Here is a 68,524-nt window from a genome sequence, read left to right on the forward strand (position 1 = left end):
GGTTTGGCTCAGTGGATAGAGCGTCGGCCTGCGGACTGAAGGGTCCCGGGTTCGATTCTGGTCAAGGGCACGTACCTTGGTTGCAGGCTCCTCCCTGGGCCCTGGTCGGGGCATGTGCAGGAGACAACGGATGGATGTGTTCCTCTCACATCGATGTTTCTCTCTGTCTCTCCCTCTCGCCTCCATGGTCTCTAAAAATCAATGGGAAAATACACTCAGGTGAGGATTAAAATAAATATAAAATAAAATAAAAGGCCGCCCTCTGCTCTGCTCTGCTCTGGGCCTGGGGACACCGTGATGAGGGTGCCTGGAAGTGGACTCGCGCTGTGGGCCGGGCCCAGGCAGATGCTGGGGGGGCACTCAGCCCGGAGGCAGGTAAGGCAGGTGGGAAGGTGAGGGCCGGGAGCCAAAGGGCTGTGCTGAGATCTGGGCGATCGGGTGGGGCTGGGGCCAGCATGCAATGGTCAAGGCTGCACGGAGGGGGCAGACGGGGGCGGGGGGGGGGGGCGGTGAGGGCCAGCCAGGCTGCGGGGCCCTCCGCGAGCCCACGCCGCTGCTCACCCGAAACCAGCCAGGAGGGAGCGGGTCCCCCCCCTCCCCCGGAGGCCCTGACAGGGTGATGATACACGGAGTTTAAATAAATGCATCTCATTAGGGACGCGTTGTCTGGCGGGAGAAAAACGAGGTGCCTCCCGCTCCCCAAAAGGTAAAATCAAATAAGATCCAACGCCCGGGCTCCAAAGGAAATCGCATGAACACAGATTGTTTTATTTAAAAAAACCTTGACCTCCACTTCAAAAAAAGTCATTAGCCATCCCCTCTCAAAGGCCGCCGAGCGATTAGGAGGCGGCCTGCTCATTCCTCAATGACTTACTGTTCCTGGGCCGGCGGCCGGGTAATTCAAGGCTCCCTGCAGGTCGGTGTGTAAATCTTTGCGTGTCTAAGGAAACTTTACCAGACCAGGGAGTCGGAGGGAAGGAAACCTGGGGGAGCCCCCCCGCCCCCCTCCTTTTTTTTTTTCTTTTCCCGTTTCTTTCCTTTGGAGCTCTGATCTCTTTGATCGTAAAAATGGTCATATTTCACCCCCAAAATATCAGCAATCAGCGAACGAAGGAAGTGGGAGCCCAGGGGGAGTTTCGCCGCCCGATTAGGGCCGCGGTTTAATTATTTAACGCCTGCCTGGACCGCGCAGGCTGCGAACACACGCTCCTGGCGCGGGTTCAAGAGCGAGTTACAGATAATCATAACGATTACACCCCCAATTAAGCCGGTGAGCTGAAAGCCCCGACCCGCCCCTCAGCCCTGCCTGGTCCTCAGCCACCGCACCCCGTCAGCCTGAGGGCCCCCCCCATGCTGTGTGCAGGGAGGGCCCCGTCAGCCTGAGGGCCCCCCCCATGCTGTGTGCAGGGAGGGCCCCGTCAGCCTGAGGGCCCCCCACCCCCATGCTGTGTGCAGGGAGGCCTCGGAGGGTGCAGGCGCCCAGCCCCCTCCCTGCGGGGGAACCCCTGGAAGACGTTTCGGGCCCTGGGTGAGGGGAGGGGGGGCGAGGGCAGCGCCTCGAAGCTCCCCCAGGTCTGACCTGTGCCCTCACCCCAGCATCCTTCCTGACTCCCAGGGAAGGCGGAGCGGGAGGGGGGAGGGCAATTCCCCAGGAGAACATTCTGGAGAGCTGAGGTGTGGGGTGGGTCCCAGGCTTGGGCCCTTTCCCTCTGAGCCTCCGATTCTCCCCCTGTAACAGGAGGCCTCCGAGCCCACAGCCCACAGCTCGGAAGATGTCTTTGATGCAACAAAGTGACCCGCCCTTTCGAGGTTAGTCTCTGGGCTCAGGCCGCCATGGCGGGACGGCAGCGTCTCCCTGGAGAATCCGCTCAGGGTTACGGCCAGGCGCTAACCCAGGATGGCTCCGTATTCAGTAGGTGCTCAGTAAACTGCGTGGAATGAGTTGTTCAGGACCATCTATCTCCCTGTGAATCCTGAAGTCCCCTGAGGACAGCAAGCGGGGGAGGTGTGTGTCACATGTCTAGACCTGCACACAGTAGGTACTCAGAGGAGCTTGTTGTTTGACCCAGACCTAGGGCCAGCCCTCCAGGTTCCCAGGACCCCAAACTCGCCTTAATGCCACTCTGGCGCCGGCCCAGGCACAGTTCGCACGGGCTAGGCGTCTCCTGGCTAACGGGGAATCCGATCACCAGCCATTCAACCAGCCGTCCACTCTTGGAACAACCATGTATGCGGCCCTACTGTGTGCCGGGTCAGGGCCTGCCTCCCTGCTCCTTTCTTCTGGGCAGACTCTGGGACCTGGCAGGGAAAGGACAGAGCAGGCAGCTTTCAGACGGCACGCTGAGGCTCAGAGAGGGAAGCTCGTGGCCCAAAGTCACACAGCGGGTCCACAGCCGGGCCAGCCTCAGATCCAGCCAAGTCTTCCCTATGAGCACCGGGTCTCTGCTCTGGCTTTATCAATGCCCTTTTCACACCCATCGCTAATGGTTATCGAACATTTCCAACGTTCGGAGCTTGTGCGAGGCTTTTTGTTCACACAGGTTACCTCGCTTGATTCTCACAACCCTGCGAGGTAGACGCCATTGTTACCTCCAATTTACCCATGAGGAACCCCAGAGCGGTGAAGTGACCCAATCGACGTCGTGCTGCTGGGAAGTGTCAGACGCTGAGCCACTGCAACAAAAAGACTTAAAACCAAAACCGGAAAAACAACAAGGTCACGTGATCGGAGAAGAAAAGAGAAGCTAAGACACAGACTTGCCACCTGGACTGACAGAGTTGCTGTGATTTTATGTCTTCACGTTAGCTGTGGGTTTCCCGGTAGCCACGGCAAAAAGGGAAATGCAATGGGTTGCTCGCGTTTCATTATTTCGTTTTTGTTTGTTTGTTTTTTTCCAAGAGAAACAAATCACTTGCCAGCCCGAAGTCTCATGGAACCACTTGGTGGGAGGGGTAGGAAGAGCCTGACAAACCTACGGGGCCACAGAGCCGAGCTCTCGGAGCCTGTGTCCCCTCCTCGCACGGCACGGGGAGGATGCTGTGAGACCACGTGGTTCCGTGCATTGCCTGGCTTACAGTAAGGCTCGTGACATGTGAGCCCCTGCTAGTAAACATGTTTCCAAGGGGGATCATAGTCCCCGCCTCGCCGAGGGCTGAGAGCCAGTCACTTCAGCAGGAGACCCTCAGGAAGGAAACGGAGGCTGGGAGACGCTTGGGCAGAGAGCTGGAGGAGCCAGCCAGCTGTCCTATCCCGTTGCGCTCATCCCACAGGGGGGACCGGGGTCTGGGACGAGCAGGGAGCCCTGCTGTGATCGCAGCCTGACACAGTATTGACAGGCCCCGTGCTCTGCCACGGTCCTGCCTGGTCACGTCTGTCACCCGGGCCTCCGTGCGTATCACTCACTCCCCAGAACACGGTTGGGCCTGTGTGCCTCCGTGTGCTGCTCCTGCCCAATGGTCTCCTTCCAAGGAGGCTCGTGGGTGTGCGGCCACGGTGGCGACCAGGGAGCCAGAGGAGCGGCAGGATTCCACACTGCGCTTGGCCTCTGTTTTCCCATCTGTGAAATGGGCCTGGCCGTCGAGTGACTGACAGTCAAGTGTCTCGCAGGGGTTGTTGTGGTAAAGATTGACACTACTATAACTCCATAAAAAATAGAGAGAACCCCCCTCGCTGAGTGGCTCAGTTGGTTGGAGTGTTGTCCTGTACCCCAAAAGGTTGTGGGTTCGATTCCCAGTCAAGGCACATAGCTAGGTTTTAGGTTTGATGCCCCGTCAGGGTGCATACAGGAAGCAACTGATCAATGTTTCTCTCTCTCTCTCTTTCTCTCTCTCTCTCTCTCCCCCCCTTCCTTCCTCTCTCTCTTAAAAAAAAATCAATAAAAACATATCCTCAGGTGAGGATCAAAAATAAATAAAGAGAACCATTTCAGTAGAAAATGGGTAGTGAATATATATAGACTAGTACAAATAAGAAATGCAAGTGGCTATTAAATACCCCCAAAACTTTACCGCCAGCCCTGGCCAGAGCTAGTCGGTGGTTAGAGGGGCTGCAGGTTGGATTCCTGGTCAAGGGCTCGTACCTGGGGTGCAGGTTCCATCTCCGGCCCTGGTTGGGGCGCATTCAGGAGGCAACCGATCGATGTGTCTCTCTCACATCGATGTTTCTTTCTCTCTCCCCCTTCCTTCTACTCTCTCTAAAAATCAGTGGAACAATATCCTCAGGTGAGATTAACAACAACAACAAAATTACCTTCTCACGATCACCTGACAGGGCCTTAATTCCCTCCGCTACCTAACTTCTGCCTGGCCCAGAAAGGATTCAAGGTTTGCAGATTAAGACAAGGAAATGCCTTTTGAAATTAAACATCGACGGTTAGGACCGCTCCTCCTGGGCGCTGCCTACAGAGAGGCAGCCCTCCCCGCCTGGCCGCCCTCAGGCTCCCGTGAACACTCAGGTCCCCACAAGGAGAACCAAGTTCAAAATGGAGCGTGACTGGCGGCCGCTCAGAGGCACTGACAGCAGGATGCGGGAGGATCCAAGGGCCCGATCGCGATGCCTGACGGCGGTGATGGGAACGGCAGGAAAACGAATCACACGCTCCCACGGGCTTCCGGAAGTTCCCGTGCCCGGTGCCAAGGAGCAGGAAGTAACGACGGCGCTGGTGTGCGACTGAGCGTGCTGTGGGGCTGCCTCCACGAGGATGCCTCTGCGACCGACCGCACAGCTGCGGCGGGAGGAGCAGCCGGCCCGCCAGCAGCGCCACCATCCCAGCGCCGGGCTGCTGACGGCGGGGGAGAGACTTCCACATGCACTTTTTATATCTGTATATAGAGTTCAGAGAGGAAGGGAGAGGGAGAGAGAGAATCATCCATGATGAGAGAGAACCATGGACCGGCTGCCTCCTGCACGCCCCACACTGGGGATCAAGCCCGCAACCCAGGATGTGCCCTTGACCGGAATGGAATCGAACCTGGGACCCTTCAGTCCGCGGGCTGCCGCTCTATCCACTGAGCCAAACCAGCCGGGGCTGCACGGGCATTTGTGTTACATAAAACCAGAACACGCTGCCAGAAATAAACACCCAAACAAAAGAGCTCAGCCGGCCAGCGAGCAGGCACTCCCCGCAGGAGACACGGACGCGTTTCCGGGGGGCTCTCTGGCACTGGCGTCAGGAGTCTCCCACGTTTTGGGGAATCTGTGAGCCGGTGTGTTTGTTTCTGTTGCTGCTGTTACCACCTTCTCACAAAGCTACCCCAGCGCGTGATCTCGGGGTTCCAGAGGCCGCCTGTCCCTGGAGGCTCCGGGAAGAACCTGCTCCACTCGCCTTTTCCAGCTTCTACTGGCAGAAGCCCCCCACATCCCTTAGTTCGGGGCCGCCTCCCTCCACCGTGGCCGGTCTTCCTCACCGTGCCTCCTCCGACCCTGCCATGCCCGCCTCCCTCCTCCCTTTAAGGGCCCCTGTGATGACACTGGGCCACTCAGATCGGGTAAAAGGATCTCCCGTTCTTACGATCACCTGACAGGCGGCCTCAATTCCCTCCGCTACCTGACTCCTGCCTGGCCACGGCCCCGAGTTCCGGGGCGTATGCTGTGGACACTGTTGGGAGGTTCCCGCCTGCCGACCACGTCCAAATATCCTATTTCTAGGTATTTATTATAAAGGAAACAACGATGGGTGTAGAGCAATAGTGGGGAAAGTACGGCGAGGCTCTCCCTAAGAGCGGCGGTGGCCCTGGCCAGGGTGGCTGTCAGTTGAGCGTCATCCCACGTGCACTGAAAGGTTGGCAGTTCGATTCCCAGCCAGGGCACAGGCCAGGGGTTGCCGGCGCCATCCCCAGTAGGGGGCGTGTGGGAGACAGCCCATAGACGGTCCCCTTTCACGTGGATGTTTCTCTCCCTCCCTCTTCTTTCCTCACTCTCTAAAAATCAATTTGAAAATCTAAAAAAAACAAAACAAAAAAAAAAAATCACACCAAAAACAACCAACCAACCAATCAAAACACAGTGGTGGACAAAACTACTGACACGGTAAGCAATTATTAAAACGTTGATACAACATGGTTCAGTTTTCATAATTATGCGGGTGTCCCTCTCCATCTATCTAGAACCGTGGTCGGCAAACTGCGGCTCGCGAGCCACATGCGGCTCTTTGGCCCCTTGAGTGTGGCTCTTCCACAAAATACCACGGCCTGGGCGAGTCTATTTTGAAGAAGCGGCGTTAGAAGAAGTTTAAGTTTAAAAAATTTGGCTCTCGAAAGAAATGTCAATCGTTGCCCTGTTGATATGTAGCTCTGCTGACTAATGAGTTTGCCGGCCACTGGTCTAGACTATAGATATAAGCTAGAAAGACGACTCTAAAATGGAACGATGCAGCCTACAAGCCCCTTTTCTTGTGTTATTGCTTTTTCTAGGTCTCCAATTCGATACTGAATAAATGATTATCTCCCATCTCTGTCTCATTAAACCAACTTTAAAACATGTCTGGAGCCCTGGCCAGTGTTGCTCAGTGGTTAAAGCATGGTCAGCCTGTGCAATGATGTTTCCCTCTCTCTCTCTCTCTCTCTTCCTCCCTCCCTCCCTCTCTCTGAAAACCCATGGAAAACTACCCTCACTCCTGGGGTGAGGATAAAAAATGTATGGAATGCGTATTGTGTGTCAGAGGTCCCTGGGAGGAGTAGGATATACGGGATTTTCATTTTCATAATTTTACTGTGTTTTCTAAAATATCCACAATAAGGTCCACTCTTTATTTTATTTATTTTATTTTTTAGCACGTGGTCGTTTGAGACCGGGGCAAACACGCACTTGCACTCCCGGTCCGCCCCAGGACCCAGCTTCCCTGGAGCCATCATCAAGGGCCCGCTCCCCCTCCGCGGAAGTTCTCTCTGGAGAACAGGGGCCCGCTCTGTTCCCTCGTCCCTCCTCGTCCCTCCTCGTCCCCCCTGCCTGGCGCAGAGCTTGGTTCAATAAACATCTGTTGAACTGAGAGGTTCCAAACTGGGGTCCTATTTTCCCTTCACCCCCCACTTGGGGTTAGCATCGTAGGGTTTATCGAAATCACCAAGAACGGTGTGTGTCTTCGAGCCGTCTCCCTTTGCGGTAATGAGTCGTGACCTCGTCGGGGTAACGGGCCCTTGCATTTCCAGGCTGCGACAGGCCTGGCTCTGGCTCAAGGGCTGAGCTCTGGTGCAGTGGCCCGGCCTCTTGTCCCCCTCTGCCTTCCCTCTACCCCCCAGCCCCCCCCCGCTGGGACTGGTAAGGGCGATGACAACGCAACAGCAGCAGCAACAATGCCGAATGCATGGGAATCCTCTGGGCTGGCCCCTTTGTCATCCCCTCGCACAGTTCCAGGGCCTCCCAGCTGGTACGTGGCAGCGAGCTCATTCAGATCCATCTCACCAGCTCCCAAGTCCAAATGTGCCACCACTGCCCTGCACTGCTTCTTGGGAATAGATGCTTAAAAAAATAACAAGTCACACGTACTGAGTGCTAAGTGCCCAGTGGCCACGTGTATCAACTTAATCCTTCTTCCAGCCACTGCAGAAGGTGAGGCTGAGGAGGTGAGAGAAGGAGCTGAGGAGACCGCTAAGGCCCACAGCTAGGAGGTGCAAGCCTGCACTGGACCCCAAGAGGAAAACCAGCTTGTGCAGGACCTAGGCCGCTGGCCTGCCGACCTCGGGGTGCCTGCAGAGTGGGCTTTGTGTGCGGGAGCCCAGAAGGGACATTCTGAGGCCTTCTCCCGCCGCCTGGTTTGCCTGGTTTTTGTCGCTGTGACCTCAGGGCTCTGCCGCCATGGCAGGGAGGACAGGCCGGCCCTCAAGCGCCCCCCTGGGGAAGGACCGGTGGCATCGGAGGGCTGCGAGTCAGCCCCCACCAGCGGCCCCTTTTCTGTGCTTCCCTTTCACAACAAAAACAGGAGCAGAGACAGGGCCTGCCCCTCTCTGCCTGTCACCCATCTGTCAGTCTGGCTGTCGTCTGGCTGTCTATCCTCTAGGAATTCTGGAGGGACCTCTCCTCCCGGCTTGCTTTTCCTTGGGGAGGGCCTGGAGCGCCCTGCAGGTGGGCGCCAGGGGTGAGTGTATGTGCGTGCGTGTGGGGTGCGTGGGGGTGGGGAGTGCGTGTGGGGGTGTGGGGGTGCATGTGTGTGTGTGTGTGGGGGGGTGCATACATCCCATAAGCTGGAGACCGTGGGGCTCTCTGGGGAAGACCCGGGGCCAGTGGAACAGACAAGGCGGACCTCCGAGTCTCTGTCAGGACAGGGGCCGCGTGGAGGCGCAGGGGGAGTGAGGGGGCAGCTAGAGGGTCCAGATCTCCCCTGTCAACTGTCTCCGAGCCGCTCCCCACCCCTGCGGGGGAATTTGTAAGCGGAGGGGGGCGGCTGCTAACCCCTCCCCTACCACCTCCCCAGACACGCGTTGGGGGATTAAAAGAAAAAACACAAAACACTTAACTTTCCCACCCCTTAAAGTGTGGGTGCGGAGGGCGACACCCTTGCTCCTGCCCCCTCTCCCCGCCCCCAGCCGCCAGCCGGACCCGCGCGGGACCCCCGCCCTGCCCGCGGCCCGAGGGGCGGGGAGGGGGAGGAGGCGAGGCCGGGCGAGGTTTGCATCAAGAGGGGCGTGTGGCCGGAGCGGCTCGGGTTTTAGCAACTTGGGAGCGAGCGAGGAGCAGGGCCGGGGAGGGCGGAAAGTTGGTCCCCCGACGTCAGCGCCGGGCGGGCCGGGCGGGCCGGGCGGCCGCGGAGCCAGAGGCGGTCGGAGCGGGGGGAGCGCGCGGCGCCGGGGCGCGCTGGCTGCGACCCCGCCGGCGACGCGGCCCGGGACCCCGGGGCGGCTCGCGGACATGGACAGCGCGGCCGCCGCCTTCGCCCTGGACAAGCCGGCGCTGGGCCCGGGCCCGCCGCCGCCCTCCGCGCTGGGGCCCGGCGACTGCGCCCAGGCGCGCAAGAACTTCTCGGTGAGCCACCTCCTGGACCTGGAGGAGGTGGCGGCGGCCGGGCGGCTGGCGGCGCGCCCCGCGGGGGCCGAGGCGCGGGAGGGCGCGGCGCGGGAGCCGTCCGGGGGCAGCAGCGGCAGCGAGGCGGCGCCGCAGGACGGTGAGTGCGGGTCTGGCTGGCGCGCCCGGGGGCGTGGGAACGGAACGGGGGTCCCGGGCTCGCGGGGGCGGAGGCTGGGGGCTCGCGTGGCCCCAGGAGCGCGCGCGGGGCCGGCCAAGATGCGCCCGGAGCGCTCGGGCAGCCGGGTCCGGACTGGGGCGGAGCGGGGCGCGGGCGGAGCCGCGGCGCGTGGCAGGACTTCCCTGGGTGCGGGCGCCCGGGCGCCGGGGGACTGGCCGCCCCGCGGCCACAGCGGAGGGGTCTTTGGGGATGGAGCGGGCCGCGGGGGCCGAGCTCTCCGCCGCGGAGGGGGCCGTCTTGGGGCCGTAGCCATCTCCAGTCGCAGGGGGTGGGGAGGGGGGGGAAAGTGGGTGTGATTACACAGCTGGGGAAACTGAGGCCTCGGGGAGCACAGCCGCTAAGTCACACAGCTGGGTTCACACTCTGGCCCCTCCCTCCGAGAGGCCACCCCCGCCACTACCACATCTGCCTAAGACTTGGGCTCTGCCCGGCCGGCGTGGCTCAGTGGTTGAGCCTCCACCTAGGAACCAGGAGGAGGTCAGGGTTCGATTCCCAGTCAGGGCACATGCCGGGGGTTGCCGGCTCCATCCCCAGTGTGGCGGGTGCAGGAGGCAGCTGATCAATGATTCTCGCTCATCACGGATGTTTCTTTCTCAATCTCTCTCCCTTCATCTCTGAAATGAATAAAAATATATATAAAAAAAAGACTTGGGTGCCTCGGCGGGGGGGGGGGGGGGAGAGGGGGGGGGGGGAGAGTCTGGGGCCGCGTCCCCCTTCCCCCTCCCTCTACCCCACCAGCAGCTTCCTAGCTGGAATGTCCCAGCCCCACAGAGCCAGCTAAGCCTCTGCTCCTGATAAGGTTAAAGGTCATCAGGAAGGGGCTTTAAAAACAAACAACCCACCCAAGTGGCTTTTTAAAAAAAGTCACACTGGATGGGAGGGTCCTGAGTCTGGTGAGAAGCAGGCGGGGCAGCAAGAGCAGAAGAGAAGGATGAGGCAGAAGCCCAGCCCTGGGCAGTTTCACCAGGGGGTCCCCAAGTCCCTGCAGCTCACCCACACCCTGAGGAGGCGGGCTGGTCTGGGACCACTGACGGGACCTTTCGCTCTGGGGCACAGGCGGGCCTTCCGAAGGCGCTGGGCCCCTAGGGGTCACCCACCCGATTGCAGCATCCTTCCCACCTGCCCTGGGGGACCCTGACTTCCTGCACCAGCCTCCAGGTCTCAGGGGAGCCCCTACTGGTTGCACGCCCTGCTTCTGCAGGAGAGGAGGTGCCGGGAAAGTTGAGGGCCTGCAGCCTCATTTGGAACCTTGTGGGGAGCATATGTGTATGGTGGGGGGCACCTGACACACGCCTGCAGCTCAGCGAGTGCCCTGCCGTGCCAGCTGTGCCCCGTGCCGCTGGCTCCCGCCCGTCAGCCACAGCGGACTGACCTGTCCTCACTCTCCGGAGTAAACGTGAAGTGGGCAGACCCACCCCTGGGAGCTGGGGTGTCCCTGATGGAAAAGTGAAAGGAAGGGGTCTGGCTTGGGCCAGGGGTAAAGTGGGGTGCCCTCTGGTGTGGAAGGGGGAGCCCTGCCATCTTCAGTTTGTTCCGGGATCTCAGGCCTCCTGGGAGGAGCAGCTGGTCTCTGATTTCACCCTGATGAGTGGGGGACCCCAGGGGTGTGGAGAGGAGGAGCAAATGGAAGGTAAAGCGAGGAAGGAAGGGAGGAAAGGAAGGAGAGGAGAGGCGGGGAGCGAGGGACTAGGCGCGTGGACAGGGCCGTGGCAGCCCCAGGTACCAGGGTGGGTAGTGGGTCTCCCCAGCAGCCCCGGTGGCCAGGCACTCTCCGTAAGAGCCAGGGAGGCTTGGGGCCTTTTCCTAAGGGGGGGCTTCGGCACCCTGGGAACACCCAGGTGTTGGGGACGGAGGACACCCCGGGGTGGGGTCAGGTGGGAGGGGCCCAAGGGCCGCAGTCAGGCTGCTCCCGGAGGTGAGGGACCGGGGCCGCAGGCAGAGTCGGGTCAGGCTCCACAGGTGCTCACGTCGGCCTCTGGCCCTGTGAGGCCTGGCCCGCCCTGGGGACTCGGGGTCCCGCTGGGGACTCCTGGACCACAGCGATCGCTCCAACCCGGACAGCATGAGGACTTGCTCAGGAAGCTGAGCATCCCAGTGTAAAGGATGCTCTCCTATTTGGCATTACATCTTCCCTACTCGTTTTTGGTGCTCAAACACATTTTTTTTTTTTTAATGAAATGGGGATAAAAACTGGAGATTGTTTTTTATTCGTGTCTTGACTTGGCACCATTAAAAGGAGGTAATTCTATACTCAGGCATCAGATGGAAAACAAATCACTAGCCCATGAAATCCAAATGTTTCATGTAGAGTCAAGCACGTCCCGAGGCCAGCTGGCATGTTGCAGGGGTGCCCGCTGCCAGGAGAGACTCTGGAGCAGCGGTGGGGTGCCCTGTGGCTGCCCCCAGGCCTGTGACAGTCCGTGGCTGGCTCTCTGGGGCTGGGGCTGCATCCTCCCCTGGCAGGTGCGCCCCCCCCGCCCCCCCGCACACACTGCCACTGACTGTGAACTCCCAGGTCCGATGTCTCCAGAGGTGGGGGAGAAGGGACCTCTCCACTCTTCATCCTGACGGCCCAACCCGCATCCCTGGACCCAAAGCGGGCACCCAACCCCCCGGGCACCCGCCGGGGCTCCGGGCCGCCGGCGTGGGCCCTGGGCTGTGGCCTGGTCCTCCGGTCCTGAAGCCGCAGGGAGCGCTGTGTCGCACTGAGGATTCCGACAGGCCTGCTAGTGGGTTTTCCGGCGGCGTCTGCAGCTGTTTCTGGTCCAAAGAAAGGGTCCGCCGCCCAGGAGATGGGGTGCCCCATGAGAAACTAAGGGTTCCTGGGGAAGCGAACGAGTGAGAAACTTGATGCGTTTTCAACCTGCCAGGGTAGCAGGCTCAACCAGTGTTTAAACATGGCTTTTACTCCTTTGTTTTCACAAAGCCCACAGTGGATACAGCGTCTTCTTGCCAATGGTTTTCCCAGACTCGGCTCCCCCGGAACTGGCGTGGAAGGCTGTGGCTTCGCCGGTGACTCAGAGCAATCCAGGGTCTCGGGTTCCTCCCAAGTCAAACGCTGAGGTCTGCGCCGGGGCGCCGAGCTATGCCAAGCACGTTAGGAAAATAAACCCTCCTTCGCGGCCTTTGCAGGGACTCACAACAAAAGAAACCACATTAATAACTGAGATGTTCTTGAAAGCATTCCCTCCTGTGGGCAGGGCGGGAACAGAGATGCAGACACACTGTGAAAATAAACAAAGCCTGGGGGCCGGGGAGGCCCCAGCCCGGGAGGAGGCCTGGTACCTGTTCCCGGAAACCTCAGGGCCTAGCAGGTCCGACTCCCGAAGATTCGGGATGCTGGTGCTCGAGTCTGAGGGCACAGGCCGAGTCCGAGGGCACAGGCGGAGTCCGAGGGCACAGGCGGAGTCCGAGGGCACAGGCGGAGTCCGAGGGCACAGGCTGAGCAGGGCACAGGCGGAGTCCGAGGGCACAGGCCGAGTCCGAGGGCACAGGCGGAGTCTGAGGGCACAGGCGGAGTCTGAGGGCACAGGCCGAGTCTGAGGGCACAGGCCGAGTCCGAAGGCACAGGCTGAGCAGGGCACAGGCCGGGTCTGAGGGCACAGGCGGAGTCCGAGGGCACAGGCCGAGTCTGAGGGCACAGGCCGAGTCCGAGGGCACAGGCCGAGTCCGAAGGCACAGGCCGAGTCCGAAGGCACAGGCAGAGTCTGAGGGCACAGGCTGAGCAGGGTGTGGGGGGATCCCTTTGAGGACTCGCTCCCGGAGCCTCAGCCTGTTTGGGGTGGAGGCCTGCGCCTTCCCCTTGCCGGGGACCGGTGACAGGGCCGAGTGTCTGTGAGTGCTGGACCCGGAGGGACCATTGGTTCCAGAGAGTAGGACACTTGCCTTCCGTGGTTTGAGTTTTTATAGTGGTAAAATATAGTTAAATTAAGAGTTATCATTTCTTAAGAAATTCTCACCCGAGGATATTTTCCCATTGATTTCTAGAGAAAGTGGGAGGGAGGAGGGAGGGGGAGAGAGAGAGAAACATCGATGTGAGAGAGACACATTGATTGGATGCCTCCTGCAGGCACCCGGACCGGGGCCGGGGATTGAGCCAGCAACCGAGGTGGGTGCCCTTGGCCGGAGTCGAACCTGTGACCCTTCAGTCCTCAGGCCAATGCTCTAACCACTGAGCAAAACTGCTGTCAATGCTTCCGGGCGCCTACACACCCGGAGGGGGGATTGCTGGGCCATAGGGTCCTCTGTTTAGTTGTCTAAGGACCCGCCACACTGTTCTCCATAGCGGACTCCCCATTTAACCGGCCTCCCTCTAACTGGCTCTGAAAAGTGCCGGGGGTAGGGGGTGGGGGCGCCTGGGGCTGTGGAGCAGGGGGCGGGAGGAAGCCAGCAGGCCTGGTAGGAGCAGGGCTGGGGGGGAGACCAAAGGGTTTCTCCAGAACCCAGCCTGCTTTCCATCCCGCCGCCTCCCTCCCTTCCCCTCACCCGTTCCCTGGTGGGGGCGGGGGCAGAGCCCTCTGCAGGGAGGGGACACTGGGTCCTGGCTGCTGCTGTCATCTCCCTGCGTGACCTTGGGCGGATCACATCGCTCCTCAGTTTCCCACCTGGACAGTGCCAGGCAGTGCACGATGGTCCCTCGTCATCATTTGATCCAGGCTGAGAAAAGGCCCCGGAGGGGTCCCCAGAAACGTGGACCCTCAGGAGAGGGTGTCCCTCAGCACGTGCCCAGGGGCAAGGAGAGAGGGAGGGTGAGCGAGAGGCCGAGGAAAGGGCCTGGAAGCTAAGAGCCCGGGGGTTCAGGTGGGGAACCTGGATCTTCCGGGGGGCTGGGAGGGGCAGCGGTCTCTGTGTCTCTGGTTCTTGGTTCGTGCTTCCAGGGGGATCTTGCCCCTCCGGCTAATAGATCACTTGGGGGAGGCTTGGGGGCCTGGATCTGCTAGCACCCGCACCAGGGCCCTTCCCTGGGGGCCGAGCGCCACAGGGCCGGAGTGTCACTGTCCCCTCCAGAGACTCTGAACCCTAACTCTGGAGGAGTGAGCACGCCAGCTTGCACAGCACCCCGAGACCTGGAAGCACCCTGAGGCTCGGTGTTGCTACCCATGGAAGGGCATGATGGGCAGTGAAGTCTGTGAGTGTGTGGCGAGCCTGAGTGGGCGTGGGAGACTGTGCCTAGCACATAGTAGGTGCTCACTAAAGGGCCTCCATGACAGCTCATAAGACGCGCACGCAGCCCTGGGAACCAGGCAGGGTAGTGACTGGCACCCTTATTCTTTGGAGGCCCAGAGAAGCAAGGCAACTTGCCCAAGGCCCCCAGCTGGGAAGGAGGGGTGGGACCCCAAGTCCAGGCCTCTCTCTCCTGCACAGCTCAGCGTTTAGGCTCCACGGGGAGCCGGGGAGGGGAAGCCGCACCAGTCTGTGGGGTCAGGGTTTGTTTGGGGAATGAGGGAGGCAGGGTGACAGTGACCACAGCACTGGCTGCGAGCCGAGCCGGCCGGGGCTCCGCGTGCCTCACCCCGCACTGTCCTCCCACTGGCCATGGGAGCCAGTTCTCTTATTGTCCCCATCTTATGCAGAGGGAAACTGAGGCTCAGAGTTGAGCCACTTGCCAAGGTCACACGTCCCCATGAATAGGAGAGTCCAGCCCAGGCCTGCTCGGTTCTGAAGCCCCTAGTCCTGCCCTGTCCTGGGCCCCCCCTGGCACCCCATGAATGCTGGGTGGCCCAGCCAGGGATATCCACTCCCAGGCGGGGTGGGCTGCATTCAGGCCCCATGAGGCAGTCGGGGGGGGGGGGGGGGGTCTCGCCTCGAGGTTCTGAGCAACCTGGCCGGGTCACAGGCCTGCTGAGGCGGGGCAGGCCTGGCAGCGTGGGAAGTTTGGAAGGTCTGAGTTCAAACACCCCTCCCACCCAGAAACATCCGACGGCCTCCCTCACCCTCTGCAGGCTGCACATGGGAGGACGTGGAGGGTCCCTGACGCAAAGAACATCGCCAGGACAGGCCCCTTTCCCAGTCCACCTCCAGCCCCACACCCGTCCGTCCGTCCGTCCGTCCGTCCGTCCATCCATCCATCCATCCATCCATCTATCCATCCAACAATCATTGTTTGAGCGACCACGTGTCCGGCCTTGAGCTCCTACGACCTACCCAGCCTTTCCCCTGTCAAGCCCGGGTGGGGTTCCCAGGCACGTAGGGAACTGGCAGGGAGTGGGCAGCCCTCACAGCTGCCAAGAAAAGCTTTACTCCAGCTGCCATTGTGGTGCTGTCTGTTCATCGAGAGAGCCTTTCACGGCTCGTCTCGGAGTCCAGAGGGCTCAGACTGACGCCCCGGCCCAGCCAGCAGCTCTCAGACCGCCCCGCGCATCCTGGCTGCGTCACTGAGGACTTTGGTCACGGGCTGGCATTTGGGGACCACATGGTGGACCGACTTTCCCAGACTCACAGACACACACAACCCCCATTCATACACCCCCCCCACACACTCATACACATTCACACATACACATCCCCCTCCCACACCCATACACACACATACACATCCCCCCACACACCCATACACACACATACACATCCCATACACACACCCCCACCCCACCCCCCACACATACCCCCACCCCACACACATACACCCCCCACACACTCATACACATTCACACATACACATCCCCCCACACACCCATACACACACATACACATCCCCCCACACACACCCACACATACACACCCCCACACACATATACACACACACATACACACATACACATTCCTCCACACACACCCCACATACACACCCCATACACACACCCCACACACATACACACCCCACACACATACACATCCCTCCACACACACCCCACATACACACACCCCATACACACACCCCACACACATATACACCCCACACACATACACACATACACATTCCTCCACACACACCCCACATACACACACCCCATACACACACCCCCACCCCACCCCCCACACATACCCCACCCCCACACACATACACACCCCACACACACACCCCATACCCCCACACCCCCCACACACACTTACACACACATCCCCCCACACACCTCACACACACCCCCAGACACATAAACACCCCACACACTTACACACACATACACATCCCACACACACTTACACACACACACTCCCCCCACACACTTACACACACTTACCCTCCGCCCCCCCACCCCCCCCATCCTAGGGCTCCCGCCGCCCAGAAATCCAGGCCAGGCTTGGGCCGCCGGGTGGCCGCAGGCAGGCAGCGAGGTGAGCAGCCGGTCCAGGTGGCGGCCAGGGGTTAAGTGCCTGTGCGAGGTGGTGAGAGGAGGGCACCGTGGGAGCTTCCTGTTTGGACAGAGGAGCTGGGAAGGTTGTCGCAGGAGCTGGGCGACACCCCCTGGGCAGGGTGCTCCCCGCCTGGGAGCCGGGAGAGGCGGGGCCTCCGCAGAGCCGCAGGGCAGGCTGTCAGGCCATGGGAAGTAGGGGGGGGTGTGGGGGGGGATCTCAGTGTGCTGGGAAGGGAGGTCGTGAAAGACCCAGATGCTCTCCCGCCCCCTGCCCCGCGCTCCTTCCTCCGAGGGGCCCCTGAGGACAGGACGCGGCGCCCGGGGGGCCTCATGCTAACGCACCTTCACGGCACCTACGGGTGCGGGGCTCTGGGAGGCGCTGCTCTGGCCCCTCTTTGTGACCGTCCTGCTTTCTGTGCGTGGCGTGGGCGGCCGGGACCTTCCGGTTTGGGGGCCGTGGGGGGCTGGGCGGGCGTGGGGGTGATGAGTTAAGAGAAGACAAGGGGCTGGGACCCCGAGGCCGGAGAGGTGGCCGGGTGGCAGGTGGCCTTGGTAGAAGGTTCTGGGTGGGGGGCGGTGAAAGAGCAGGAGGCCTGGGGCTGGAGCCCTGGACGCTTCCACAGAGCTGAGCAGGCGCCTTCATTGCTTGAGAACTGACGCCTGAGAGTGTCACCTCCTGCGACGCTGCCGCCTTGAAGGCAGCGGGAGGGGCCGGGACGAGGAGTCGGGAACTGGACCTGCCCGGGCCGAGGACCCAGGCCCCGAGCCTCTGCCCCGTGTGAGGGTTGGACCATCTGCTTGTCAACCTGTGGTCCAGGAATCAACGCACCAGCGTCACCGGGGAGCCGGTTAAAATGCACGGGCAGCCCTGGCCGGTGGCTCAGTGGTTAGAGTAGGCCCTCAGACCGAGCGAAGGGTCTTGGGTTTAATTCCCGGTCAAGGGCACGGACCTCAGTTTCGGGTTCAATCCCCAGCCCCATTGGGGCACTACGGGGTGTGTCTCTCTCACGTTGATGTTTCTTTCTCTCTCTCCCTCTATCTCCTCCCTCCCTATCACTGTCTGAAAATCAATGTAAAAAAATATCCTTGGGTGAGGATTAAAACATATAAAATGCATGTTTCCAGGCCACGCCCAGCCCAGGGGCTCTCCAGGCCCGGCCTGGGCCTCTGCATTTACAGCCCCGTCGTTAGAGGGTGAGAGTCCTGACTCCGGAAGGCTCCGTGCACCTCCCTCCTCCTCCTCAGTTGGGGGAGTGGAGAGCCACATGGAGTTGCCCGGTACACAGTGGTGGTGGGGGGGTGGAGAGGGGGGACTGCCCCGAGGCCAAGCCCCGCGTTCCCAGAGGCCTGACTTTGTGCAGGAAGCTGCGCTGCTGGGCCTGGGAGAGAACAGTCACCAGCATTCATTGAGCGCCTACTGAGTACCCGCCCGAGGCAGCCCAGAGCTGGACTGAAGTGGGTATTGCATTCGGGGGAGGTTTCTCTCGGTCCCTCTCAAGTGCCCTGACACCTCTAGCTGCGGGGGGGTTGTGGAGGGGGTCAGAAGCCTCCTGCTAAGCGGGGGGGCCTCAGACACTTCTGTCCCTGGAAGAACCCCCTCCTGGCGTCCCGTTTGCCCGCTCCCCACGCAGCGCTCCCCTGGGCTAGGGCGTCCACTGCCCCAGTTGCCCACCAGCCCCACCGCCCCCCATCTGTCCCCCCAGCCCCCCGCTGGCCTCCCCTCTTGCCGTGGGCGCAGAGGTTTACGCGCCAGAGATGGCGTTATTAAAAATGACATTTAACCAGAACTGGAATTACCGCGCGGATGGCTGCAAACCCCGGAATCAAAGCCGAGCCGCCGGGCGCGCCTGGCGGGGGCCGGGGCCTCCTCTGGCCGCCAGAGCTCCGAGCGGCCTCCCATATAAAAGCCCGCAGAGCGCCCCGGTCTTGAAAGCAGCGCACCTCCTTTCATTAGACTAACAAATAACACGTAACAGAAAACATCTGGGAGCAGCAGCCCCTAATGCGCTCAAGATGGGCCGTGGGCAGCTGGTCCGGCCGCGGGCAGCCGGCCGTGCGGGGCTCGGGCCTGCCTGCCCCCACCCAGGGGGGTTCCGGGGCCTCGGGGCGCCTGCACCTCCTCCCTCCTCCCCTGGGCCTGCCCCTGCGCCCTGTGGGACCTGGGGTCTCCTCGTCCCCCTCATCACTCACCTCTCTCCTCACAGAGGGAACCGGGAATCGAGGTGTGTCTGTGCAGGGACCGTGGGCCTGGGTGGCGGCACCGGGCTCCGCTGGACCAGCTGGGGGACCTTGACCCGGTTCTCCTTCGCTCTGGGGGCGTCGTCTGCCATCTGAGAAGACTCGTGCCTTGAGGGTGGCCGTAAGGACTTCAAGAGGTGACGAGAGGAGACCGCTGAGCACGGGAGAACTGCTCGGCAACGGTTCCTGCCGTTGTGATGAAAGTTGGGGAAACTGAGGCTCAGAGAGGTTGAGTGACTTGCCCAAGGTGACACAGCAGGTGGAGAAGCCCCAGGGTCACTCCCCCTTCCCGGCCTTCCAAAGAGCAGTGGAGTCTGGCTGGTGTGGCTCAATGGTTGAGCATGGACCTATGAACCAGGAGGTCGCGGTTCGACTCCCGGTCAGGGCCCGTGCCCAGGTTGCAGGCTCGATCCCCAGTGGGAGGTGTGCAGGAGGCAGCTGATCAATGATTCTCTCTCATCGTTGATGTTTCTCCCTCTCCCTCTCGCTTCCTCTCTGAAACCCATAAAGATACACATTTTACAAACAAGGGGCAGTGGGCACAGAGTGCGTCTGACACGGCCGCCCTCAGCCCGTGGCAGGGGGTGAGCTCATCTCTGAGAGAGAGGGGGCTGCCCCTGCCCCTCACTGGGCCATGAGTCCCCTCGAAGTCCCCACCACGCCCTGGACTTGGAGGCCAGGGGCTTCTAACTGTGATGCCTCCCCAGGACCCAAAGCATCAGCCCCATTGCTCCGGGGGCCGGGGCCCCCAGACTGGGAGGCTTGTCCAGCAAAACATCCCGAGGGGGGGGAGAAAGGACACACGGCCCTTTGCCCCCTGATTCCCCTGCAGACGAAGCTACAGAAAACAGGCCTTTGTCTCCCCAGAGAGACGCTGTGGTAGACTCTGTGCCTGCCCCTCCCCTCCCAGACAGGCCTTGCTCTTTGGTTCCAGAGAAACTGGATGGGGTTCATTAATTCACCCATTCGTGCATTCATTCATAGGTGTGGTCAGGTGAGAGCTGGCCCCTAACCAGGGAGAGGGGCAGGAAGGCAGCGTCCCTCCCCGCGGCCAGCTCGTCCCCACAGGGGAAGTGAAGCGTTACCCCATCCTACAGATGAGAAAACTGAGGCTCAGAAAGGCGAAATCACTTACTCAATGTTAGCCGGGGAATACACAGTGATTCCCCAGAGCCCAGGTACAATACCGGCCACCCCGGCAGGGTCCCCACACGGAGCTCCAGCAGCTCCTGTCTCCCCACTTCCCACCCCGCTTTGGTTCCCTGAGGAAGGTGCCACTTTTCCAGGGACCCCCTTTGCAAAGCAAGACCTGGGGCAGGCAGGCAGGAGGGCTTTGGGCTGGGCTGTGATGGAGGGGCCGGGGCCGGGGCCGGGGCCAGGGACGGACCGGGCCTTTGGGAATCTCGTGTTTCGGGGAGAGACGGCGTGTGTTCATGGGAAGGCCAGCCTCTCCGGGGGAGCGGGCTGCCCTGCAGCCACACCCGGGCGAGGAGAGTGTCAGGGCTCCGAGCGGGAAATCGCTGGAGACAAGAAGTAAAAACGGCTGCTCTGGTTTCACTGGGAAGGAAGCAAGAGAAGGCGAAGATCTAATGCTGCCGAGAGCGGAGCCGAGTCCTTGTTGAAGGAAACTGTTGCTGTGGCAGAGAATTCAAACCCGAGGCCGAGCAGAGCTGGGGTGGGGGCGGCCTTTCCAAGGCCTGGCTGCTCTCTCAAGGCAGGGAAAATAGGGGGGCCTCCCCCAGCTCTTTCCCCCTCCCTCCCTCCCTCCCTCCCTCCCTTCCTCCCTTTCTCCCTTCCTTCCTTCCTTCCTTCCTTCCTTCCTTCCTTCCACAAATACTCAGGGCCAGGCTGCCGGCTGAATGCTGGGGTCCCCGCAGGGAGCAAGGGAGGTGTGGCCCCGGCTAAGAAGGTGTCCTGGGTGCTATGAGCACAGAGACTGGGCCTCCCTACCTGGTCTGGGGTTCCGGGAAGGCTCCTGGAGGAAGCGGACTTTTCGGAGGGGCCGGAAGGATGCGTGGAGTGAGCCAGAGGAAGAGGTGGGAAGGGAGCTGCAGGTGGAGGGAACAGCAGCTGCGGGGCCTCCGGGGTGAGCCGAGGGCTGGGAGGGCGCACGCGGGAGAGGCCGGGTGAGCAAGGCCTGGTTCTGGAGTCGCAGGTTTTGTAGTGAGAGCAGTGGGCATGCTGTCTGTGCGTCTGTGGGTGTCTGGGTGGCCGGGGCACCCAGGCCCTCCCCGGCAGCTCCCTTGGTTAGTAAGTGTCCCCTGTCGTGCGGGAAGTGGATGGCTAACCTGGGGACAGCAGTTGTGTCCGGCTGCCCGGACCTCCTGAGGTGCCTTCCTCTCCACAGGAGACCCAGCCCAGCCACGCGGAGGCCTAAGATGCCAGGCTGGGGAGGGGAGGCTCCCAGGGCCTCAGAGCCAGAGGCAGGCCAGGTTCCGTGCCCAGCGTCGGGGTCGCCCGTCCACCTGCAGCACGGCGGTGCCCACGGCTCGGACCCAACGCTAGGGCTCGGAGCCGTCGGCACAGCAGCCCTGAGACGGGCGGCCATCCGCAGACCCGGCGCACGATGAGGAAGGTGGGCTCGGGCCGGGCCGGCTGGCTGCAAAGCCTGCACCCTGGAGGGATGGAGGGATGGAGGGATGCTTTGGGGGTGCGTGGCCGGGTCAGGGCAGTGGAGCTGGGTGACTGGGGCGGGGGTGGCTTTCGAGTGTGTTCATCTTCATCGCTGTCATCGCACTGTTGGGCTATTTGTTGCGCACTCGCTACGTGCTAACCCTCCCTGCGCATCATCTCAGGAATTCCTCCCGGATCCCCTAGGCCCGTGGTCGGCAAACTGCGGCTTGTGAGCCACATGCGGCTCTCGAGCCGCGGTTTGCCGCTCTGTTGACTAATGAGTTTGCCGACCACTGCCCTAGGCGGTCGGCAGTCTCATGGCCCCATTTGCCAGGCGAGGGTCTGAGGCTCAGGAAGAGGGGCTGTGCATTGAGGGCACGGGGACCAGGCCTCAGGCCTTATCTTCGGCGTGTGCCTCCCCCGCTGGCCTGGAGCCCCCGATGTGCTCCCTCTGGCCGCCCCCACCTCCAGGCGTGCTTCGGAAGGCGCGGGTAAGACGTGATAACGCCGGGCAGAGTGCCGGACAGAACCCAGAGCCGCTCCCCCAGCCAGGCAGGAGGCCAGGGTCCCCCATGCAGCTCGGTGGCGGCACAAGCTTAGAAACAGAGTCGGCCCCAGAGAGTTCCGGGGACCCCTGCCTTCTCGGGGGCAGGTCATGCGGCTGGTAGGGGCCCGGCTTAGCTGTGGGCTCCTGGTCCCAACCTCACCCCCACTCAATGGATGATCTTGGGCAAGTGTCTCACTTCTTTGAGCCTCAGGTTCCCCATCTGCAAAATGGGCACAGGGAGAGGCCCTGCGTCTTGGGCTGTTCAGAGGAGCTGATGGCATCACGCGGGTGGGGCTCAGCTCTCTGCCCCCGGGCCCAGGAGGTGCTCGATCAACACCGTTTGTCCTCACGTTCACTCCCCCGACACTGGGGAGGAGGGGGAGCTGCGCAGGTCAGGACCGCCAAGCCCCCTTCACAGGCGGAAAAGCCGAGGCGGGAGAGAGAGTTCCCCAAGGCCCCCGGGGGACGGAGCTGGGAGTGGGAACAGGTTCTGGGTTCCGGGAGCTGACCCCAGGGCCTTTGCGGATACCTTTGCTTTCCAAAGAAGAGACAGGTTATCCAGCCCTGGTGCCCCAGCACACACCCGGGACCCAGGCGGGTATCCCTGCCCAGCCTGCCGGTGACCGGGCCCCTCGGGGAGGGCGGCGTTGGCTCGCGGCCCCGGCTGCGGGCGCTGACTGCCCCTCCCGGGCGGGCAGCATGAGCATCTGCTTCGTTTCCCAGGGACACGTAGAGCCAGGCCTAATTCCATGACCAGCACCGTCGGTACACCAGCACGGTCATTGTTATGCTGCGGTATCTGAGGTTAAACATCCAGTGAGAGGTTAATTGCAACTTCTAGAAGGTCTGTGGAGGAGGCTGAGGAGGAAGGCCGAGACCCAGATAGGATCCCTCAGGGTTACAGCTGGTTCTCGCCACCTGTCTACAACCGCACACGTGTGCACACATATGCACTCGCCTCACAGGACACGTGCACACACACCACACACACAACGCGCAGGTACACACACACAGACACGCACACACAGACATGCACACACTCGCACTCCGCGGATCCCTGGGCCGCGGCACAGCTGGCTCAGACGCGGTGTTTGCACGCATGGGAAAGCTGATCGGAAGCCGGCTTTCCCGCCCCTTCCCTCGCGGCTTCTTTCTCTGCCAGGACCCCGTGTCCAAGTGGCCACCGGAAGCAGGTTCCAGGAGGACCAGGCATCCAGGGTGTAAGGAGGCAGGTTCAGGGGGGTGCACAGAGTTTGGGGCCAAGGAGACAGTGAGCATATGGGGGTTACCTCCCCGGCCCAGCTCTCAGCTCCTCCCAAACCCTCCTCCCGCCACCTCGGGAGCCGGAGCGGACGGAAATGAGTGAATAGTGGGTGGTGGGCCGTGTGGGATGAAGCAGGTCAGGGAGGAGGCAGGAGAGCCATCGCCCAGTCCAGAGAGGCCAGAGGTGGGTGCACCCCTCTAGCACCGGGGCTCAGAGCCCTGCAGAACCCCGGGCTCTGGAGAGCTCCGTGCAGCTTCCTGGGCTCTGTGGGGATCAGGGCAAATATTCGCTGCTTTCTAGAAACGGGGAGCAACAGCAGAGGTTGGGAGAGTGGGGCTGCCCTGGCACTGCGGGTACATGTGGCCTGGGCCTGGTCAGGAGGGCAGCAGCTCTGGGGGGCTGTGGGGGGGTTAAGGCTGGAGCCTCCTCATGTGCCAGAGAGACCCCAGGGAGAGGAGGTCCAGAGCTGGGCTGGCTGGCGAGTGAGCCTGGCCCCCATTCGCTCCCTGGGGCAAGGGGTTTCCCAATTCGGAGCCTCAGTTTCTTCATCTGTAAAGTGGGGATAATGACAGTGGGTTGTGAGGAAGCAGAGGGAGGAAGCACCTCCTAGTCCTGGCACGTGGTCGTGCAGCAGTTGGTATTATTACTGCTGTTGCTATTGTTAGCAACTCACAGGCAGGTCCCTAAGAGGGCAGGCAGAGGACCCAGCCACACCCCTGGCAGCTGCTGACCCCCAGGGTCCCTCATCTCCCCAGCATGGGGATGGGGCGTGTCCCAACCCAAACTAGCTTCACGTTAAGGCAAGTCTCCCTCCACCCCAGCCCCATCCGTCTTGTTTATTTCCATTGTCTCTGGCACATTCTGGGTGAGATGGAGGTGAGGGATGAGGGCAGTGTCTCCACCCTCTCTCAGCAGGGGCTGCGTCCATCCCGTCCGTCCATCCATCCCGTCCATCCGTCCATCCTGTCCATCCGTCCATCCCGTCCATCCTGTCCATCCGTCCATCCCGTCCATCTGTCCGTCCCTCCCATCCGTCCATCCATCCCGTCCATCCGTCCATCCCGTCCATCTGTCCGTCCCTCCCATCCATCCATCCATCCATCCAGTCCATCCATCCATCCCGTCCATCCATCCATCCCGTCCGTCCATCCATCCCGTCCGTCCTTCCATCCCGTCCATCTGTCCGTCCCGTCCATCCGTCCATCCCGTCCGTCCATCCATCCCATCCGTCCATCCATCCATCCCGTCCATCCGTCCATCCCATCCGTCCATCCATCCCGTCCATCCGTCCATCCTGTCCATCCGTCCATCCCGTCCATCTGTCCGTCCCGTCCATCCCGTCCATCCGTCCATCCCGTCCATCCGTCCATCCCGTCCATCCTGTCCATCCGTCCATCCCGTCCATCTGTCCGTCCCGTCCATCCCCGGGGACAGTGCTCCTCAGCCTTGGGCACAGCAGACAAACAAAAGCCTGGGCCCCCAGAGCAGGTCAGGGCGGGGCTCTGGCTCCCAGCTCCATGTGGAGGCCTCAGACTGTGGCCCCATCGTCCCCTCCACCTGCCGTGCCAGGGCTGCCACGCCATCATTAGAGTCACCCCTTTGGGTGAAGTCGCTGTCCACGGGGAGCCCCTGCGGGACCCCCTTCATCCCAGTAACCGAGAGTCCCTCCTGGAGAGCTAAGCCGCGTGCTCCCCCCTCACCTTTACAGAAGCCACCCAAGTTCCCATTCACAGGTGAGACACGGAGGCCCCGCCACTCAACACATATTTCTGAGGCCCTACTATGTGCAGGCACTGGGCAGACACCCACCCATCGGCCTTTAGGGGCGTCCCGCTTCCAGGAGACAGGCAGTGAACGGACAATGAACAGGTATCCAATCGCCTGCCCATGGGTTCCACCAGGTTGAGAAGCACAGGGGCCTCTGGGGCTCAGAGACGGGGTGTCGCCACCCCAAGGCTGCACAGCCAGCGCCCGGCAGAGCTGGGATCAGACCCCAGAGCCCTCCCTTCCTGCTCAGGAGGCCCTCCCAACAGGCGGCAAAGATCCACATCTCAGATTAGCTGGGGAGGGACCCACCACCAGCCCAGGCGCAGGGGCGGGTCCACAAGCCCCCCTGGCTGTACTCACCCAGATTGGGGGGGAGAGGTTTCCAAGAGTGGAGGGCACATTCCTCTAGTGCCATAGGGCAAGGCCAGGTTCGGGTAGAGGTGGGCCTCAGCAGTGTCTAGTTAGGACAGTCCCCTACGAGGGACAGCAAACTGGCCCCAGGTAGCATAAACGAAATTAAGGTAATTTTCATTCTAGTAGCTGAGAGGTCCAGGGTGGGACTTCAGGCTCCACAGGATCCAGGGCTTACACCATGGAGCGGCCAGAGCCGCTGGCAGGGCCAAGATTGGGGCCCTGCCCACCTCTGAGCCAATCACAGTGGCCGAAGAGGAGCTGTGTGCTGATTGGCCGAGGGCTGGGCCACGTGGGTGGGCCTCACCTGACCCCTTGGACCAAGAGGGCAGGGAGGCTCCTGGACATGTGAGGAAGCTCCCATTTGTAAGGAAGCGTTCCCTGAAGAACACGAGGCCCCGCTTTATGTGCTTCCCACGTATTATCTCACCGCATCCTCACGGAGGAAGCTGTATCACACCCCCTGCACTGGTGAGGCAGCGAGGCTCAGAGAGGCCCGGGAGCTGTCCCCAGGCCACCCAGCGTGTGGGTGGAGAGCAGGAGCCCACTCTGGGCCTCCCAAAGTGACCAGTCCGTCAGGTGGCCTGGGCAGCAGGCACGGAGCCACCCTTTGCCAGCTTGCCCCCCATTCTTGGCAGCCACGTCTCTGTTTTACTTTTCTGGGGGCTGTGTCTAAGGCATCGGGACAGTGGAGATACTGGATGCCGGTGCGCTTCCCATCTCGTCCCAATCCTGCCTTCGCTGGTGTCCCATTGGAGCTAGAAATGGGCCTTGGTGGAAATGCTTACACCCCAGACGCTGGCAAACATTATCAGTGAAGGGTCTCTCCTTCCAGAGAACCGATGGCTCAGCATTTATCAGCACAACACAGGTGATGATTTAATTTTTGTTTTCTCTCTTAAATGGACATTTTTTTTTTTTAGAGAAGTCTCAGGTTCGTAGCCAAACCGGGCAAGAATCACAGAGTTCCCACACAGAGTTCCTTACCCTCAGCCACGCACAGCCTCCCTGTCCAGAGCCATCTGTTTGCTACGATCCACGAACCAAAATGGACACATCATTGTCACCCCAAGTCAGCCAAAGTCCACAGCTACCCGCCATGATCGCATCGTACGGAACGTTTCCCTGCCCAAAACAGTGTCACTCCTCCGTGCTCCGCCTCTTCGTCCCTCCCCTGTCCCCATCCCTGGCAGCCGCTTATCTTTGGACTGTCTGCATAGTTTTGCCTTTTCCAGGACGTCACGTGCTGAATCAGACAGCACGCAGCCTCTTCGGGCTGGCTTCCTTCGCTTAGCAATGTGCCTGTAACGTTCCTCCGTGTCTCTTCGTGGCTCTGTCGCTGATTTCTTATTGTTGGGTAATAGTCCATTGCCTGGATGTACCACCCTTTACCCGCCCACCTACCGAAGCACAGCGATGGTGAAGGACGCGGCCATAAACATTGGGGTGCAGCTTTTTGGGGTGGATGCACGTTTTCAGCTCCCCGGGGTAAACACCAAGAAGTATGAGCACTGAGGAGCGGGTTTGGTTTTGTAGGAAATCTCCAAGCCGTCCTCCACAGCGGTGTGCCAGTTTGCGTTCCCGCCAGCCATGAATGAGAGCGAGCCCCGGTGGCCCCACGTCCTCGGTGTCCGGGTTCTGGATGGTGGCCGCTCTCCTAGGCGTGTAGCCGTGTCTGCCTGTTGCTCTCACTTGCATTTTCCTTCTGACGCATGATGGGGAGGGTCTTTTCAGGCGCTGATCACCACCTGGGAATCTTCTCTGGTGCGATGTCTGTGAAGGCCTTTGGCCCGTTTTAAACGCCGGGTTGTTTATCATTAAATTTCGTAAAGAAGTTTTCTCACGGTGGATACTCGCCTGAAAAACAGTTGTTCTCTCGGGGCCAAACCAGCCTCGCCAACATGACTTAGCAACGTGGTATTTCTGTGCAGGAAGAGGGATATCGTCCCGTGTGAAATACGGAGGCCGGGTCATTGCTCCCACCACCACCGGGGTGGGGCCCTGGACAAGGGTCTGCGCCCTGGCAATGCCAGGTGGCTGCTCCTTTATCTGCTTAAAGGAGCCAGAACGGAACATGGCTTTTTTCAAATGTACTTCCATGACCTCGGAGGAACTTGCCAGTCCTTCCCCCAGGCTGTGTGACCTTAGAGAAGTTGCTAGACCTCCCAGGTCCTCTCCCCTCATCTGTATGACAATGACCTCTGCTTCCAAGGGCTGCAGGGGTGCGGAGTCCGTGTGTAAAGGGCCTGGCACATCGGGGGCTCCGTGGAGGGCAGCTGGGGGAACCCCTCTGAGAATCATGATCGGCACTATGGTGTCAGCACATGGTCCTGGCGGCCAAGCAAAGGCCTCCGGGCTGGGCCAGGCCTCTGGCCTGGGAGGTTCAGTCCCCATCCCTTCGTGAGCGAACCCCCTCTGCAGCCAGGGCTGTTCTGGCCAGTCTAGGACCCTGTCCCCCACCGGGCCCTGGAGTGTGGACAGGGTGCAGCCATCGGCACCCTTCAGAGCTTTTTGGCTCAGGGAGTGAGGGAGGCCACCAGGGGAAGGACAGGCAGGGGGACCAGGAACCGCCACGGGCTCCCTCTAGTCCCAGGAGAAACTGCCTTGGCGGAGACCCGAGGCGGAAGCGGCAGGTGCAAGCTTCCCTCCAAATTCACGCCCACTCACTCCAGGTGCCGCGTGGCCGGGGCGTGCTAGGAGGTTACTAGGCTCCCAGCCAGTGCTGCTTAGTCCTGGTCAGTGGCCTGGCCTTCCCGCCCCCGAGCCCGCTGGGGAAGGGGGGAGCGAGGTCAGGAGCCCCCAGTTTGCAGGGTATCCCCTTCCTGCCCCCTGCTGCCCTTCCCCCAGGCCCACATGCTGGGGGAGTGGAGGTGGGGGGCAGGGTCGGGGTGGTGGGGGAACCTTTCATGTGGGACTTGGCTGGGACGGCAGAAAGACTGCCTGGCGGGCTCCAGTCCCCGGGCAGGTTCGCCGAGGCCATTACGGAGCTTATTACCTCCAGGCTGGGAACTTTTTAAAAGTGTGGTTTTGTTCTAAACCCAGCATTTCTGACAGCCAGAGTTAATAAGCCCCCCAAGTGAATTCAGGGGGTATTAACGGGAACGTTCTAAACAGAATTCCTTCTCCATCGTGTAAGCAGCTCAGGAAAAGAGGCTCTCCCCCCAGTGCAGGGTGAGCATGGCACTTTGATGTGGGCCCGTTTCCTTATAAAGTCCCCTGGAGGAGGGGGAATGAAAACCGAACCTGGAGCCAACAAATTACTTGCAATTTGCAAGCACACACACTCAGCCCATAGGGGCTAACGGCCGGAACAGAAATAAATATACAAATAGACATACATGGGGGAGGGGGGGGGGCAGACAGGGAGGGAGAGACCCAGGGAGGGACCGAGGGCGGGAGGAAGGAGGACAAAGGCGACCCACTGGAGCCCGCTCAGACCCATGAGCCTTCACGCTCGCGTGGGCAATTCCTAAGGGCGCGCCCCCCCCCCCCCCCCCCCCCCCCCCCCCCCCCCCCCGCACACGGCCCTGACTAATGACAGCAGCTTCCACGCGGAGCATCTCTGAGCAGGAGTGGGCCCCGCACACACCCTCCGGGCTCAGGGATTGATATGGGAGCAGTTGTGCATAAGCCCCGCGTTGGAACCTTGGCAAGGGCAAGGACACCCCCACGGAGCGCCCCCACGGAGCGCCCCCACGGAGCCTCACTGCCCCCAGGTGCTTGGGCGGAGGACCTCAGCTAGGGAGTCAGGGTGCAGCTGAGCGGAGGGTCTCCGAAAAGGGGAGGGAGGGGCGCTCCAGGGAAAGGCACTAGTTAGGGCCAACTTTGGGTGACCTTGGGTTCCAGGTGTGCGCCCTAGGAGGTAGGAGGGGGCACATCTGGGCGAGGGCGAGGGCGAGGGCTGGGGTCCAACAGCCCAGCCTGGTGGCCTTCTGGCTGTGTGACCTTGGGCCTGTGACCTCTCCAGCCTCCGTTGTCCGGACTATGAAATGGGGATGGGAGATGCTAGCGGTGTACCTGGCTCCTAGGGTGCTTATGGGCGGAGAAGCGCGTGTGGCGCGCCCAGCCCCGCTCCTGGCCCGCGGCCGGGCACGTGGGAACCGCCTGTTGGATTTCCGTGAACTTGGTTTTCCAGGAAGAGACGGGGCAGCCCCAGCTGCAACCCGGGACCCAGCGGAGACTAGGGAGCAGGGTAGGGGGGGGGGGAGGGAGGGAGGTGTCCGAGCCGGAGGGCGGACAGGCGGCGGGAAGAGGAGGGGGAGGGGGGGCTGCGCCTCGCGCCCCCTCCTCCGCACGCGCCCCGCCCCGCGCGCCTCTCCCACCCGCGCTCACACGGGGCGGCGGGGCGGCGGCGGGCGCGGGCCGCGCGGGGCTGGGCGCGCCGATCTATTAACGTCTGTGTGTCTGGGCCGCGGGTCTGCGGCGAGGCAGGCGCCAGGGGCTCGCCTGGAACCAGATGTGCCGCGGCGCCGCTCTGGCCGCCACCGGCGCGGCGCGCTCGCACGCACGGGCTGGCGCGCACATGGCCGGGCGGGGTGGGCGGCGGTTGGCGCGCCGGGCCGGGCACCCCCTGGGTTTCGGGTCGACCTCAGACCCGCTTGTGCGTAAAAGACACCCCCACCCCCACCCAACAGCCGCGCGCCAGCAGAGCCCCGCCCATTGGGGAAGTGACCCCCCCGCCCCCCCTGCACGCTGGGCTCCTGGGTGGGTCCTGCCCCCCCCCCCCCCCCCCCTTCCGCAGACACTGTCTCCGGGAAGAGAACGGAGGCCTCTCCGAAAGCCCAGCCTCCCCAACACCCCTTACAAGGGCCAGGGACTCTTCCCGCACCCCCCCCCCCCCAAGTTTGTTTTCTTAAGTTTGTGTGTAAGATTTTTAAAGGTTCTGAGTCAGAGCTTCCCTGAAGATGAAGCTCGGGCCACGCTGAGCAATGCCGAGCGGGGGGAGGGGCGGGCGGCAGGGCGAAGGAAGGTGGGGGCTGGTGGCTTTGGGACCCCGGGTTGGGAGGGGGCTCTTCACCCTCCGGGAAAGAAAGGGTTACACTGAGGCCTGAACCAGCTGGGCACCAACACTGGGTGGTCCCCAGCCCCGGCTGCGGGCAGCAGCATGCCCCACGCCACCCCCAGGGCTGCCTTGGGGTGCTCCACTCTAGAGGACCAGCTGCTTCCCTCTCTGGACCTCCTCAGGGTCTTGTAAACTGGGGGACTGGGCCCCCGGTGGCCCGTCAGGACCACTCCCAGCAGAGGAGGCAGGGGAAGGGGGGTGGCGGGGGAAGGGGACACTTTGGTCTCCCCTGGATGGAGGTGGCAGGGAGGCAGAGAGCAGGGGGAGGACAAAGGGCAGGGCTGGCTGAGGCTGCCCCCGGGGGCCTGGGCCGTGGTTCGCAGCCCTTCCCCCAGGCTTTCTTTCCAAAAGAGTGTTTCGTAGAAAACCTTTGAAGATACATGTATGTGGAAAGAACGGATTCTCCCGGCCTTGCGGGCTTCCCTGTCCTTGAAGGGGGCAGGGGGGCTGGGATGCTGAGTGGGGGCAGGGGGTGTAGCTCCCTACACATCAGCACTGAAAGGTGAGGCCTCTCTCAGGGGCACGTGGGGTGGGGGGCTGGCAGCACCTCCAGGGCTGGGGGGCGGGAGGGCTGAGACCCGGCCATAGATTTGGCGCGTGTCCGCACTGCGGCGGCTGCTCCCTCGCATCACTGTCATCCTGTCGGGACCATCACAGACCCGCTTCACGGACTCGGAGGCCCAGAGAGGAGCAGTGACAGGCTCGAGGCCACAGCCTGGAGGAGGGGGATTCCAGCCCAGACGCTGGAGACCAACCTGGGGCTGGGGCTCAAATCCCCTTATGGCTGGAGGCTGGCCGAGCAGGGCCGTTGGCTCCAAACCTTTAGGAGGCAGAGGGAGGGTCCGGCTGACAGGGCATCAGGATGGCCAGCTGCCTGGCCCCCAGCCCCGTCTGCCCTCCCTGCCCTCCAGGGGGCCTCGGCTGACCGTCCAGGGCTCCTCCGCTCCCCCCTTCCCCGCGGGAAGAATGATGTCCCCTTCCTCTGACCTTGAGCACCGGCCATGCCAAGCTGAAGCCTTTCCCTGGCTCATGCTCTGGCCCCTAATTTTTTTTTTTAATTTTAATTTATTGATTTGAGAGAGAAGGAGCAGTAGAGAGGGGAGGGGAGGAGGAAGGGGGGGACATGGCTGTGTTGTTCCACTTATTTATGCCTTCATTGGTTGACCCCTGTATGTGCCCTGATCGGAGATCGAACCCACAACCTTGGCCTCTAGGAACGACACTCTAACCAACTGAGCTACTTGGCCAGAGCTAAAAAATTTTTAAAAACAGTAAAGAAATTTGTTTCACAGATGGGAGGGTCAGAAAAAGTGGGCAGCTTTTAACAGTTTCCACCAATCGAGGATGCATAAAAGTCTTCAACTGTTTGGATAGGCAGAAAATTGGGGATACCTCCCCATGGGGACCCAAATTCCATTCATTCGTTCAGATATTTATTCATTCCACATTTACTGAGCACCTACTGTGTACCAGACGCCGTGCCCGGTGCTGAGACTAGAGGCCAGTGCACGGCTTCCCGTCTGATCAGCTGTCTTCTCCGGAAGCATCTGCGAAGGACCCCCCACCCCCAGACACATGCAGGGCATCAGAGCGTCTCTTTTAACCAAGCTTCCCGGGACTTCCCAAGGAAATTGTCAGCGGCATCCAGAAATCTGGGAGACCTGCAGTCAGCCCCTCCCACGGGACCACAGGGTGGCCAGGGGGCGGGGCAGGCTCCCAGGGTCCCCGCTGAAGAGCCTGCCTTCACATGTTAGCAAGGTGCCCTGGGGAGAGTCCCCGTGTGCAGCCCCTCAATGTATAAACCCGGGACCACTGGGACGCCCACGGGGAAGGGATCACGGCTCACTGTAATGGCGAGTTTTCTAGGGTCGGGGTTGGCTGCTGCCCAGGGTGTGGTGGGAACCGTCGGGGATGCTGCAGGTGGCTCCGTGCCCAGGCCCTGAGCATCCCCTCCCCTCTCCCCCCGCCACCGACACAGAGCAGGGGGCCTGCAGACTTGAGGGCACTAGGACCTGTGAGCCTGGCGTGTGGGTGGATTTAGGTGGAGAAGAGCGGTCAGCGAAGCCACACGGATGGGGAGAGGTCCCTGCGCCCACATGCCGGGACTCGCCTGCCTCCAGCAGGTGTTGGCTGCGGGCTTCCGGCTCCCGGGGCCCAGAGCTCCGAAATGGGAGAGAAAGCCCCACCCGGGGTCCTTAACTGCAACGTGACCTTGGCTTGGAAATTGTGAACCAGGGTCTCGTTCCTCCAGATGTCAGCCTTGGGGGACAGACGGACGGGACATAAACCCATCCCTGCCTGGCTGTGTGACCTGGCTCAGTGACGGTACCTCTCTGGGCCTCACTGGCCTCAACTGAGAACAAAGCTTAACCACAGTGCCTTCCACATTTTAGAAGGCAGGGCTCCATAACCCAGTGCCAGGCACGTAATAAAAGTTCAGTAAATTGCAGCCAAAAAAAGGGGTGGGGAAGGAGGGGCCCCCCGAGCTGTGGCCCAGAGGGGGGCAGGAACATGCAGGGCAGCCCGGGGCTTCTCGGAGTGAGCCTCAGACTCACGTTTTCCAGCGGCCCCGAGTCACGGATGGGTCGGAGCCTCCCGCGGCGCTCCAAAGGCCAGCCTCCCAGGGAGGCCAGCCCCGTCCGGAGCCAGGGTCACGGGAGGCCCCACCAACCAGGAGAGGGGCCAGTGGGCGCTGCCTTCGTCTGGGATGCTTTCCTCGTCCTCAGAGACTGGGAGGGGCAGGCACTTGCGCTCGGGGTGGGCAGCTGGTTGCCCCAACCCTGTATCCCTGGGTCAGGGACACCCCCCATCCCCCCAACTGGGAACCCAGGAACAGAGAGGGAGCAGGAAGGAGGAAAATGTGTGTTCTCAGGGCTCGGATCGCAGTGGACCGAACTGGGGGGCCCATTGCCTTGCTGAGTGAGCCCTTGGCCAAGCCACCGTCCCTCACCCAGCCTCAGTTTCCCAAAAATGAGGGGGCCCAGCCAGCATGGCTCAGTGGTTGAGCCTATGAACCAGGAGGTCATGGTTTGATTCCGGGTTGGGCCACATGCCCGGGTTGTGGGCTCCATCCCCAGTGGGGGGCGTGCAGGAGGCAGCCGATCAATCATCTCTCGTCATTGATGTTTCTATCTGAAGTCAATAAAAATGTTTTTTTAAACACGAGGGGCTTTGACAGAGGCCCTGTAAGATCCCTGCAGGTCTGAGTCCTGGAGAAGATGAGGACATGGGCTGGAGACCCCAGAGCTGTGGGCAGCTTTGTGTCAGATCCGAGCCACAAGGAAACGGGCCGTCTCCGTCCCAGCCCCCGGCCCTCGGGGAGCCGGCTGTGGGCTGAGAGAGGCCGCGGCTCCTCCCTGGGAGGGAACCCCCACCCTGAGCCCCGAGCAGCCACTCACCCCGGCCTGGAAATGGTTAACGAGGGCAGCTTCCCTCCAGATCCCAGCCCCTTATTAAAATGTAGGTTTTACAATAAATTTGGCATTTGGCCACCAGCCTCAGATTAAAACCAGACGCTAACCCCCTTCTCAGACCAAATTCTGAGCAGAGAGCTGCTGTCATCCTCCTCAATGCCTCCGACCCTCAACCACCCTGCACCCCCTCTCCTCCAGGTGCCCCCACTCTCTGGAGCGTGGATTTGGGGTCTCAGGAGCAGACAAAACTGGGCTCACATGACCAGAGGTGACCAGAGGCCTGGGAACTTGAACCCTGGCTCCTGGAGTTCTGAGTGGACAGCAGTCAGCCCCGCAGGCTGGGAGCTTCCAGGGACCCCGGACTTCGGGATGGCCAGTTGTGCCTGGCCTTTGACCTCCCGGCCCTTGTCTGCGCCTGAGAATAGGACACATGCTCCCTGTTCAGTAGCTGCGTCCCTGTCCCCCTCGGGCCCAATGACCCCACTTTTCAAAGCCTCCTGGGCCTCAGCAGTTTTGGCCTCATCCTTGCCCACCCCCCACTTCCCACAGTGGGCCTGCTGTGCCCCACGCCGCCTCCTGACTGCTCTCCCACTGAGGGTTCCCCAAACACCCCACCCAGAGCAGCTGTGGGGCTCCCAGCAGCGCTGAGCCACTGTCTGGGCCTCAACCCCTCGTCTCCCACTCCGTCCTCCCCTCCCTGTGTCCCCTCAAGCACTCAGCGGCCTCCTTTTCTCCCTTCTCTGCCGACCCCTGTGTCTCTGACCTCTCCCCCTTTTCTGTGTGTGTGTGTGTGTGTTTTTTAAAAAACATATTTTTATTGATTTCAGAGAGGAAGAGAGGGAGGAGAGAGAGAGAGAAACATCAATGATGAGAGAGAATCATTGATCGGCTGCCTCCTGCACACCCCCTACTGGGGATGGAGCTTGCCACCCGGGCATGTGCCCTGACCGGAAATCGAGCCATGACCTCCTGGTTCATAGGTCGATGCTCAACCACTGAGCCACGCCAGCCGGGCTGTGTGTGTTCTTTATAACAACTTTATTGAACTATAATTCACATACCATACAATTCACCCGCCTAAAGTGTACAATTCAGCGATTTTGAGTATATTCGGTTGTACAACCATCGCCACAACCAGTTTTAGCACGTTTTCCCCAAAAGGAAACCACGCCCCCTTTAGTCATCAGTCATCACCTCGACTCCCTCCCGTGCCCCCCAGCCCCTGGCAACCGCTGACCGCCTGTTTCTGTAGATTCGCCTGTTTCTGTAGATTCGCCTGTTTCTGTAGATTCGCCTGTTTCTGTGGATTCGCCTGTCCTCTCTTCCCGTAAGTGGGCTCCCACGATAGGCGGCCTTCTGTGAGAGGCACTGTCTCCTTTCACGGAGCGCGCTGCGTCCCGGGTTCTCCCCGTTGTCCCGTGATCGCGTTTTATCCCTTTCCGTGGCCGACTAACGTCCCGCTGTGTGAGCTGCTACACCTCACACGTCCGCTCACCAGTGGGTGGGCATTGGGTTGCTCCCACGTGTTGGCTGCTGGGAACAGTGCTGTTGTGCACCCTCGTGTCCAGGTTTGGTGGGGACGGAAGTTTCCGCTCCTCCGGGGTGCGCCCCTAGGAGCGGAATTGCTGGGTCACACGGCAACTCCGTGTGTAACGTCTGAGGGGCTGCCAGACGCTTTTCCAACGAGACTGCCCCTCTGTGCGGCCCCCCAGCGGCGTCTGAGGTCCGACGGCTCACGTGCTGCCCACATTTGTCGCTACCCGACGCCGGATGCCTGCCGTCCTGGTGGGCGGGAAGGGTCCCTCGTGGGGCTCTGGTCTGCGTCTCCCCGCCTTATAGCACCTCACGTGCTTACTGGTCATTCGGGTACTTTCTGTGGAGAGAGGTCTCTCCGGATCCTTTGCTCGTTTTTAAGTTGCGTTATTCGACGTTTTACTGGCGGGTTGTAAGCGCGCCTGCTCTCTGTGTGCGAGTGCCCTGCCCAGGATGTGATCTGCAGAGACTTTTGCCGTCCTGTGGGTCATCGCTTCACGTCCTTGGTGGTGTTCACAGGAGCGTCTGGCTTTGGGGATGTCTGACTTACCCTTTGCTCGTTAGTTGCGGGGGCTTTGGGTGCCACGTCGAAACCACTGTCTGGCCCTTTGGAGGGTCATGTGGAGACTTCCGCTCTTTTTCTGGAACGAGGCCTTCCTGCATTTATAGAGTCATTCGTTCCGAAGGATCTTTGAAACCAAACTTCTTGTTCGGTCCTGGGGATGCAGCAGCGACAAGGCCAACCTGCGGCCCGAGGCCGTCCTGGAGTTTAGACTTGGCTGGGAGAGAGGCACGGAGCAGAAAACCAAAACAGGGGAGGGACTTAAATACAGACGCTCGCGGGACAGGGCCGGGGCCCAGGAGCCTGCGACAAGGAGACCCACCCTGGCCTGAGGTCTGGAAAGAAAGACCTCTCAGGGCAGACAATTCCGGCTCAGACTGAAGGCTGGGTAAGCATTCACCAGACAAAAGGGCGCAGAGCTCCAGGCAGAGGGAACAGCGTAGGGAACAGCGTGTGCAAAGGCCCTGAGGCAGGTAGGAGCTCGTGCTGCCTAGCAAGGCAGACCCCTGTGGCCCACTGGCCCCTCCGCTGAGGGATGCTGTGGCCCCGACCCCCAAAGAGACCCAGATGCATTGCAGCTGCCTCCGGGGCCCTTCCCAGCCTCCTCGGGACTTGGGGTCCCCTCAAGCCTGCAGAGACCTTCCTGTAGCCACACTGGCCTCAGGGCTGGGCGGGGCGGGGCGGGGGCGGCAGCCCAGGCCGGGGTGGCTCACTGAGGCCACGGAGCATGGAAGGGGCCCCTGGAACCCCTCTGACTCCTCGGGCCCCACTGCGTCGTCCCCCCTCACCTCCCTTCCTTCCCAGGCTGGTAGCTATAAAAGCGTGTCAGCACCTTGGGTTTTGCTCGAAATTAATGAGGTGAAACATCCTTGGGAGGAGGAGGGGACAGTGGCTGCAGTGGCTGACACTCCCGTCTGCCCCACACCCCTTCCTCCTGCCCTGTGGTCACGATCTCACGTGATGGCACTGGCTGCCTTTATGGCTCCGTCAGGAGGACCTGGGCCCTGGAGACAGCCCAGGACACAGGGCAGGCTCTGTCGTCCCTCCACACCCTGCCAGCGCCTCCTGGTTTGTTCATTCATTCACTCAACACTCGAAAAATATTTGTGAAGCGTTTGCCTTGGGCCAGGCTGGGTGATGGGTCCCAGAGAGAAAAAGAACAGTAAGTTCCAGTTCCTGCCTGACAAAGGACCCCACACTCACCCTGCAATGACAGTGTGTGTGTGTGTGTGTGTGTGTGTGTGTGTGTGTGTGTAATCCAAGAAGGCTTCCCGGAGGAAGCGCTATATCAGCTGAGACCTGAAGGTAAGCTGGGGAGGGAGAGAAGTTGCAAGCCCCGGAAAGGCTTGAGCACTGATTTCAGAGAGGGCGTGAACCCTGACAGCAGCCCTGAGACGGCCCAAAGCCCCCACCCAGGGTGACCGGGTGCTCCCTCCAGTGGGGAGAGCCAGAAGGGCCCTCAAGAGAAGGGCTGCACCCTGTTGTCCTGATCACCGAGGACCTGCCCAGGGCTGGGCTGGGGCCAGGGTGCCTCCTCCCTCCTTACCCTGGCAGGTGGCTACCAGGGGGGTGGCGAGAAAAGAAAGGGCCTGGGGTTTGCCGGCAAAGGCTCCCAGTCACTGTGGGAGGCCGGGTAGGTCCTGGCCCCTCTCTGGGCCTCCCTCCGGCCTCTGTAAGGCCGAGACGGCGCTGCCTCTCCGCTGAGGTCGTGGGGCCTCCTGGGAGGCGAGGCTGGGAAGTCGGCCTGTGCGAGCTCACTGTGGGAGCCCTCCTCTGCGCCTGGGCCCTGGTCCCCGCGTGTCCGGGCCGGAGGTCAGGTTGGCCAGAGATGAAACCAGCTCTTGAGCCCCTTGCGTGGGATTCTGGCGGGTGGGCCGGCCTCCTGGGGAGCCCGGAGCCCAGGCTCCCACTCCAGAGGCCTCTAGGGACCATGTTTCTCCTCCTCCCACCTCCTTTCTTTCTTTCTAAACGCTGACCCGACTCCGACTCCGTTGCAGGCCTGCCCTTGGTCCTGCCCTCGTAGGTCTCACGGGGGGAGGGAGACCGGGGGGGGGGGGGCGGCCCGCACGCCGCCCCCTCCTGGAAGCCCCCCTGGCCTGCATGCCTGGGAACTCCGCATGTACCCCAGCTCAGAAACGCTTCTGTGGCCGTCAGCATCCCTCCTCTTGGTTGTTTCCTACACCCTTAGACCCGGCAGAGGCACTCGGAAGTTCACGCACGAGGATAGCGGGGAAGGGAGGAGGGCGGGGTCGGCTTAGGGCCGGCTGCCCGCGCCACAGTGGGTAAGACCTGGGAGCTGTGCTGCTCTGCAGATTCACATCCCAGCTCGGCCTTGACTGGCCATGTGGCCTCGCCTCTGTGCCTCAGTTTCCACATCCGTGAAATCGGGCTAAGAGTCCCCCCATTCAGGGTTGTCATGAGGGTCAAATGTTACTGCCTTCTTTCAATGAGATTCCTGAGGCTGGGCGGGGTTAAAGGGTTCTCCCACCGCAACTCTGCCTACACGGGGGCCCTCCCGCACCCCTGAGGGGAGGTGGGAGGGCCCCCCTCACGTCTCCCCGAGTAGCGCTTGGGTCCTCAGAGATGCTCGGGCAGCGGCTGAGGATGCGGTTTGCAGAATTCCTGTCTGAGCCCTGCTCCCAGGGGCCCTTCAGAGGAACCCAGATCTCTCCCAGGAGACCTGGGGAGTGGGGGGAGGGGCGCGAAGCCTTGGCTGGCTCCCTGGCCCCCCTCTGCTTCCTTCCTCAGACCTTCCTGCCTGCCCGTTCTGCAGCTCCGAAGCCCCGGTCCCCCCTTCCCCGCGCCCCCCCCCCCCCCCCCCCCGCCGGTGTTAATGTGTTAAATCCACATCAAGGTCCCGGGGACCCGCTGTTTATTTTTGTGAACGTGTTGGCAGAGATCGCATCGGGGGGAGGGGGAGGCTGCTGATTTGGTCAGAATAAATGCTAATTAATAAAAGTTATTTATTTGGGTTGGAGCTCGCCCTGGCCCTGGGGTCAGGCGCAAACTGACTATTTGAAGCAAAAACAAATAGAGAGGGTCCCTCGGCAGCTTGAGAAAGGCCGAGCGAGAGGCGGGTTTATTTGTCTTGGGAAGAATTTGCCGCTAATTCCCTCCAGACTATTTAGGCCCTTAAATTACACGGAATAAGAAAAACCATGGGTGCCGGGGAGGGGAGCCAGGAGCACTTGATCACTTGGCTGAGAGCAGAGACTTTAAATGCCTTTGGCCCGCGGTCAGCCAAATAAATGGTACGTGTGAAATACTTTAATGGCAGAGAGCTGCGCACCAGCCGTTTTTTTCCATTGTAATGTAATCGGGGACGGGGTAATTGGGGTTTTCAAGGAGAGAGCGTGGCAGACCCCCCCCAGCCCCGTACGTTTCTCCCCTCCCCGATCCAGCCGCTCACAACAGCATCTGAACAGCCAGGGGAAAGGGACGCGGTCTCGGCCTTTATTTATTTATTTATTTATTTTTTTAAATATATATTTTATTGATTTTTTACAGAGAGGAAGAGAGAGGGATAGAGAGTCAGAAACATCGATGAGAGAGAAACATCGATCAGCTGCCTCTTGCACACCCCCTACTGGGGATGTGGCCCGCAACCAAGGTACATGCCCTTGACCGGAATCGAACCTGGGACCCTTGAGTCCGCAGGCCGACACTCTATCCACTGAGCCAAACCGGTTTCGGCAGGCCTTTATTTTTAATCCCAGAGAAAAGCAGGACGTTTATGGAACACAAGGAATCTCTGGGCACAGCCCGGCTTGGACCCAGCAGGCCTGGGCGCTCGCTAGCCCGAGGCTTAGAGAGTATTTGTTTCTGTTCCGAATGCTCTGAGCCAGGGACACGCCCGCCCACCGCTGAGCGTTTCTCGGGAGGGGACCCGCTGGGAAGCAGAGGCTGCCCGGGAGCCCTGGCGGAGTCCAGAGTTCTGGGTTCGAGTCCTGGGTCACCTCCGAGACGCCGCCTGGACCGTCCTCAGCCTCGCCTGCCTCTCCTCCGCCCTCCCGGGGACTCCCACCACCTTTCCCCCGTCGGCTCGGGGGACGCGGGAGGGCCTTGCCTCCACGCCCCACGCGCTGGCACACGCACCGTGGTGCGAAGGGCCGCGGGCAGGCCCTGGGCACTTGCTATGCCCCGGACACCGAGTGAAAGTCAGCTCCTGCCGGGGACCTGGCGTGACCTCGGCCAGCACTGTCCCTCCCGGCTCCCAGCGTGAGGTCTTCCTTTAGAACAAAGAGGTGCCCCGCCCCGGCCGGGCGGCTCAGTCGGGCAGAGCATCGTCCGGATACACCCACGAGGTAGGTTCAATCCCCGGTCAGAAATCAACCAACGAACGCATAAGCAAGCAGAACAGCAAAACCCGTGTTTCTCTCTCCACCCCTTCCACGCTTGCTATCAGTCAATCGATCAAAAATGTAAAAAGCAAAATAATACATTATTTCTTGAAAAAGTGCCCAGTGCGCCCTCCCCGTGGGCTAGGGTGGGGACCTGGGTGCTGGCACACCAGCGAGATGCGTGAACCTGGGGACCCCTCCCCGTGGCGTCTCCCAGAGCTGGGACCACGAGTGACAGACCACAGACCTTCCTGAGGGGCGAGGTGATGGGGGGGAGACCCCATGGAGATGGGCTGAGCCCTCCAGCAGACAAGAATTCCTCCCCCGGCTGCATGGCCCTGGGCACGCAGCCCAGCCTCAGTTTCCCCGGATGTGAAATAGATGGTTGGGGGGATTCAGTGGGTGGGTCCTGCCCAAACCAGTTGTTTTGGGGCGCAGCCCATCCGGGGCAGGAACCTGGGCAGGAACCGGGAGGGCGGGTCCACCGCTGTGGAGGCCAGCTGGTCCGGGTGGGCGCATCTGGGGCTGGGGGGGGGGCAGGGCATGCTTCGGGTGAGAGTTCCCGCTCCACGTCACCGCACAGTTTGCTTCTTCCGGCGCCCACTTGGCGGGGCGGGCGCTACGAAACGGTTTTCACTTAAACACGCTCCACTTAGAATGGTCCGGAACTTCCCGAAAAAAGTCTGCTTTTTTGGCTGGAATCCCTCCTGCGCTGGGTGTGTGCCCAAGCCGAAGGGGCGCGGACGTGGGCTCCGCAATGGCTGGTGTTCCGGAAGCTTCCGTCCCGCGTGGCCTATTGCTCATCACCCCGTTTTCAGCACATGGGCCCTTGCTGTTTCGGTTTAGGGTTTCTTCCTGCTGGATGGAGGGGCGGGGGCGGGAGAGGGACATTCCCGTCCATCCGTCGGCGCCTTTCCTTGGAGGGAAGGGGTGAGGAGTGAAGCCTGAGCCGGTCCAGGAGGGGAGGCGGCTCGCTGGCCCCCCCCTTCGTGCAGCCCCCCGCCCACCCCTCCCACGCGTGTCCCACGTGTTCGCAAGCAGGCCCTTCCCACGAGGAGAGCTCCGAACACCGACTCCTGCCGCTGCGTCCACGCCGAGGCTTGGCCCTCCGCCCCGCGGACAGGGTGGCCAGCGATGCGGCCGTGCGGGGCCGTGTCCTGGGCGTCGAAGGGAATTTAGCAGATCCCAGCCTGTCCCCGTTTTCCCTTGGTCTCTGCCTGACACCCCCAGAGGCGGCCCCCCCCCACACACACACACACAGTCACTAGTTTCATGGAACAAGTCAGCCTCCGATTGAATCCATCGGTAAACCCGGCTCACCTCGGAGCTTGTTTGAAAACGGGGATCGAGTGGTGTCCATTGCAGGGCCTGGAATGTTCTAGATGCTCCGTTGAACACAGGTTTGTCATCTTGTAAAGTGTAGGGCGTGGAGCTGGGGAGAGGGAAGGACTTGTTTTACTTTGTTCCGTCCTGGGTTGTTTGAGTCGGTGACTGACAGGCAGCGGCATTGCTTGGTTATTAAAACATGTGTATTCTTTAGTCCTCACCGACGCGTATTTCTCCACCGATTTTTAGAGAGAGTGGAAGGGAGGGGGGAGAGACACAGAGAGAGAAACATCGATGTGGGAGAGACACAGCGATTCGTTGCCTCCCGCACGCGCTCTGACCAAGGCTGGGGATGGAGCCTGCAACCGAGGTACATGCCCTTGACCGGAATCGAACCTGGGACCCTGCAGTCCGCAGGCTGATGCTCTAACCACTGAGCCAAACTGGCCGGGGCTAAAATACACACTCTTAGTAAGAAAGTCAGATACACAAGGAAGTGCTGAACTGGGCAGTGCTGGTTCTCAGTGCCGGGTGAGCTCGACCGAGTGGGGGGAGGGTTTCCGTGCGGGCTCAGGTGGTCAGGGAGGGCTCCCTGGAGGAGTGGGCAGTGAGCTGGGCCCTGGGGGAGGAAGGGCCAGCATTCCTCCCCTGGATAAAAGGTACATGTGGGAGGAATGTACCGAGCATCCTCCTTCCTCCCCTCTGTCAGGTGGGGTGATGGGGTAACGGCACGCAGACGTAGGACTCCTCTGAGCACCCGTGACCTGCGGTGCTGAAGGGCCTGCGTGCAGCGCCCCCTGGGACCTGGGACCCTTGCTGCTCTTCATTACGTGTTATTACAATTAAACAGCAAAGCCAGCGGGGGGCTCGCCACGCCTAGAGCCTGGACGGTGCTCGCCACGCGGGGGTCTCCTGGACCTCCCTGCCGGGCCGGTCGTCCCTCATGGCCGCAGGTGCCTGTCCCCCGGCTCCACAGGCCGCCTTTTTCACCACGACACCCCTGGCCCTAGCGCGGAGCCTGCCACATAGCAGGTGCCTGGTGAATACGTGCTGAGCGGGCGAATGGGTGAACGAAGGAGTGAATTAAAGGCCGGCGCTCCTGCTCTTGGGGCTGGACCATCCATCCTCGAGGGAGACCCAAGTCAAAGCTCAGGCAGCCCTAGCTGGGGCCTCAGTGGACAGAGCATCTCAGTCTCTCTCTCTCTCCTCTCCCTTCTTCTCCGAAATAAGTATATATATATATATATATATATATATATATATATATATATGTATTATAATATATATATATATTATATTTATTTTTTTTCAGAGAGGAAAGGAGAGGAGAGAGAGAGAGCTAGAAACATCAATGATGAGAGAGAATCATTAATTGGCTGCCTCCTGCACGTCCCCTCCTGGAGATCAAGCCTGCAACCCAGGCAGGTGCCCTTGACCGGAATCGAACCAGGGACCCTTCAGTCCGCAGGCTGATCCTCTATCCACTGAGCCAAACCAGCTAGGGCAGTGGTCGGCAAACCTCGGCTCGCGAGCCACATGCGGCTCTTTGGCCCCTTGAGTGTTCTGATGCCACTTCTTCAAAATAGACTCGCCCAGGCCGAAAACCGACTTCTGCGCATGGGCCACGAAGTTTCCATCACACTGTGCGTGCGCGCCCGCACGTGGTATTTTGTGGAAGAGCCACACTCAAGGGGCCAAAGAGCCGCATGTGGCTCGCAAGCCGCGGTTTGCCGACCACTGAGCTAGGGCATGTAAAAATATATTTTAAAAACAAAAAAAGCCTGGCTGGCGTGGCTCAGTGGTTGAGCATGGACCTATGGACCTGTGAACCAGGAGGTCATGGTTCGATTCCTGGTCAGGTCACATGCCCGGGTTGTGTGCTTGATCCCCAGTGTGGGGCGTGCAGGAGGCAGCTGATCAATGATTCTCTCTCATCGTTGATGGTTCCATCTCCCTCTCCCTTCCTCTCTGAAATCAATAACTACATATATTTTTTTAAAAAAACCAACTCAATGCAAACTGCTGAGCAGGTGCCTGAGTGCCTTTGTCCGAGCTTCGCGGGCAGGGGCGGCTGGCCAGTCTGGGGGCTTCCGGCACCCACCGCGCCGTCCTCGGCCCTGCTGCCCTGCTGACCCTGTCCTCCCCGCAGGTGAGTGTCCCAGCCCCGGGCGCGGCGGCGCCACCGCCAAGCGGAAGAAGAAGCAGCGCCGGAACCGCACCACGTTCAACAGCAGCCAGCTGCAGGCGCTGGAGCGCGTGTTCGAGCGCACGCACTACCCCGACGCCTTCGTGCGCGAGGAGCTGGCCCGGCGCGTCAACCTCAGCGAGGCGCGCGTCCAGGTGAGCGCTGCCATCCGGGGCGCCCGGGGGCCGCGCAGCCCCCATTCGCTCAGGGGTAGGAGCTGCCGGGGTGAGATGTTCAAGAGCAGAAACGTCTGAGGCCAGAGGCTGAGGTTCACTTCCAAGCCCTGCCACGTACTAGCTGTGTGACCTAGAGCAAGTTGCCTAACCTCTCTGTGCCTTAGGTGCCTCCCTGTAACACGGGATCGTGTGGGTGTGTTTTATAGGGCTCTCCTGAGAAGTAAAGGGGTCACTACATTTTTCAAATTTCTAAAAAAGGAGTTACCGCATTTGTAAAGTGCTCCGAGCAGCGCCTGCCACAAAGGGGTTTGAGGACGTCGTTTTAACGTGTTACGTGTTCACTCGGTGCCAGCTCGGGGCTGAGCGCTCAGCATGCTCCTCTCATGATAACCTCACAACAGCCAAGCGCTCATTTGTTCATCCTTCATTCATTCACGCGCCCGTTCTCCAACACCGGCTCACCCAGCAGCAGGCATCGCCCAGCACCCCCACTTTCCAGATGAGGAAACCGAGGCTCGGAGAGGGGAAGCTGCCAGTCTGGGGCTGGTAGCAGAGCAGGCACACCTGGGTCCAGAAGGCCCTGGGTGCCCTTCACAGCCGCACCCGCTCCCTCTCTCCCACCCCAGGTCTGGTTCCAGAACCGCCGGGCCAAGTTCCGCCGGAATGAGCGGGCCATGCTGGCCAACCGCTCTGCCTCGCTGCTCAAGTCCTACAGCCAGGAGGCCGCCATCGAGCAGCCCGTGGCCCCCCGGCCCACCGCCCTGAACCCAGACTATCTCTCCTGGACAGCCTCGTCCCCCTACAGGTGAGGGCCGGCCCCCGTCAGGCCAGGAGGGGCGTGGCCAGGGGTCCCAAGGGTGCGTTAGGGCCCAGGCTCCTCCCAGCATCCCCTGGCACCGGGCACACACCAAGCGGTAGGTGCGCAAGTGTGTGACGTGTGCTCTCGGGTGTGCACGCGTGGGTGTCGTAGGAGTATGCGTGTGTTGCGTGAGTGTGAGCATGTATGCACATGAGTGTGTGCATTTCCACATCAGTGTGTGTGCACGGTTGTGAGTGCGCACATGTGCCTGGGAGTGCACAGGCGTGTGCGTGTGCACGTGCATGCATGTGCACACGGATGTGCGGAAGGGCGAGACGACGAGGCCTGTCTGGAGGGGAGGGAAGAACCCGCGTGGCTCTCAGGCAGCTGGAACCCCACGGGATTTGAGGCGCGAGAGCCCACACCCCGTGTCCACCTTCCCGGCCAGAAACGGAGGCTCGAGGACTGGGACCGTGGCCTCCCTGTCCTGGGGACCTGGCTGGGGTCCAGGGCCACGTTCTGGGGCAGCTCTCCCCTGGTCACAGCTAGAAACAGGCTCCGAGGTGGCAGGGTGAGACGGAAGAGGGAGGGGGCTGGGGAGCTGGGTTTGCTCCCCACAACTCCAGGGGGCGCCATCTGCCCCTTAGTCTGTGAGCGTCTCTGCGGGAGCCTCGGCCTTGTGGAAGGTGAGCCCAGCAGTCAGCCGTGGCATCGAGTCCTGGTGGTGCGCAGTGAGGCCCTAGAGGTGCCGGCCTGTCTCCCAGCTGCCCGGCCTGTCCTGACTCACGGACGGCACCCTGCACCCAGGCGTGTGCGCACTCACCCGTCCTCTACGCACAGGCCCCGTGCCCGCGCCGGGGTGGACGGGACCCCGGCCCTGCTCTCAGGAAGCTCCTGGTCCAGCGAGAAATCCCCACACATCCCCAGGGCTGGCCGGGGGCACTTCTGCAGTCCCATCACCCCGCCCCTAGGGGAGGGCGTCCCAGGAGGGCGCACTGAGGAGGGGCGGCAGGAGGGCCAGGGCCGGGGCCCGGGACTGAGAGCCACACCAAAGGCGTCCCGTGTCTTCTGTCGCCCCCAGCACAGTGCCGCCCTACAGCCCCGGAGGCTCCAGCCCGGCCGCCCCGGGGGTCAACATGGCCAACAGCATCGCCAGCCTGCGCCTCAAGGCCAAGGAGTTCAGCCTGCACCACAGCCAGGTGCCCACCGTGAACTGAGCCCGGCCACCCGGACCGCTGCCTCCCGGTCGGCAGCCGAGGCGAGGGCAGATGCAGGAGAGCGACCTCCTCCTGTCCCGTCCCAGGCCCGCTGGGTGGGCCCTCCCGGCCCTCCCCTCCAGCCCGGACCCGGGGCCTGAGAGGCTGCGGAGACGCCAGCCGGAGCCCAGCTCAGCCCCTCGTCCCCGGCCGCCGGAGACTTCGCCCGTGACCCTGGCAGGGGTTGGGCCGGAAGGTGAACAGGAGCTCACCAAGGACCTCACTTACTTTGTGTATTAAAACCAAATAGCTTTTGTCTTCAAGAAATAAAAAATTGTTTAAGCCCCAGAAGGCTGTGGGAGGGCAGCTACGGGCAGCAAGGCCGCGGGGGCCCCAGCAGCCGCGGGGAGCCCTGGCCGGGGCCCGGCTGGGACCGCAGCCAGCAGGCAGCTGCCCTGTCTGCCGCTCCTGGACGAAGTCTCCTTCACCTGCAGAGCCCAGGGGTGGGGAGTGGGACAGGAGGGCGAGACCCGCCCCGGACCCCACGCATGCCCCGGGGTTTCTGTGGCTGTGAGCAGGACTCCTCCCCTCTCTGGTCAGGGAGCGGCCCTCTGCCCTGTGGCAGGGGGCAGGGTGGATGGGACAGACGCTGGCATGAACTTCCTTGCTCTTGGGCATACTCAAAGCGTGGGACCCCGAGCATTTGACTGGGGAGGGGCCTGGACAAAGGGTGGGGTGCAGAGTGGAGGTCCCAGGGCCCACAGGACAGAGGAGGGCTCCTGACAGCTCAGGCCACCAGAAGACCTTCTCCCAAGGCCCCGAACCCACCCTTTTGCGGATGGTAACTGGGGTGACAGAGGACACATGTGCCACCGGCAGTGGCACCAATGAAGAGGAGCCGCAGAGAACTGCGGGGTGAGGGGCGTGTCTGGAGCAGCCCCTGCCCTGGCCCTCCGCCTCCCCTTCGGAGGGGCGCACCCTGCAGGGAAGGTCAAGGTCAGCTCCGTAACCTCGACAGCCCCAGGAAGGACAGCACGCCCTGACCCCAGAGGGCGCAGAGAGGGTCAGCCCCGCCTGGTCGTGGCCCTCAGAGTGACATGGTGGTCACCCCCCGATGGGTCGATACTCTCTCTGCCAGCCCGCACCGCCTCAGTGTCCCCAAGGGCCGTCGCTCCCACCCACAGGCTACATCCACATGACCTCAGACAGGTCAAAGCCACACGCAAAGCCTTGCGTGAGGGGTGGTCCCCATTCTTGTTCTAGAAGGAATGGTGACTGTAGCCACGAGCGAGGTGAGGGCCCCTCTCCCTCCTCCCCGAATTCACCCCTGAAGGCCCGCCTTGCACTCCCCCTGGAATTCTGCCATGAAAACAGTCCTGGTGGCGGCAGACACGTGGGGACACGCGCCGTGTGACGTCCTGTGGCGGGGCGGTTGGGACTCTGGTCGGCAGGAGAGCGTGGGGCACCGCTGGGGTCAGGGAGCTGGGGCTGGGTGGAGCCAGGGAGGGGGCGTTCCCACCTGACGGCGGGGGCCAGGCCGGAGCTGGGGGAGACCTGGGCCTGGACGGGCGGCGGCGGCAGTCAGAGCTGTGCTTTCTCGCTCAGTTCGGCCTCTGCCTCAGGGACGTGCTCTCGGGGCCTCCACTTGCCATTTATCACTGAACACACGTCATGAAACCCTTGCTGTGTGCAGGCCCTGCCCCAGGCCCTGAGGAGGGAGCAGAGATCCGACAAAGGGTCCCCGGCTGCAGGGGCCACACCTAGCACAGGGGGCCCCAAACTTCGTCTAAGGCCGTGGTCGGCAAACTGCGGCTCGCGAGCCACATGCGGCTCTTTGGCCCCTGGAGTGTGGCTCTTCCACAAAATACCAGGGCCTGGGTGAGTCTATTTTGAAGAAGTGGCGTTAGAAGAAGTTTAAGTTTAAAAAACTTGGCTCTCAAAAGAAATTTCAATCGTGGTCCTGTTGATATTTGGCTCTGCTGACTAATGAGTTTGCCGACCACTGGTCTAAGGCATCCGGGCAGGCTTCCCGGAGGAGGTGTCCGGGTGAAGGATGAAGAGTTCCTTAAACAAAGAGAAGAGGGAGAACAGTGTTCCTGGCTAAGGAGACACGGATGCGAAGGCCCTGGGCGAGCCAGAAGCTGCCTCTTCGGGCCAGCTGCAGGGCTGGGCCTCCTGGTGTGGCGTGAAGGAGAGGAGCAGGAGGCACCTCGGTGGGGCGTGTGTGGGCAGACCTAAAAGTTTGGATGTCATCCTGGCCTTGGGGAGCCATGGACGGGGTTTGTGTGGGGAGGAGGCTGTGTGTGCGGAGGCCCGGGCAGGTGTCCAGGCAGCGGGGGCAGCAGCCCGAGCCAGATGGGAGCAGATGGGCAGATCTGGGTGGTGTCCTGGACACACGGGGGACATGGGCTGGTGACTAGATGGTGGGCTGACAGAGCAGGCAGAGGCCAGAGGGCCAGGGCCGGGCTCAGGCACATGGGAGGAAGTCACCGTGGAGAGGAGACCTGCAGGTAGACGTCTCTGGAAGATGCTGGCCTGCCCTTCCGCCCAGACAGGAGCTGGGGCCATCCTGGTCTGAGCAGGGTCCTCCCCACAAGGAGCTCACCCCCCCCCCCCACCCCCACCCCCACCCCGGGGGTTTGCACAGCGAAGGGCTGGCACACAGGGCCAGCCAGAGAGAGTGTCTGAGCACTGAACCGGGCGCACGAGTGGACAGGCCCACCCGGGCACTGCCACGCAAGGAGAGACTCGGGGCTCCGAGGGAGGCACACCCCGTCTTCCTATTTGCAGCCCAAAGGGAGGGTGCCCTGAAGCACGGCCAGGTGGGGGCCGCCTGCAGCAGGGATGGGGTCCCACCGGGTGGGGGCTCCGGCTGAGGCCCGGAAGGCAGGTCCCAAGAATGCCAGCTTCGGAAAGAGCCGGGGGCCGGGTTCCCACAGAGGCGCTGCCCTGCGTGGGGCGCTAGGATGTCAATGTCATTTCCTCCCAAGCGCTCTAGAAAAAACAAACCGGCTTAATTGTTTACACATGTTGCTCCGGGCGCTGAGGGAGGGGGCGGGCCCTCCCTGTAAGAGAAATATATGCAAACAGTGCTGTCGCATTGCGGCCCTAATCACAGGCTGTGTGGGAGGGTCCCGGGCACCAGGCCCGGGGTGTCATTTTCCATGAGGAGACGGTACCCACGGCCCGGCCCAGGCGGGAGGACTCGGGAGCCTCCCTCTGCTGCCCTTTGTTCGGGAGTTTGGGAGAGGGCGCTGTGTATCCGCTTCTACGTTCTGTTTGAAATAAAGGAACTTGAGTTGAGAGAGAGAAATGGAAAGAACGCAGTCTGGCTCTTGGGAAACCGAAAACCTGAGACACGAAGACCCGAGCTTTCCCTGGGGCGGGGCGCTTCCCTGGCCCGGGCCTCCTGCTCTGCAAATGGGGACAAAAACCTAAGCCACTGCCCAGGGCGGCTGGCACGTCCCCCTCCATACACGGGGGCCTTGGCGTTTATGGCGGGAGAGCGCACGCAAGGGTGGAGTCTGAGGAAGTCAAAACACTCATTGTCCGGGGGGAACCTCGCACTTTCCCTGCCCAGGGACCCCGGCACCCGTGGCTTAGGGGCTCAACAGAATGAAGGGACTGAGCAGATGTCATTAAGGTCCCTAATCAGTTGACTTTGACTTAATCAAAAAGGAGACGATGCCGGGTGGACCTGACCTAACCAGGTGAGACTGTCACAGAAGGTCCAGGCGTTTCCTTCTGATGCTCTCCTGCCGGTCCTGAAGGCAAACAGCATGTTGTGGGCGGGGTGGCCGCTGTGGGCAGGGTGGCCGCTGTGGGCGGGGTGGCCGCTGTGGGCAGGGTGGCCGCTGTGGGCGGGGTGGCCGCTGTGGGCGGGGTGGCCGCTGTGGGCAGGGTGGCCGCTGTGGGCGGGGTGGCCGCTGTGGGCAGGGTGGCCGCTGGCAGCTGAGCCCTGTCATACACCAGAAGGACCTGAACTCTGCCCACAATCTGAATGGGCTTGGAAGGGGGCCCTGAGCTCCAGGGAGACCTCAGCCGTGTGAGACCCCGAGCAGAGGACCTACAGAACCTGTCAGGTCATAAACGGTGTTGCCTGAAGCCACTGTGTTGGTGGCAACTTGTGACACGGCACAGAAAACTAACGCCGGTGGGCGTGGAGCCTGGGGGTCCCACCTTGGGCTTGGCCCCGTTCTGCCCATGAACCCCAGACCCTCTACAGAGGAGATGAAGCCTCTGCTCCAATTATCTGCCAGACCAGAGGCACAGCCTCTGTCTTTACTCCTTCCAGGCCTTTCTGCACAAGCCGACAGATGACCTGCCCTAAAACCCAGCCTCGATCATGTCCCTCCTCTGCCTAAAGCCTCCCTGGCTCCCAGGGCGCTTCCAGGGGGTTCCATCACCAGTCCAGGTGTCCGAAGCTCCACCATCTCTCCCTGTCCATCCTTAACCCTCCTGTCTCCAACCCCAGACTCTTCAGACACTCCCTCCCTCCGCTGTCCCTGCAGCAGTACCCTCCCGCTCACCCTCCTCCCTGCCAGTGAAGATGCATTCCAAGGAGGGTTACACTCTAGGGTCAACCTCTTAAAAACCCAAGGGAAGTCCTGGCCAGGTCGGCAGGCACAGCAGAGGTCGGGGAGATGTGGGCCGTTGAAAAGACCCATTCAATGTTACGACTTTATATGGGAACACGGAAGGGAAAACTCTATTATTTTCATAATCAGACTTTAAAAAGTGAAGCTACTCAAAGTCCTGGTGGCCATGGGGCAGGACTCCAGGGAGCAGCGTGGGCCGACGGGACCTCCCTCAGCCTCTCTCTGTAGGAGATGCTCAGACACGGCAATGTATACATGTCTAGAATACAAACAGTATAACAGTGTAAGTATCCACGTCATATGCACATATGTAAATACTAGAGGCCCAATGCACGAAATTCGTGCAAGGGGCTCAGTCCTCGCAGCCCCGGCTCCGTCCTGAAGGTTGCCTGGACGGTCTTCCGGAATGTCATCCAGATGGTTGTTCTGCTGTTCAGTCTAATTAGCATATTAGCTCTTTATTACATAGGATAGCATGCACATTGCATATAACATGCACATCTACACTGAGTGGCCAGATTATTATGATCTCTGAACGCATAATCATCTGGCCACTCAGTGTATTTGTATCTCCAATGGGAACCAAAAGTATTGTAGACTTTTGCTGGATATCAACCACCTATTGGCCCTGAGCTTTCTATCAGCCAGTGCAAAGGGGAACACTGATCAGGTGCACGATTATAGTATCTTTGATGTCAAATAAATGAGGTACTCAAGAGAAGTACACTGAGTGGCCAGATTATTATGCGCTCAGAGATCATGATAATCTGGCCACTCAGGGTATATTTACTATGCATAGTGGAAGAGTCTGGAAAGTTATAGGCCCTGACGTGAACAGTGACTTTTCTCAGGGACCTGCGATTGTGGGTGGTCTCGGCCCAGGAGAAGCTGCCCCCAGACATCAGGCCCCACCGGGGCGGCTCCAGCCTCCCAGGCCTGGGCTCAGCCCAAAGTCCTTGTCTTCAGCTCAGGGCTGCAGCCCAGAGGCCCCCAGGCTGCTGCCAGCATCCTCCCTCCACCTCGTACCACCTCTGACCCCGGGAGGGAGGAGGCCGCCCCAGAGGGTCGGTTCAAGTCTGGGTGGAGCGCGTGATGCAGATGAAGGGATGAGGCCAGAACTCACTGGTGCCCAAGGCCAGCAGACATGGCCTCAGGGTCCCCTCTCGGGTGTCTTGGAAGAGCACCTGGCTCCTAGGGTACCAGTGCCCACGCTGGCCTCGGAGAGTGGCCGAGTGTGGCCGCCTCACAGCCCCCTACCTGAGGCGTCTCACTTGCTGCTGCCGGAAGACAGGCTGTCTCCTGGGTCCCGTGTCGAGACGCAGGCACAGCAGCTTCCAGAGCCCCTGCCAGCCCTGTCCCATCCTGCAGAGCGGAGTCTGCCCCGGACGGGACAGGGAAAAATCACTCAGCTCCTGCCACCTGCCCCTGGACAGCACCCTGGGCCTGCCCCTCCCTGCCTCTCCCTGGGCCCTCCAGGTCCTGGGTGGGCAGTCAGAGCAAACAGCAGGCACTCAATACATGATCCTGCCCTTCCTGTTTCCAAATGTGCAGCTGCGGCCCAAGAGTGGAGGCTCATCTCACCACCAGGGGGCAGTGTTACCCGCTGCCAGCTCTGTGCTCCCCGCACTGTGAGGTGGGGGCTGACGGGGATTTCCAGTGAGGCCTGGAGTCCCCCGAGCCCCCAGTGTGCCCCCAGCAGGCACCCCCACTCCACCAGTCCCCCGGGGAAGTTCAGAGGCTGCAGAGTAGTGGGAGGCGGACATGCCCAGGTGCAGAGAGAGGCTTCCCCGGTGCTGGAGACAAGGGCAGGGCTGGGAGGGGGTTAGGGAAAGTGAGGCCGTGGGGCGCAGTGGTTAGAACAGGGCCACCCATGTCCCAGGACAAGAGCCTGGGGGAGACCCATCATTCCCCTCGGGGGGCACACTTGCAATTTTCAAATCTTGCAGAGACTGAAGGTCCAGAAAGTCCCTTTAAGAGGTTGGTCACTCAAAGCCCATCGTCCTTGACTAACACCGTGAGGAGCGGCCACAGCCTCAGGAAGAGAAGGCCAACCTTACCACGCCCCCCCCCCCCGCCCCCCCGCCCACCGGCACCTGCTCCGAGGAGGATCCGGCAAAGAAATGTGGGAGCACAGGGCACGAAGGACCGTAACCCCCACACACACCTCACCAAGCTCCCCCCTTGAGAGAAATGGCAGCCACACCCTGGCTGGCCCTGGGCCTCTGGAGGGAACGGGCGTGGCTCCCAGGTCTGACCAAGGCTGGGACTCAGCGGGGGGGGGGGGGGGGGGGGGCTCCTAAAAATGCAGTGCCCGGTTCCCCTCCAGACGGGTGGACCAGAACCTCTGGGAGGGTCTGAGACGTCTGCGTTTACCGTCGCTCTGCACCCCGAGGCCTGAGGGTTAGGAACCTGAGCTGCCACTTCCTGGCCTGAGGCGGGAGCGAGGCCGCTGAGCTGTTATCATCTGAGTGGAGGGATTGGCTGCCTATCGATCTTTTTTTAAAAAATATATTTTTATTGATTGCAGTGAGGAAGGGAGAGGGGGAGGGAGAGAAACATTAGTGATGAAAAAGAAAAGAAACATTAGTGATGTGCCTCCTGCACGCCCACCACCGGGGATCGAACCAGCAACCCGGGCATGTGCCCTGACCGGGAATCGAACCGTGACCTCCTGGTTCAGAGGTTGATGCTCAATCACTGAGCCCGGCCGGCTGAGCAACTGCCTATGATCTTGACAGCCATCTCCGAACGGTTCCAAGTGGCCACTTCACCCAGGAGTCCAAGGGACACACACAGGCCCCTGGGCCAGGCGCCCACGCTCAGCAGGCGGCCAGGAAACCAGGTCCCGGGGCCCACCCCAACCTGGAAGGCACGCCCGGTTCCCCAAGCCCGGGCCGGTCACAGGTGGTGGGCCGCCTCCCAGACGATCTGCAGGGCCATGGAGGCGCAGGGCAGCTGGGCCAGCGTGTAGGCCAGGGAGCGGATGGGCGCGCGCAGCTTCCCCAGGTAGGCCACGGTGTGCGCCATGCGGCCCAGGAAGACGAGCAGGAAGTGCATCCGGGCCACGAAGGGGTTGGGCTGCAGGAAGGAGTAGACCAGGCCCAGGAACAGGAACGGGTAGATGGTCTCCATGTCGTTCCGGTGGGCTCTGGGGAGGCAAGGGGGTGCGGTGAGCCAGGCGGCAGCTTTGGGGACGCCGCCGACGCCGGGCCCCGCCTGCGAGGCCCTGGCCACGGGGGAGCATCTCCAGGCCGCCAGGCTCACGTCCATTCGTGGCCAGAGCACGAGCTGCCCCAGACGTGAGCGGCGACTCCCACGCTGGCGCCTGCGGGCGGCTGAAGCTGCAGCCCTGAGAACAGGCTGAGCCTGGCGGCGGGGCGGTCTCCCCAGGACCCCGTCCCTGCCAGTCTCCCCAATCTTGCCCGCTGGCCTGGGACCCCAGGCGGGGAAACTGGGGCTCCGAGGGGTTGAGGGAGAGCTGGGTAGAGACTCAGGCCCGTGCCCTGCACCACCAAGGCCAGGCTCCTCCGAGGCGACCTCTGTCCACGTGCGGGCGGGTCCCTGGGCCTCCCGGTGCGATGGGCGAGAGCCAGGGCGGGCGTCTGAGACCCACGCCTGCTCCTCTGCCCTAAATTGAAGCAGGTCCCCCCCACGCAGGGACGACAACAACGCAGCCTCGTAGCTGGAGCCAGCCCGCTGCCCCCCTTCGTCTACGTAACCGTGGGGGGGGGGGGGCCGCTGTGTACAACCGGCTGTAAATAAAGGACCGCGGAAGAGAGCGCGGCCACATCTTCCATGCCTCCTGCTAGAGGAGGTGGGGAGGTCGAGGCCCGTGCACTGGGACTGAGCAAGTGACTGAAGCCCCGAGCGCATGCTGGGAGCTCACATAACAGGAACCCGGTCCCACCTGATCCCCCGCAGGACGGGCTGCATGTAGGCGGCGCTGGGACTCAGGAGCAGAAGCCCCGCCCCAGGCGGAACCAATGCGCCCCGCCCCGCCCCCAGGTGGTGAGGGTGCAGCACCCTGACCTCCCTCCCATCGCATGGAGCCCTAGTGGAGGGGACCCGAGCTCTGGGCCACCCAGCGCTGTGGGGCCCCTGCGGGCGGGGGAGGTGGGGTTTGCCCCAAAGCCTGAAGGGTGTGGGCCGCCCGGGGAGCACTCTCCAGGGAGCACTCTCCAGGGGAGGGTCTGGCAGAGCAGAGGCTCCGAGGTGGGAACGAGCAGCCTCGTCAAGGCGCAGACCAGTGAGCCGCGTGGCAGGACGAGTGGGGAGGGGCCTGGAATTCAACCCGAGTGTCCGAAAGCTCCCGTAAACCCAGCGGGGCCTGGACCTTTCTGGGGTCAAACTGCCTTCGCCTCTTCTCTGGAATCTCGAGCTGGGGACCCGCCACAGGAAAGCAAGCCCCCGGCTGGCAGGTCTCCCCCGGGGGGGGGGGCGGGGACGCTGCCTGCTGTGCCAGAGAGGAGGCCGGCCGGATCCTGGCCACAGGGAGGAGGGAGAGCGGGGACCCGGACCAGGCCGCTCCCGGTCCCTTACCCTGCGTGTGCGCTCCAGGCAGGAGGCTGAGCGCGCCTCTAAAATCGCTCCACCCTCTGGGACGGGGCTGTGATGCCGACACCCCCCAGGCTCGCAGAGGGATGGGCACCTTGGGAAAACCCATCTCAGATGACGTCAGTGTGTCTGTCCCAGCATGTGGTGTGTCTGCCCACGCAGTGATGCCACGTGTGCTACGAGCGTGCATTGAGTCAGCCCGGACTCCTGCGGCCCTACTGTGAGCGACGCCCAGTGCCCTGACCCCCGCCCCGCTCAGCGCCTGCAGACCAGCAGGGGCTCCGTGCTGGAGTCAGTCCCTCTCACGCCTGGTCCTGCCCTTCTCCCGCCGCCGCCTCTTCCCAGCAGCATCGTCCCCCCGAGAGCCTGCCGCTCGGACGCGCCCGCAGGCCAGCTTTGGGCCGCTCGGCCGCCGGGTGCTCCAGGCCTCGCTGGCTCTCAGACACAGTCTCTAACGAAAGGTATCCGCACGCGTGGGTCTCCAGAAGCTACAGGAGAATCATCACTAGCATCGGAAACCCATTCATTCACTTTCCCTTAAAGTCTCCTTATAGTTTACAAGTGAGTCTTTTTGTAGGAGCGGGTAAGAGTCGGCCAGACCCCCAAGAACAGGTGAGGGGAAGGTAAGGGAGGAAGCCGGTCACGGAGGCTTGGGCCCTGCTTTGCCCCGTGGGCCCGAGGCGGGGGAGGGGGAGGGGTGGGAAGCCATGCTGTGGCTGCTGACCCCCACTCCTGGCGCCAGCAATGGGACTGGAAGACTCAGAGGCCACCGGTGAGGAAGGAGGGGGCTGGGAGCTGAGAAAAGCCCGAGTCTCGGCCCCCGGCCCCTCGGCGGCCCGCTCCTCCCTCCTCCCTCCTCCCTCCTCCCTCCTCCCTCTGGTATGTCTCAAACCACAGTGGTGCCAAAGACGGGAGACACGGGGAAATTACGGATGATGCAAGAAAACCCATTCCCTTCCTCCTGGCCCGGGATCTGAACCGAGACATGGACGGAGTCACGTACCAGGGACACTTGGGCAAAACGTGTCATTCCAAGAACCACCACTATTTTAAGGTAGAAGTCACCCAAGGCCAGTTCCCGCGAGACTGAACTTGCAGGGACGGCCCTCCTGCAGCACCAGGCCCGCCCGCCCCGGGGGGGGCAGCCTGCAGCCCCAGCTGCATCCCACAGCACCAGGTGGCAGTGATGGGCGGGAGAGGGAGACCTAGGTACCCCCAGGGGCCACGCTGGCGGCCACGGCAGGTCCCCCTCCCCTTGCCCTGCCCTCCGTACACGCTGGCCGTTTCCTTGACTTGGGGTTTGAGGCGACAGAAAGGCTGCTTGTGGCAAAGGCAGGGAGAGGGCAGAGTCCAGGCACTCGGTGCGGAGGGACGGCCTAGAGGAGCGGAGCCGGGCAGCCGGGCGCCGCGGCGGCAGCATGAGCTCCATGGCTTGCAAACCTCTTCTTCCTCTCAGGCGGCGGCCCCTCCTGGAAGGGGCGGGCAGGGCCGAGCGGCTGGAACCTGTGAAGCGCTGTCACTGAGCAGGAGCTCCTCAGCCAGCTGGCCCTCTGTCCCATCGGCACCGCCACCAGTCCTGTCTCGGACACGCGCGTTCAAGCGAACTTCACCCTCTTTGGGTTTCGCCAGACTTCGGACCGCCCTCAGCCACCGGGGCCAGATGAATAAGCGTGTGCCGGTGCCGTGGACAGGGAGGGCCTCGGCTGGGAGCTCCCTCCCTCCCTGGGCCTCGGCCATCACCCCGAAAGCAATGCGGTGGGTGAGATTTGGGGGCCCAACCTCCCGGCAAAGCAGTTTGCTGATGAGGTCCGCACGCTCCAAAGTCAGGACAGCTCAGAGCTTGTCGAGCGTCTGTCTTCCTTCTCTGGGACCGCTCAGCACCCGCTCCCTGCAGCCCCCACACTCACTCCGAATCTCCCAACACGCGCATTGCCGGGGACTGGGGCGGCCGGGGTGGGAAGGTGGGCTGCACGTGAAGGCTGGCTCCCCAGGGCCCAGGGCGGCTCACACTGGGTCCCGGCACGCGCTCATCCGCGAGGCACGTGTGTCCTCCGAGAACCGGGACCGAGGGCCTTCCGGTGGTGCAGAAGGCGGGGGACTGCGCCCGCCGTGAAGGCCGGTCTAATATTTAACCCGCTTCCACCTCCGGGGCATCTTCCTTTCTGGGACCTGGTTCCGGCCAGTTCCCCAGGAGGGACCACAGGATGCAGACTCTGAGCTCTGCGCCCTCAGGGTTCCACGATGTTATTTATGTGAAGTGGAGGAGGGGGGCAGGGGCCCAGGACCCCAGTGCTGGCATGGCAGGTCCCCAATAAATACTCGCCAAATGGATATAGACCATCGAGACATAAGAGACGCTCAAAGGTGCCGGAGGGCGTCTCCCCCACGTGGGCAGCAGCACTATTGCCGACGGTGGGCCATCTTGGCCAGGAGAAGAAACTGAACGGGCGGGTGGAAGTGTCCCTGGCGGGCAAGTTTATGGCCAGCGAACATCACCGAGCGCTGGGAGCCCATGTGAGCCTCCTGCGCCTCAAGCAGGCGTGGCTCCTTAGACCCCGAGCCCGGGGAGAAGCAAACACCTCCGTGGTGGCTGCCGTGAGCCGGCGCGGGCTACCCCGCCTTGGCGGCTGCAGCCTCGGCTACTCCTGTCCTCCACTGCCCAGCGGGTCCAACCAACCCCGGGGGAGGGTGGGCTAAGGGTCCCCAGGACGGATTCGAGTATGGGGAAGGCTTCTGTTCACAGAAGCACACCCAGGTCTCAGCCCAGGGTCCTGCACACAGTAGGTGCTCATTAAGTGCTGACGGGATGACGGGTCGATATGAAGGACCACATGCTGTAGCTGCACTAGGAAAGGCAAAACAGCAAAGAATTCCACATCTTACATTACACATTTCTGTCATTTTTAAGCCACAAGTATGGATACTCTTTTCAATGGCCAAGAAAACCATAAGAAAATAAAAAACAGACTTTCTGTTAAGAAAATACTCTATTACCCTCCAGGGTTCCACCCACCTCTGCCTGTGATGCAGAAACCCTATGTGAGGGTTTGTCCGCATCCTCCCCACTTCTCCAAGGAACTCCGCTGGCCACCCCCAGCCCCGGGAGGGGCACCCCTCACTCTCCAGTTCCCCGTGTAAAACAGCAGACAGGAAACTGCCCAGAAGGCCAACGTTGAGACGGGTGACATGAAATTAACCCTTAACTCTTAGTCTCTGATGGAGTTTTTACACAGCCGTTTTTTTTTTTAAAGAATCACTTCTGAGTAATATTTACTGACATGGGAAATGCTCATGAAATAATGTTAACTGAAAAAAAGCAGACACCCCCCCCCCAAATTGGGTATACAATGCATGCCTAATGTTATGAAAAACGTTTAGACCTAGAAGACAAAGAAGAGATAGAAGAAAATGTTAACAGTGATTAGAATCATGAGTGGTTTTCCTCACCTGACCCCCACCATGTATTGTCAACATTACCCACATTGTTGACAATGAGTAGTTCTGATTTTTAAAAGAAAAATTGTTTTTGAGTGACTGGGGGTACTAAGCATAGGAAAAGATGTTCAGCTTCACACGGAATAGAAGAACTGCAAAATAGGACCAAGATGTGGCATCATTTTTTTTTTTTAAGATGCAGCATAAATTTTCACCTAGTGCTTGGCAGTGTGTTTGTCTATATATGTATATGTATATATACTTATACCATATTTTGTTGATTTCAAAGAGAAAGGGAGAGGGAGACAGAAACATCAGTGATGAGAGAGCATCATTGATCGGCTGCCTCCTGCACGCCCCCCACTGGGGATCGAGCCGCCGTCGGGCAGGTGCCCGGACTGGGAATGGAACCCTGACCGCCTCAGCCCCTGAGCCACGCCGGCCGGGCAATATTTCCTACCATTTGATTGCATCCTGTAGTTTTGCTCACATGCACAGACAAAGGCCAATGAGGGGTCTGCTCACAAGAGGAAGAGGAAGAACAGCCTACACGCCCATCCCAGGGACTCAGCCAGGACGCCACGGGTCCTCCCCTCAGCAGAGGGATGACGGGCAGGGCGGCGCCGGCACAGTGAACGGGCCCTCCCCGAGCTGACGTGAAACAACCGCTGCGGCTGTGACAACAGGCACCGGACAGACCAGTGCGCGGTCCTTTGGGGTGAGCCCGACAACACTCAGCGCATGCGTCTGTTAGCAGAACTGGGCGGGGCCCGGAGCTCGGCGGGGGCACGGAGACTGGCCGTTCACAGAACATCCTTCTCTAACCTCGGATCCCGAGCCATCAGCGTGTGTTCCTTTTCCACAATTTGAAATCAAATCAGCGAGTCAAGTAGAACAGTCCCAGGGGGTCAGGAAGGCAGAGGCCTCAGCCCCCAGGTGCCCCCCACACCCCGTGTGCAGAAGAGGGCCAGGCTCAGGCCCAGCAGTACTTGCCTGAGGCAGCGATCCACGTCATGGTCATCCCGGCAATACTGGGGGCCTCCGTGCCTCAGGGCATCCTCGGGGTTCGCGAAAGCCTGAAACACACCAGCTGAGAATTACTGTTCACGCGACGGACGGCCCGGTCGCCTGGGCCTTCGGCGGTGCCGTCACCTCCATGTCCATTCACCACATCCGTGAACTCCTACTATGTGCTAAGTGCTGGGGACTCCCCGTGAACAAGGCCGCTGTGGACTGAATGTTTGCGTCCCCGGAAATTCAAATGTTGAAACGTAACCCCCAAGGTGATGGCCTTTGGAAGGGAAAGACCCCAGAGATCTCCCCAGCCCCTCCTGCCAGGTGAGGACACAGAGGGAGATGGCCATCTGGGACCCCTCACCAGACGCAGAATCTGCCAGAGCCTGGACCTTGGACTTCCAGCATCCAGAACCAGGGGAAACCCAGCTCTGTTGTTGATAAGCTGCCTGGCCTATAGCAGCTTATAATAAACTAAGGCAAAGGCTCTCCTGACCCTGCTCTTGAGCAGCTCACAGTCAGATAAACCAGGAAGGACCAGGTGGTGTGGGTTAAGAAAGAGAAGACAAGGTTGGAGACAAGGTTGGCCTTGAGAATGTTCACAGGAGCTCTGAGTCTGAGAATCTGAGAAGGCTTCTCGGAGGCAGTGCCATTAAAGCTGAGGCCTGAAGGATGCATCCACATTAACCAGATGAAGGGAGGGCAGAAGCAACAGCAATCAAGGCAGAGGAAAGCACGTGCAAAGGCCCTGGGGTCAGACAGAGATGGCCACTCAACGAATTGCCAATGGGAAGCAAAGACTTAAGGTCATACTCAGGTGACTACAGGCCCATGCCCATCGCTCATGCTCCGCTGTTCCCTGCTGGCACCCGGGGAAGCCCGCGCCACAACCCACAGCAGATCTGACCTCAGCACCAGGTCTTCTAAATGGTTCACCGATGGCAAAGCCTGCTGCTTCTGCCCCAGGAACTCTGGTGACCTCTGTCCCCAAGTTAGTCCTGCCTGGTGGGCCTACCCCCGCCTGCCCTGCCCCCCGAGGTGAATGTAGCCCAGGCTTGATGCCTATCTCAGGATTGGGGCCCCCACGCCCAGAAGTCTCCTCTGCTGCCCCTTAAGTCATGGAAGCACCAACGCTGCTGGCCCTGCACGGAGTCCATGGGCCCGTGACACCCTTTAAAGGGTGCCGGCACTCAACAGGCAGTGGCCTCCGGAGCCCACAGTCACGGAGATGGTCACCCTGAAGACAGCCGGAATGCGGGTCAGCCCGACGGGCCCAGGGCAGCGCACACCGGACGGGGCCGCCGTCAGACGCTGGAGTGCTGTGAGGCAGGAGGGTAAGAAGCTGGGAAAAGTCCTTGCCAAGTGAAATGGGGAAACTGAGACCAACAGCTGAACCAGCCGGCCCAGCCATTCACAGCAGGTATAGGTCACCAAGGCGGAAAGCCCCGGTGCCCGGCAAAGGGCAAAGCCGGTGCCAGGCCTCCCTCCCGGGCGGCACTTCCTCCCCTGACCTTTCAAAAGCACGTCCCCTGAGCTTTCCTCCCCGGAGGGAACATCTCGGCCTCAGACGTAGTTCAGCTCCAGGCCCAGAAAAGCAGCAAAACCAGGTGAGACCAGACCAGCTTCCTGCCCTGGGGGCGGCCAGTCCGTGGAGATGGCAACCCTGAGAGGCCACACCTGGAGAAGCTGACGCACGTTCTATCGCGGTCCCTGGAGCGTCCCTAAAGCCCCCCTTCGGAGAGCAGGAAACCCCATGGCCCAGAAGCCAGCCGCCCCCCCCCCCCCCCGGGGCACACCCACTCGGATCTCCTGTCCAGGGAATTCGCTTTCTCCTGAACCTGAAGGGTCCTCACAACCCTCGCAACCAGGGAGCCACAAGCAGGGGCAGCTGGTCCCGGGCTGGCCCCGAACCTGCCCCCCGGCCCCCTTCCCGGCGCTCCGGGGAGCTGACAGCAGCCGCCTCGGCTCCCTTCTTAGTCTAACGGTTCTGCGGAGTCGGGGGCCGCCCCGCCCGCCCGCCGCGGCCCTCCTGCTGCTTCCACACCGGGCCGTCCTCGTCTCACTGCCCCGTTTGAATAAACATCCTCTCACACTCACCCGCTCGCCTTGTGAAATCTTTCCGCACCGGGTCCGGGACCCACACATGCCCGGCCGGGTCTGGTCCCCTTTCGGTGACGCGGCCTGGAGTTGGGGCGAGGCGGCAGGCCCCTGAAGGCTCCCCGTGAAGGGACCCAGCTGTTGCAAGTAATGAGAACTAAACTGGGGAGCGTTGACGCTGCCCCGGGCACGGAATGAATTCTCCGGGCACCACTGGGCTGCCCGGCCATCCCCTGTGCACAGGCGGCCAGGCCCAGCTCCAGGCCAGCCGAGGTCCGGAGGATGCCAGAGCCGGCCTCACCGGCCACCTTGCCTTTTAACTGGACGAAGGGGGGGGGGGGTTGGACACACTTTCCAGGAACCACTCCTCTACTGAAGCACCCAGAGGGCGAGCAGCAGGTGCCCCCAGCCTCTCGGTGTCTAACAAGCTGCCGGCAGTGTGAGCAGCGACCCCGCCCGCCCACCCGCCGGGGCCAGAGCAGAGCTGTTACCGTCTGGCTCAGGACAAGGACAGGAGGAGGAATTCCTCCCGAAAACTCCGAGGGAGCTCAGCAGAGCGCCTGCCTGGCCTCCGGACCCCGTGGCGGTTTGTCAGTGACCTGGCCGGCGAGCTGGGAATTTCCACTGAAAGCGCCCGGGTCCTATTTCGCCGTCCCCACCCCACCCCACCCGAATCTCAGATCTGCGCCGGGGGGCCGCCGGGTCGGAGGAGCACGGGCGGGCGCTGTCTCCCTCCTCCCGGGCCTGGGACGGCGTCCCGGGAGCTCAGCGCTCAAGTCTCGTCGTGCCTGGAACTCACCTGGTGGCACCGCGAGTGAGTAAGTCTCGGAAAACAGACGCCAGGAAGGTGCGGCCCTGCTGAAGCCCGGGGCCACAGAGGAGCCATCCCGGGGAGAGGCACCGCCCGGCCCGGCCGGCTCCGCACTCGCACACCCTGGGCCTGGAGGGGCAGCCGGCCGCCGGCGGGGGGCCCGGGCGGGAGGCACGTACCTTCTTCCGCAGCCTCACTTGGCCGGTGATGACGGCCACCGCGTACATCTTGATGACCAGCAGCGTGCTGCACAGCAGGAAGGCGGGGAGCACCTGGCCGCTCAGCGCCAGGGCCGGGGCGGGCATCGCGGCGGCGGCGGTGGCGGCGGCGGGCGCTGGGCTCTGCGGGGAGAGGCGGGAGCGGCTGAGCCTCAGCTGCGAGGGGAGCGGGAGGAGGCGGGCAGAGCGAGGGGGCCAGGCCGCACTCAGCACCGCCCACTCCCCGCAGCAGCGCTTCTGACCCAGGTGCTGGGAGAGCGAGCGAGCGGGGAGCCTGGGGTGTCCCCGGGCCACGCCTCCCTGGCAAACCCTCACCCACTCTCTAATCTGTTTCCTGTTAAAAAAAAAACGAATAAACTTGGAGATCTAGTTGGCTTTAGGAAGGGACTCCTGAATGGGGCGACCTCCCACGGAGCAGCTGGAAGGGGCAGGACAAACCCAGGGCATTTCTATCAGGAAGCGCGGGGCGGGCGGGGGGGGGAGCAGGGAGCTAAATGTGAAAGAAATGGAAGGATTGCTTTGAGGCCGGGACATCTCTCCTTTGGGGGAAGAGAAAGGGGAGGCTTTGTCAGGCAGGCTTGCCTCTTTCTTCTCTGGGGGTGAGGAGGGTAGAGAGGGCCCCCAGGACAGACGGTCTACTGGGGCGTGACCATAAGGTGGTGGCCGGGGAGAGGCTGGCACCGCACTTAGGTTGGTATGAAATGTAGGTTCGGCATCGCGGGCTCTTTAGCATGAGCGATGCCATTTGGGGCCTCTGGCGTTCTCTTTAACGTTCCTCATCCGTCTCAGGGGTCTGCGTGGCTGCGCCTTCCTTCTGGGGGTGCGACAAAGTGGGGCACCTGGCAGGACCCCCACAGGTGGCAGATGTTGCTGACCTGTGCTCACCTCCCTGAGAATGAGGGCAGGTGGTGGGCAAGAGCACTGAGCCACCTGCCCCGACGCAGCCTGGACACCTGAGCCACGGCCGCCCCTACGTCGATGGGCCTTTCCTATTTGTGGGAGACTGGAAAAGTGCCCCCCCCCCGACATTCACATCCTAGTCCCCCGAGCCTGTGGCTCTGTTGCCGTACGTGGCAAAAGGGACTTCACAGATGGGATTAGGTGGAACTATGGTGATTCGGAGATTACCGGGTAATCTAGGGCCTAGATTATTTGGGTGAATCCAATTTAAGGACAAAGGTCCTCTTACTAGAGCAGCAGTAGAATTCGCAAACAAACAAAAGGGGGATGTTCTATGGAAAGTAACCTCACAGGGTGATCTGATCCCAAATCCTGACGGGGCAGGTCCTGGTGGGTAGTCACGTCCCATATAACCTTTTTGCCTCAAGCAAGCCCCGTCCACCCCTCAGAGATAAACAGTAACCACCTGAGGGAGCACATACTCTTAATTCTCCTCTAATCGGGTCCCCACCTGGCTTTCTCCCACCTTCATTTCACCTTCCTTCTGTTTCTGCTCAATTTCAAATGCACCGAAGAGGCTGCCGAGCTCTTATTCTCTCGAGCCCCGGAGGCCTTGTTCCCGGGCAGGTGTTAACAGTTGGGCTCAAATAAACGTGCAAAAGCTCTCCACAGGTTTCGATGTCCTGCGGAGACAAATTAGAGGGAGGGACGAAAGGAGGCGAGGCCAGAGGAGGCGGGGGGCGGGCGCACAGCACGCAGGCTCCTCCCGCAGCCGGGGACTGGGGAACCCCTGCTCCTAGGGCCCAGGGGAGTCGGCCTGTGGACACCTGGACTTCAGCCACCGGCATTGATTGGGACGTCCGGCCTCCGGATAGTGAGCTTGTGTTGCTTTAAGCCACCAAATGTGTGGTCACTGGCCACGCAGCCACAGGAGAGGTCCGTGTCCCTGACCATTGCTTCACTTTCCCAAGAGACTCCCAGGCTAACAGCTCGATGGTTCGTTACAGGAACGTCCCCGGAGAGCCACCAGCTCTTCCACAGAAAGCATCTAAGATTCTCTGAACCCGAGTTCCAAAATCCTCGCCTTGCTCGGCCCCCTCGGCCCCTCCCCCCGCTCAGGCGGGGCCGCTGCCAAGGCGGGACCTTGTGCCTGGGTTCTGCAGCGCTGCTTGCTTTGCCAGGGGTGCCCCGGGGAAGGGGACCTGCCTCAGGGGACAGCAGGGAGAGTCTGGCCTGGGCCCCAAGCACAGAGACCGAGGGAAGGGCTGGTCGGAGGGCAGAGATGCTGGCCGCGTGCTCTGGAGCCAGCTCCGCGGGCATGGCGGCCCGGGCCAGCCTTCGGTGGCCGCTGTGTGGCTGCGGGCGAGCCGTTTCCCTCTCTGAACCTGCTCTCTCAGCCGTACAACCCCGCTGGCGGGCGGGCACCCCAGCACCGAGAGAACTGGAGGAAGTCACGTCTATGGCCCTGGCCAGTTTGGCTCAGTGGACAGAGCGTCAGCCCTCGGACTGAAGGGTCCCAGGTTCGATTTGGGTCAAAGGCAGGTTGCAGGCTTGATCCCCGGCCCTGGTCGGGGCAAGGGCGGAAGGCAACCAATCAATGTGTCTCTCTCACGTGGATGTTTCTCTCTGTCTCTCCCTCTCCCTTCCACTCCCTCCAAAAATTAATGGAAAAGTATCCTTGGGTGAGGATTCACACACACACACACACACACACACACACACACACACAGAAACTCATGTCTAATTAGTAAGCACCTGGCATGTCCCAGGCCCTCCATCAGCATGAGCCTCAGTTTCCTCAAAATGAGGATAATAATTCCGACCTCGCAGGTCTGCCAGGAGGCTCCCAGGACCCGCTGCCCTTGCTGCCGGGGACGTGGCTGTGGGGTGGGTGGGGAGGGGAGGGACATTCCTGTCCATTTCAATGTGCCAAACCCTCCTTTCTCCAGACAAAAGATGGGCTGCCAGGAGGGCTGTGCCGGCTCCAGAGAGAAGGCGAGGTCGTGCCAGGACGGGACGTAGAGAGCACGGAGAGTCCTGAGTCCATCTGACCTCTGACTGAGGGTGGGGCTGTGCAGGCTCGCTCCTGGGATGCTTCTGAGGACACGGGACCCCGGCCGCCCTGACCCCCGCCTCAGGGAACTGCCAGAGGTGGCTGTCTTCCTGGTCAAAAAGCTCTTATGGTCCGGCCGGCGTGGCTCAGGGGTTGAGCTTCAATCTGTGAACCAGGAGGTCATGGCTCGATTCCCGGTCAGGGCACAGGCCCGGGTTGCGGGCTGAATCCCCTGTGTGGGGCGTGCAGGAGGCAGCCGATCCATGATTCTCTCTCATCATTGATGTTTCTCTCTCTCTCTCTCCCTCCCTCTCCCTTCCTCTCTGAAGTCAATAAAAATATTTTTTTAATAAAAATATTTTATAGAAGCTCAGTTATAGGGGCTGGGGGCTGTCCCGCCCCCAGAATGGTAGACCAGAGGAAGCCCAGAGGAGACCCTGGGTGAGGATCCCTGCTTGGACTGTTAGGCATGTGTGCTGAAGCCGAAATCCGAAATCCGAGGGCCCCGGGCAGCCCTTCTGACCGAGGCGTAATCTCGGCCTCATCGCCTGCTGAACTCAACCTCGAAGCCAGGGCCTGGCAAGGAGGACAAACCTCCTCTGATCTTCGGCCAGGACCTTCCCTAGCCTCCGCCCGCCTCAGGGGAGACCTGTGTTCCTGGCGGTGGAGAGGATGGGGTTACTTTTCCTGCAGCTCCTCACATTGTTTGCCTGTGAAACGGGATCTGCCCCTGCCCTGGGGTTGCGGGGGAGCCTGGAGGGGGCGTGGGGGGCTCCTGAAGGAGGCCCCGCTGCGGGGGGGGGGGGGGGGGGCTGGGGGGGAGTGTAAAAGCTTTCTGTCTTGGCCTGGGTCATGGCTACACAGGCAGGGATGTGTGTGAAATTCTCTCAGCTCTATGTTCAACTGTTACTTTACATAGATCTGCATCTCTTTTATTATTATTATTATTATTATTATTAATCTTTTAAAAGCCCACAAAGGTTCTGCAGTCATAACCGTGCCTCTCTGAGCAACGGAGCTGCAGTGTCTGAAGCGCAGGCTGCCTCCCCTCGCTCCCCCGGCGTTTCCTGCGGCTGGAGACCCGGGCCTCGGGCTGTAATTGTCTGACTTCAGAGGAGGCTGAGGGAGGGGAGGAAATGGCCCCCCTCGGCCCGCTGGCTCCTGACCTCAGTGAGCACTGCTGAGCCAAGGATGGGGAAACGCAGTGATTAAAGAAACCAAACACAAAACAGTCCTTGGCGTGACTTTCCGGTCAGATTTGTCTCGTGGTCATCACGCAGCATCACCCCTCCCGGGGGAGCAGTGTTTGTGAACGTGGTCTCGGGATGGGTGAGCTCTTTCTGATGGCTCCGCAGCCCCTCCCGGCAGAAGCCCTCCAGGTGGGACTCCTGGACCCGCCTCCGGAGGAGCCATTCCAAGGAGGACTGTTGTTTTTGCCTCCCAGCTCCCCGCTCTCTCCTTCCTTCCTTTGGGGAATCACACCCGTCCTTGCAGGACTGGCACTCCTAGTGCCTGTGATTCTGGTGGGGCAGCCAATGGGTGCTCTCCATTTTCTTAGGAGGGTAGGCATGTGACCCAGACCAGCCAATGACAATGTTACTGGCCTCCGGACACTGATTCGTCCACGGATAGCCAATCAGAGGCCTTCCCTGGGAGGTTCTACTCTGACACTGATGGACCCCTCTGGCTCCAGGACTGGGCCCAGGGGCAGTACGGCCTGAAGCTGTGTGCAGCCGGTCCCCCTCCTCCCCTGGAGGAGGCTGCATTCTGGAGGAGACAATGAGGCTCCAGTCTCTGACTCACCCGGAATCTAGGACTTTCCTTTTTTGCTTAAACAAAACATCAGTCAAATCACGGCTCTCCTCTGCGTCAAACTCGGCAGTGGCTCCCATCTTACTCAGAGTAGAAGCCAAAGTTTGGACAACGGCTCATGGTTCCATCTGGTCCCCATCTGGTTCCCTCTGAGCTCTGTCTCCCTCCTTCCCCACCTCACTCAGCCAGCCAGTCACACGGCCCTGCTCGCCGGTCCTCACACGCCACACACTGTCCTCTCTGTGCCTGGGTTCTGGCTGATCGCTCTGCCTGGGACGCCCGTCCCCCAGGCACCCACTGGGTGGACACCTCATCGTCAAGTTCGCTCACACCCCTCCTCCTTCTCTGTAAGACCCACCCTGAGCACCTTCCTCAGTTCCGCAGCCCGTCCCCACCCCTTCCCTGCCTCTACTTTCTCCTTTCTTTCCACGGCACAATCACTCAATGGACGACACGCTTGGTAATGTGTTTAGTGTCCTGTGTGTAACACCTGCCTCCGAAGGCACCTCAAGCCCTGGTCCTGTGTCTGACACACACACTCCACTGCCATCTGTTGAACTGAATTAAGCGAATTGGATTTTGATTTCTTTTCTTTCTTCCTTTCTTTTCTTTTCTTTTATAACCACAGGAGTCCAGACCAAGATAAGTAAGCTCCAGGGTTTTGTTCTAGGTCCTGAGCCCCGCTCCTCTGCCCCCCAACTGCCCCCACTGCTTGGAATGAGGGCCTGGCTACCTCCCCTGACAGGCAGAGCACCTGAGGGGAGGTCCCTGTGTCCCTGAGCAGGACTGGCCGCTGGGCGGGAGGGACCAGACAGGTAACTGGGGCATTGCCCAGGGCACCGCTTCTGACCACCGCTCAGGACTGGAGAAGACAGATGTGAGTTTAGATTTAGCTCATTTGCATATCGGCAGCTCCGAGGCCCAGCCAGCAGCGTAGAAACACAGCGTGGACACGCACGGACAGGATCCAGGGTTGGTGAGGACCGCAGCTGCCCATCAGCGAGGCAGGCGGATGCGCGGCCCCGTGCCAGACTGCCGGCCTGGGCCTGACGCCCGTCTGAGACCACCACGACGGCCTTCAGGGACGATGCCATCGCCCGCAAGGACAGTGGCCAGAGGGGGGACGGCC

At 61.3% G+C, this 68,524-nt stretch overlaps 2 protein-coding genes across 3 annotated transcripts; one reads left to right on the forward strand and one right to left on the reverse strand.

The window, feature by feature from the left end:
• Positions 1 to 8,733: 8,733 nt before the first annotated feature.
• Positions 8,734 to 46,242, forward strand: PRRX2 (paired related homeobox 2). Its single transcript, XM_054727598.1, has 4 exons — positions 8,734 to 9,095; positions 43,697 to 43,887; positions 44,535 to 44,713; positions 45,789 to 46,242. The coding sequence occupies exons 1-4, from the start codon at positions 8,843 to 8,845 to the stop codon at positions 45,922 to 45,924; spliced, it is 759 nt and encodes a 252-aa protein (XP_054583573.1). The 5' UTR covers positions 8,734 to 8,842; the 3' UTR covers positions 45,925 to 46,242.
• Positions 46,243 to 52,993: 6,751 nt separating this feature from the next.
• PTGES (prostaglandin E synthase) lies at positions 52,994 to 62,878 on the reverse strand. Of its 2 annotated transcripts, none has more exons than XM_008152525.3 (3): positions 62,592 to 62,878; positions 59,484 to 59,566; positions 52,994 to 53,649 (listed from the first exon to the last, which is right to left on the reverse strand). In XM_008152525.3, exons 1-3 carry the CDS (start codon positions 62,715 to 62,717, stop codon positions 53,400 to 53,402), a joined length of 459 nt encoding a protein of 152 aa, XP_008150747.1. In that variant the 5' UTR covers positions 62,718 to 62,878; the 3' UTR covers positions 52,994 to 53,399. The 2 variants fall into 2 exon arrangements, with proteins under 2 accessions (XP_008150747.1, XP_054583545.1); XM_054727570.1 differs by lacking the exon at positions 62,592 to 62,878 and adding an exon at positions 61,602 to 61,902.
• Between the last annotated feature and the right edge of the window lie 5,646 nt (positions 62,879 to 68,524).

This window comes from Eptesicus fuscus, chromosome 15 (assembly GCF_027574615.1).
Source record: "Eptesicus fuscus isolate TK198812 chromosome 15, DD_ASM_mEF_20220401, whole genome shotgun sequence".
NCBI lineage: Eukaryota > Metazoa > Chordata > Mammalia > Chiroptera > Vespertilionidae > Eptesicus > Eptesicus fuscus.

Excerpts from the sequence above, each read along its gene's own strand:
- PRRX2 (XM_054727598.1), top strand. The coding sequence starts at position 8,843 with ATGGACAGCGCGGCCGCCGCCTTCGCCCTGGACAAGCCGGCGCTGGGC. Across the intron at positions 43,888-44,534 it reads TCAGCGAGGCGCGCGTCCAG|GTCTGGTTCCAGAACCGCCG; the intron begins GTGAGCGCTGCC and ends CTCCCACCCCAG. Across the intron at positions 44,714-45,788 it reads ACAGCCTCGTCCCCCTACAG|CACAGTGCCGCCCTACAGCC; the intron begins GTGAGGGCCGGC and ends TGTCGCCCCCAG.
- PTGES (XM_008152525.3), bottom strand. The coding sequence starts at position 62,717 with ATGCCCGCCCCGGCCCTGGCGCTGAGCGGCCAGGTGCTCCCCGCCTTC. Across the intron at positions 59,567-62,591 it reads AAGTGAGGCTGCGGAAGAAG|GCTTTCGCGAACCCCGAGGA; the intron begins GTACGTGCCTCC and ends GGTGTGTTTCAG. Across the intron at positions 53,650-59,483 it reads GACGTGGATCGCTGCCTCAG|AGCCCACCGGAACGACATGG; the intron begins GCAAGTACTGCT and ends TTGCCTCCCCAG.